This window comes from Ahaetulla prasina, chromosome 1 (genome assembly GCF_028640845.1).
Source record: "Ahaetulla prasina isolate Xishuangbanna chromosome 1, ASM2864084v1, whole genome shotgun sequence".
Taxonomy (NCBI): Eukaryota; Metazoa; Chordata; class Lepidosauria; order Squamata; family Colubridae; genus Ahaetulla; species Ahaetulla prasina.
In genome coordinates this window covers 247728050-247796761 of record NC_080539.1, presented here as the reverse complement: position 1 = coordinate 247796761, position 68712 = coordinate 247728050, and the positions used below count along the sequence as shown (strand labels likewise).

The 68712-nt window shown below is 40.0% G+C and overlaps 2 protein-coding genes across 2 annotated transcripts; one reads left to right on the top strand and one right to left on the bottom strand.

Annotated features, from left to right (window-relative positions):
* Positions 1 to 8409: 8409 nt before the first annotated feature.
* TSN (translin) lies at positions 8410 to 18103 on the top strand. The gene is made up of 6 exons (XM_058195434.1): positions 8410 to 8930; positions 11592 to 11685; positions 12494 to 12590; positions 15822 to 15937; positions 16050 to 16129; positions 16606 to 18103. The coding sequence occupies exons 1-6, from the start codon at positions 8865 to 8867 to the stop codon at positions 16840 to 16842; spliced, it is 690 nt and encodes a 229-aa protein (XP_058051417.1). The 5' UTR covers positions 8410 to 8864; the 3' UTR covers positions 16843 to 18103.
* Positions 18104 to 28071: 9968 nt separating this feature from the next.
* LOC131204126 (uncharacterized) lies at positions 28072 to 54078 on the bottom strand. Its single transcript, XM_058195058.1, has 8 exons — positions 54056 to 54078; positions 49897 to 50665; positions 48932 to 49812; positions 40865 to 40961; positions 39965 to 40169; positions 37421 to 38049; positions 31210 to 31355; positions 28072 to 28867 (listed from the first exon to the last, which is right to left on the bottom strand). The coding sequence occupies exons 1-8, from the start codon at positions 54076 to 54078 to the stop codon at positions 28072 to 28074; spliced, it is 3546 nt and encodes a 1181-aa protein (XP_058051041.1).
* Between the last annotated feature and the right edge of the window lie 14634 nt (positions 54079 to 68712).

Here is a 68712-nt window from a genome sequence, read left to right as displayed (position 1 = left end):
CGAGACCGCCTTCTACCACCGATAGCCTCCCAACGACCTGTGCGCTCCCACAGGGTGGGCCTTCTCAGGGCGCCGTCGACCAAACAATGTCGGTTGGCGGCCCCCAGGGGGAGAGCCTTCTCTGTGGTGGCACCGGCCCTTTGGAATGAGCTGCCTCTGGGGTTGCGCCAACTCCCCGACCTCCGGACCTTCAAATGTGAACTTAAGACTTTATTATTTCATCGTGCGGGACTGGCCTAAGCATAATTTTAAATTGCAATTTTAAATGGGTTTTATGTCGGTCTATGACCATTTTAGTTTGATTCGGCCTATTAAATATTTGTTTTTAATTCTGTTTTAAACTTGCTGTTTGTATTTTGTGTTTTTAAATATGGCTGTAAACCGCCCTGAGTCCTTCAGGAGAAGGGTGGTATAGAAATTAAATTATAAATAAATTATAAAAATAAATCATGATACCTTTTTATTATGGCAGTTTCTAGTTGCCAAGTGCAAGCAACTAATTACTGCATTAAGCAGCACGGAGTGGATTTCAGTTTACATTAATGACTAGGACTGGATCCTACAACAGATAGCAGTTGTATGACTATAATTCATTTCAAATACCAAGACTTGGGAGTTCTTCCTTTTTTTCAAATTCTTGAAGTGGAAATTGAGGGGCTTATAACCTTCAAGGATTAAATAACTACAGCTTTTTTTCACTCAGCTGGACACATATTGTGCTTAAAACAATAACAGGACCACAGAAAAGTTTTCTTTTTTCCTCTCAGCTAGGATTTTTAGGTTACTGATGAGATAATGTTCCTGTGTCTTCAACTGCTTTGGAGAAATATTTAGGAAAGCTGTTTTTTACGCTGCCATGTAAGAAGATGCATAGTTTTCCCTTCTGCACTTACAGTAGTGGAGCTGTATAGTTTTATCTTCTCCAAAAATTAAAAGATGATATAGCTTCGTTTGTAGTGTCCTTAGTGTATAACTTGTTCCAAATACAACATTTGGACACAGTTTGGTCCAAGTACACTTTTTCAAGGACTTCATTTCATCCTGAGTTTTTATTACTGGTATAATACAGGTAGTCCTCGACTTACAACCATTTGTTTAAGTGACTGTTCAAAGAAATGTCATTGACAAAAGTGACTTATGACTATTTTTCTCATGACCGTCTCATGACCACCCCATAGTCACATGATCATAATTTGGACTCTTGGCAGTCGACTCATATTTATGATGGTTGCAGTGTCTGGGATCGTGTGATTACTTTTTGCAACTTTTTGACAAGCAAAGTCAATGGAGAAGCCAGAATCACTTAACAACTATGTTACTAATTTAACAACTGTGGTGATTCACTTAACAATGATGGCAAGAAAGGTCATAATATGGGGCAGAACTGTATTGTGGTTGAAAGTCAAGGGCTACTTTTAATATGGCTGAAAAATATAACCAGTGTGAATTATGAGATGTGGCAAAATATATAGATATAATTAATCTGTGTCTTTGAAGATTTTTGTAGCTCAGACACCCACATAATTTATTTGCTTACGTTTAAGTAACCCCTTTCCTTCTATGATCTGTCAAGATTGCTGGAATTTTGCATCTCGCTCATACCTACATATCATTATTACAGTCATTTCACTAGAATCCAACAGTAGATGAAACAAAGTAAAACAATTTGTGACTAAGTCACTGATATGATCAAAGTTGTCTGCTTTCCCAGACAGGGGAACAGAACTTCCATTGTTCAGAGAAACGGAATCAAACTGGCCTGATAATAACAACTGTGCATAAAACAAATCAGAATTGCCTGAATATTTTGTCAAATAGAGAATAATAATATTCTTGCCTCATAAAAATACAGTCAGGCATGAATTCCCATCTAGCTCACTGGCTTCTTGTTCAAGTTCCATCTTTTTCAGTAGACTTCTCAATATTGTCTCAGAACTGCATCCCATCCCCCACATTCAGGACCCAACTACCTATATCAAAAGGCAAAAAGTCTTATTGACTATTCATACAAAACAAGTCACAATTGGCTTAGCTTGTTGGATGAACATAACCCTTCTGTTTTTTATACTTACGTTTCAGTGCAGTGTTTTCCAATCTTAGCCATTTTAAAATGGTGTGGTTGAGTTATCCTAAGAGTTGAAATCCACACATCTTAAAATGGCTAAGGTTGGAAAACACTAGTTTATTGGATTGCATAAATGTAGAATCTAGACAAGTACAGTTCATTCAACAATGTGATTAACAACAATGAACCCAGCTATTATCTCCTGTCAGCAGCTAACTAGATTTAAAAACTCTCCCCGGCTTCAGGCAAGTCTTTAAATAGTAAGTAGAAGCTATTTTACAACTCCGTGTATTTATGGGAGGGGAGGAATGGATGGGAAGGTAAGGAATAATGCTTCTCTCACCAATCTGATTCTTCCCTCAAAAAAAAAAAGCCATCTTCTTGTTGCATCAGAAATAGCTTCAAGCAATTCCTTTACAAATTATTCTGAAGTTCTGCAAATGAATAGGAATGTGATGAGAGTGTGGCTGAATTTACACTTTATTATCAGTTTTGGGTATTTAACCATAATTAACTAAATAAGACATAATTGAGAAGGTTCATAAACCATGCTAAAGTCAAGACCAAGCACTCTACTTAGAGCATGACATAACTTATGAACCCGTTGCCTTGGGAAGCTCTTTATAGTGATTTTCCTGCTTATTTGGGATGTATCTGTCATATTTATTTATTTATTTATTTATTTATTTATTTATTTATTATTTACATTTCTATACCGCCCTTCTCCGAAGAGTCAGGGCGGTTTACAGCCAAGTTAAAAAGACATATACATATACATATACATATATATGGTGTTCTGTGTCCTTCAACGTGCTTACTTAACTGAACCCTTCCACCCAAAGAGATTTTCCATCACTGTTTTTCAAAAATGTCCACTTTTAATAGTTTGAAAGTCCCTTATTATATCATACCTAGGATTACCCAGGCTTGTTCGGTTTTTACCTAATTGAATTGGTGAAATTATAGCCCTACATTGCTATGCCAAGAAAATATTACATATGGGGTGTCTGCCTATAAGGTATTCTTACAAGTTCATAATATGCTAGTAAAGTTGGAAGATCCAAACGGTAATAATAATGGGGGGGAGCCATTATCTACTCAATTTCTGTGTGCCATATACTGTATCTGTTAAGAACACCAAAGTCTTCATAAGATTAGTGACCTTGCTTTAAATATATTTCTTCATTTTCTCCCAGTCTTAACAACTGTGCTACTTATGCCTATTCTAAAAATGCTTTTTTGAGGGGAAAGAAGTAATTCCTATGAAGTCTTACGAATGTATTTTTTGCCAGTTAGGACTTTGTACATCTTTTAGGTCACTGAGCAGAATCATCAACATGCACTCTCCCTGTCAGAAACAGAAGAACAAATAATGACACTACATCCCATCCATTTTCTATGGAAACTACAGTATGTTTGGTTAAGTATCAGGTGTCTGGCTTTTTACTCATGCGCTTAGCCAACAAGATCTATGTATTTATAAACTCGGCAGCACTAAAGACTAAAACAAAAAAAAACAATTTCTTTCCAAGCCTTGAAGTTTATTTCAAAATCTGGCTTGAGCAATGATAATATATTAATTATTGTTGGTTTTACAATGGACAGAAGAATGCAGTTCTTCCAGACAAATATGTGCCCAGTAAGATTAATATTCTACATTAGATAAACACAATGAAGAGTGATTAAGCAAAGAAGCAAGAAAACCAAAGTCAATGCTTAAGCAATCCGGTTCTGTATCAGAATCTTGGCACTGTGAAAAAAAGAGATGACTTGAGAATAGATCAGGGCTTGGGAGCCTGTGTGGCCCTTATTTTTATTTATTTATACAATGTAAAACAGTTGTATAGTCACCTATTTTAAAACCAATTCTGGGCCATTTATAACTAATAAAACAATACATACAATCATAAAACAATTCACCCTCCTAAAAAGTAGAAAAATCTGGAACCACAACACTCTTTTCTTTTGGAAACCCACATGCTCATTTCACTTCACCCTGTGTTCATCCTATCTCAGTGCTTGGGGGAAGAATATTCTCCAGTAGGATAAAAAAATTAGGGCCTGAAAAGACACACTTCCAAGAATACCCCAGATGCCACTGTTTAAGAGAAGGGACCTGGAGCGTGCATATAGCTGAATTGCAAGTATCAGTATCTTTATTTGCTTGGCTATTGAAAATGGAGTTTAGTGGTACTGTATCTGGAAGGCCACCTTAAATTACTGTCCTGATGAAAGGGGAATACTCAAATTAGCAGTTTTCTGTAAGATTAAATGCCTTCTCTGTTGTTGCTTCTGTTCAGTGGACAAGTATTGCCCCAATAATCAGCTTGTTGGACTTTTGCAGGGCTTTGAAAACTTGGATGTTCCACAGGGATCTGGGCCAGGAGGTTAAGTAAGCCTTGCTGTCAAGTTGCATTGACAGCAATTGAAGGACAAGTGTTTTTTGATCCCAGGCACGTTATTGTTTTTACATATTGTTTTTATGAATTTTATTGAATTATTTTATCTATGTATGCTGCCCAAAGTCACCTTTATGAGATGTGTGGCTATTCAAAGGCTGGATTTAGAAATGATGTTTTAGAGCTGACAGGCTCCATTCACACCCAAAGGGATGTAGAGGGAGTAGAGAAAGAACAGGTAGGTGATGAATAATTTTCTCCATTTTTCCCTTTAGCCCCTTAGAATACCACCCCAGAGGCACAACACTCTGAAACAGCATGATAGACGAAAGTCTCTGGTTTGCAAAGGGAAAGAGCAATAGACAGAAAACGTATTTACTTTCTTTCTTCTCCAGCAAGCGTCTTGTTCAACTTTAGATTAAGCCATTATCAGAAGCGTGGCAAAATCCCATAGGGTTCATTGTTCATCATTAACTGTTTTCATAAAGGACCACTGGTATTCCTACTCTTAAAATCTACACTGCAATTATAAACTACATTTCACATCATAGAATGTGTTGTTATACTGAAAAAAGGCAAAGATTTTGATGGTAAAGATTGCTTGTGCAAAATGTGCTGCAAATGAAAAACAAATCTATACTGGTATAAAATAAATGAAATATTGGTGGAAAATGAAGTCTTAGTTAAGCAAATGAAATTTGCTGCCCCCTGGTGTATCATCATGTTAAAGAATGGGAACTAGTTTTCCCTCCTAAAGATCTGCACTTTGTTTAGATTAGTACATTTTATAACTGTACATAGAAAAAATATTTGACATACAGGCCACTGAATTTTATTAAAAGCTAATCAGAGAATATATAGACACAAACACATACACACACAAACTGGCTCTCAGACTAATTTATATTTGCACCTTCAGTTTTTTCTTCACATCAGTTATATATCCCCTAAACATATACCTTTTACTCATACTTTCTCAGGCATATCGATGTGATTGCTTTTAAAAGGGGCTTTAACAGGAGTCCTGCAGATGGTAAAAAATACTGAAAATTTTCCCATAGTACAAATCTACAGATCACTGTATTTCTCATGTCTGATTATGCAAATATATTTGGCATTCTGTGTTTGTGAGATGAAATAAAATCTGATAAGTACAGTGTAGCAGCTCTAAATCAGATAAAAAGATTAGGTAAACATTGCCCCATCTAAGCTAAAATGCTGTTAATGATCACAACAGACATCAAAACAAAATAGGATGTCACATGCAAGCGAATCTAATAATTTACAGATAACGCTAAAACATTTACACAGATTCCCTAATGCTACTCATTACAAAACTGTAATAGTGTGGGTGGCTTTAAGGATGCATTGTCATCACGGTTGGTTGTGAAGTAAGAACTCCTAAATGTTCAACTGGATGGGTGGGATGAATTTTCCTGTTGGCCACGTAAACTGGGAAGTCTGAACTGTGCCCCGTATCAAAAGATAGGGATATTTACCATTAAAAGACTCCTAAAAATAAACAATAATGAATTGCCAAATGGGATAATGTGGGCAAATCATGATGCAATTGTCAATGATTAAGAGAAATCTGGAGTCATGCTTGATAAAAATGACTATCATTAAAAAAAAGACAGTGAAAGTAAAACTGCCCATGTTCACTTATATAAATCTGTGGTGTGAGAACATTTGGAACATTATCTATTTCTAATCTCCACACTTCAGAATTATTGTGGAGCTGGAAAAGAATAAGCAAAGAAAAACTCCCATATGAGAAAAACTTATAGCTAGAAAAAAGGCAGGTAAGAAGGGATGCAATAGAGATATGTCATGCTTTAACTGCATACAATAATAATGTTATTAACATTTTCATAATATGAGGGAGGGTTTTAAAATTAAACAAACTCAAAAAGCTGGGAAGCAGTTCTGATTTCCAACATATCTTTTAATAGAAAAAGAACAATGTCATTAATATTTATTCAAGGTATAAAATTAAGAGGAACTCCATCATTTTCCTCAGTGACGAAAACTATGGTAAAATCCATCCTGGATTTATAGCTAGACTCTATTATGAAATAAGGCTATTATATAAGTCCATTTTTTAGTATTGTGTAAAGTCCACCAAATTCTAAGTGTCAACAGGATGTTGAAATCTGAATATCTACATTTCTCAAAAAGCAATGAAAGGCAATTCAGTGCTTTCTAGACATTTGGAGAGTCTTTTACACCTTTGATCTTGGATCAACCTAAATAAACCAAATCTGCAGCATAATATTTGTAATATAAATTTATAGTTTATTAAACCTAATACTCTGAAAATTAGATTATTTGTTTTGCAGACTATTTTTTAAATTTTTGTGTTTTATCTTAGGTGTTTATTTTAGGCTATCTTGTTTATTCATTTACATTACATTGCCATATCACAATTTTAATATCAAAAGTATGTACAATTTTACACTTGGATCATAGTATTAATTTTGTAATTTTGTATTAGTAGTGCCTATAATTGTTATAAAGCTCTTATTCTTTATCTTGAAATCTTAGTCCTGTAATGGAATTTTATATATGAGCAAAAGCAAAGATTGATAATGGTAGCTTTGAACTTCAACTCTAATCAGATCTAGCCGAAAGTCAATAGATTATGGAAATTGCGAAACAAACTCTCAAAGATTAAAGTCTATTTTCTTTCCAACCTTTATTCATTCTTAATCTTCACCAAGAATCAGAACTCGGGTAAAAGACTCTCCTTAGTGACTAATTTTTAATGGATAATGTTACTAAAACTGACTCAAGACCCCCTTAAGTCTCAGCTGTGTTACAAAGTACAGGTAGTCCTTGACTTACAACAATTCATTTAGTGACTGTTCAGTTACAACAGCACTGAAAAAGTGATTTATGACCATTTTTCAGTTATGACCAGTGCAACATCCCCATGGTCATATGATCAAAATTTGGATGCTTGGCAACTGACTCATATTTATGGTAGTTGCAGTGTCACGTGATCATCTTTTGTAAACTTCTGCCAAGCAAAGTCAATGGGGAAGCCAAATTCACTTAACAACCATGTTACTAATTTAACTACAGTGATTCACTTAACAATGGTGGCAAGAAAAATGGAGCAAAACTCACTTAACTGAGACTTAGTTTCAACTTAGCAACAGAAATTTTGAGCTCAATTGTGGTCGTAAGTCGAGGATGCACAGCTTGTTCCAAAACAGGGAGAGGAAAGCACAGAACCTGGGAATAATACCGTAAAACTTCCTCATCTGGAGGTTCACCCAAGGCGAGTGCAAAGTTCAATGGCAGATGATGGGCTTCCCGGTAGTTCTACCACCATTCCCCTTTCAATAACTATAACTGAAGCTGGGGGGGGGGGGGAAACTGGACGATCGCGAGACGGCAGCTAAGGCAATCTGCAGTGGATTTTTTTGCTAATCCGACATGGTGACCCAGCTCACCACTCCGGCTGCAACGGACTGGAGGGAGCAGGACTTGAAACCCACCGTATCATCCGCCCAGGGGTGACACTCAATTTTTTTACTACAGGTTCAGTGGGCGTGGCTTGGTAGGCGTGGCAGCGGAAGGATATTGCAAAATCTCCATTCCCACCCCACTCTGGGGCCAGCCAGAGGTGGTATTTTCCGGTTCTCCAAAGCACTCAAACTTTCCGCTACCGGTTCTCCAGAACCTGTTGGATTTCACCCCGCTTTTGCGCATTTCTCACAAATGACGCGCTCAGCTCAAGGCGACCTCGAAACCAGACGCTCAGTCTGCCTGTTGAGGAAGCCTCTGGGTAGCCCGGCGTTCGTTTCCATGCCAACCACGCGTGGGAGCGTCTCAGACTTCTTCTCCCCCCCACCCACCCCACCCAGTACAGGAGAGCAAATCGCGCCGAAACCGAGAAAGGTCCCCCGCTGGGTCGAGCGCACAGGAAATCACGCCCCAAAGCTCGATGAGAGCCTTTCTCAGCCATATTCATTTTCCGGGCTTGCCGCTGGGGGAGTGGGGGGTCTTTTCTCTCTGGTTGGAGCCAAGAACTAAGGAGTGGAAGCGAGCGACAATGTTCAGGCTGGGGTTTTCCTTTCTCGGAGGGGGTGTCTTGCGCGTTGCCCGTTCAGCGGGGAAGATTTCTGCCTAGGAGAGGAGGACGGCAGCAAAGCAACCGATCAGTGAGAAAAGCTGGCCAGCCCTTTAGGGTTCACGGCAGCAGCAGCAGCAACAAACAACCTACTTCTTCATGCCGCGGCCTCTTTTAAGGAGGCAGCCAGGCGGACAGGCTCACGCGACGGCGGCCAAGAAGGACCCTTTTCTGCGCTGAACGTGACAGAGAGCGCGTGGCCAGCCCGTCGGTTTTGCGCACGGTCCCAGGAGGCGCGAATCTTTGTCCCGGTGCTCGAGCCATGTCCGTCAGCGAGATGTTTATCGCCTTGCAGGGGGTGCTCACCGCCGACCAGGATATCCGCGAGGTAAGAGCAGGGGGGACGGGCCCTGAGGCGCCCCCTCCCCGGCACCGGGACTGTTAACTCCCAGGATTCCCGGCCGTGGCTGGGAATTTTGGGGATTGTAGTTCTTACCCGTCCTGAGAGGGGGCGGGTGTAAGATGGGTAATGAGTAACACTGGTTGAAAGGAAAAAGGGAAAAGCTTTTGTTGCCCTTCCTGCACACGCATACGCAACTACCAACCCCATACCTATATGGGTTTGCATGAATTAGCTCCCTAGTGAATAATCATGGTCGAAACCAGTATTTTCCTAAACTGTGGTCCGAGGGCCTTAGTGCATCTCGGGAATCTATAAAACCAAAACGATTTGCCAGATATTGAAGTTAATTCGCAAAAATTTAAAATAATTTCATTCTGAAGCAAAGCCAAAAAAAATTACGATTTTTCATGAAAATATTTATGTTAACTAGGTTTAATATTGTTCTTTTTTTACATGACGCAACAAACAAAATATTCTGCAAATGCATCCATTTTAATTTTTAGTATAATAAATATAGGATCCTCCATAATTTTTAGAAGTCAGAAGGGGTCCTGAGAGCAAAAAAACAGTTACACTGTTAAACACTGGTCTAAAATATAGCTGTATTTATATTACAGCCTTAACTTATGACCATAATGTACATTACATTACCTTGACTTACAACCATAATTGAGCCCAGTTGTAAGTTGTGGTGATTGTGCATTGAGGCGTCATGTGACAAGGCCTGCTTTTATGACATTTTTGCAGCAATCCTTAAGTGAATCTATTTCCCAAATGGGCTTTTTTTTTTTGCCAGAAACCAGCAAAAAAAAAATCAGTCACATGACCTCAGGATACTGCAAACGGCCATAAAGGTGAGCTGGTTGCCAAGCATCCAAAATACAATCACATGACCTGGAAAAGTACAGTTGTCATAACTTCAAAAATGGATTATAAGTAGCTCTGGGGAGGTCCCTTGTAACTTTGAAGGGTCTTTGTTACCTGTCATGAATCAAAAACTACTTGTTAAAGGAAGGGAAAAACAGAGGAGAAGCAGATGATTTAATTATGTATTGATGAAGAGGAAAATTTGATGTATTCTGCACCTGTCATTCAGCATAACTGTTAACAATAAGGGTCTTGTTTGCCTTGGGTTGCCTTCTCATTTTAGGAGGTTTTTTTTTTCAAAGAAAATGATGTAACTGATATAATTCATCTTCAGGTCAATCTACTTGCAAATTTTAATCATTTGCAGATAATGAATTATAAATGTTTCTGATCCCTTTTCAGGGCTCCCAGTTTCATTAGCTCAAATCATTCTAGTATTTACGGCTTTGCTTTTTCCTGTCAGCTCCATATTATAATATTTGTATTTGTAATATAATACAAATGCTGTTAAGAGATTCCAATTACTCTAGCTTGCGGTTAAACAGGAAATCGCACCTAATATGTTGAAGCTAATCTGCACAGAACAACATTTGACTCAAGTAACTGCAGCCCCATTATTTCTATGATAATATATGTTATACCCACGTGGATTTTTTAAGTGGTCTTATATCACAAGTGAATGTACCACATTTCTATACTCCAGTAGTATTCAATAGGCAAAATTTTATAAAAAGAAGCAAGGAAGTTAAAACACAGTTTGAAGACTTTTTCCCACAGACTTTTTCATAAAATGTGTTTTCTCTAGGTTAAAAAAAAATCACAAAGCCCATGAATCCCCAATCTTATGTTTTCTGGCAGACAATGTACATCTTAAACTTAGCAAATAGCAAAAATAAAGAACCCCAACAATGAAGATAGAAAGTAGTGTTGGTTGATATAACAGATACAAAGTCAAATAGGTTATATCATATTACAGGTAGTCCTCACTTACTGCTTCATTTAGCAACTTTTTAAAGTTACATCTGTAAAAACAGTTTTGCGACTAATCCACACATTTATGACTGTCACAGCATCCTGCAGTCACATAATTGCCATTCAGGCATTTTGCAACCAGTATGCATTTAGGACCATCACAGTGTCACATGATTGTTATTTGTGTTATGTCCCAAGTAGCTTGTAACAAGCAGAGTTAAATAGAGAAGACAGAAGTAAAATTGTAAGCCACAGTAACGTGATATTTTGCGTAACAACCAAATGGGAAATGGGTTATAATCCCATTGCAGTCATGTAATTTTCTGCTTAGTGGTTTGCAACACTTAGGATGGAGTTGCTGGTCACTAAGCAAGGACTACCTGTAGTGTATTGAAGGGAATTGGATCCTCAAAATGTATTAGGCCTTTAAAATATGTAAAACGTTTTTTCCTGTTCGAATAAGAAAATCAGATCATTTCAAAATAGATTTTCAAGGCACACAGAATTGCGTGGGGGGAGACTTAGTTGTCTAAATTCCCATATGGATATGCAGATGGATACTTCAGTTTTCTGTCAGCTGAAGTCTTTTACAACATTATATGTATAAGCCAAAATGTTATTTATGTATGTACTCATCTGGAAATCCCAAATCCAAGAGTTTGTGTTGTATCTTCAAAGTGATTGGATTGGTCATGGTAAACCAGGTTAGGCCATAACAGTAGAAAAAAAGACAAAATCACATTAGTCTTGTTTGAAAATGTTTTTGTTTTTAACAATCATGCTCAGAGAATTTTTTATCAAATACAGGAGATTAGGAGAGTTGTTCAAACTCTGGAGCAAACTGCTCGGGAAATTTTGACTGTGCTTCAAGGAGTCCACCAAGGTTCTGGATTTCAAGACAGTAAGTCCAGCTTTGTTTGTTGTATTCAATATATCACACTGTTCAGAAGGAATGGAAAATGTATTGATCCTACAAAAGCAGTTGCTACCAGGTAAGGTGGAAAATATATTTTTTTACTCAAAATTATCAGAAATATGAGGACCTATCGAAAGTAATCCAGCTTCAGTATTTAGCCAGTCAATAATTACCTTTTTTTTAGCAGAGAGTTGAATACTTGATACATCATTTGAATGGCGTGGTAGCAAAATGTTTCTTAAACCTTGAAAATTTAGGACAAGTAGGCTAACGTAGACCAATGAAGGCTATATTTGGTTCCCAATACCCTCTTGTAGCATCCTGAATTGTGCCGCTGAATTTCAGTGGCCAGTTCCTGAGAAACAAAAGTATGATTTTTCCTGATAGTTTTTGGCAGAAAATCTTTTCAAGGTGTGTAAAACTTCATTTAGAATGAATATACCAATTTGCATACATCTTAAAAGCTCCTTCCTCAGAAATCCTGCTCAGCCACATTAGTGTGTCAGCATCTGCCTGCTATGGTCCATAGCCACTAAAAAGAGACAGAAAGAGAGAAAAAAATAGGCTGTCTGTTGCAGAAGGTTTATTTTCCCAGCTTAAGACATAGAAGGGCCAGATCAAAATTCGTCATCACATATTTGTTTCATTCATTTGAGAATGGCTAAAATTTTAATCTGGACCAATTTCTTTTAATTCTGAATTTGTTTTGTTTTTTTCATAGCTCATAGGTTTATGCTTGAAGTAATACAATTGCAATACCTTTTTTTAACTTGCTATTTTCTTTTAATTTCAGTACCAAAGAAATGTCAGAAGGCTCGAGAACACTTTAATACTGTTAAAATACATCTGGCTTCTCTGAAAACAAAGTTTCCTGCAGATCAATATTACAGGTTAATGAATTCCTCCCTTTCCTTCCCTCAGTACACATTTGAAACAGAATAGATTTCAAAAGGGGGAAAAAATTGATTTGGTAAAAGATAGAATTATAGTTAGAGGGAATTATTCTAAGCAATTATTTGCTGTATTAATTCTTAATAATAATAATAATAATTATTATTATTATTATTATTATTATTATTATTATTATTATTATTATTATTATTATTATTATTATTATTATTATTATTATTATTATTATTATTATTATTTGTATACCGCCCTTCTCCCGAAGGACTCAGGGCGGTTCACAGCCAAGTAAAATCGACAATAAATAGATACAATACAATAAAAGCAATGATAAAAAACTTATTAAATTTGGCCCATAATTAAAATAAAACCATAAAACCCCAATTAAAATACAAATAATAAAATTTATGCCAGTCCAGCACGGAAGAATAGATACGTCTTCAGCTCGTGGCGAAAGGTCCAGAGATCAGGCAGTTGACGAAGTCCTGGGGGAAGTTCGTTCCAGAGGGAAGGAGCCTCCACAGAGAAGGCCCTCCCCCTGGGGGCCGCCAGCCAACATTGTTTGGCAGACAGCACCCTGAGGAGACCCTCTCTGTGGGAGCGTACGGGTCGGTGGGAGGCAAATGGTGGCAGAAGGCGATCCCGTAAATACCCCGGTCCTAAGCCATGGAGCGCTTTAAAGGTGGTAACCAGCACCTTGAAGTGCACCCGGAAGACCACAGGCAGCCAGTGCAGCCTGCGCAGGATAGGTGTTATATGGAAGCCACGAGTGGCTCCCTCTATCACCCGCGCAGCTGCATTCTGGACCAACTGAAGCCTCCAGGTACTCTTCAAGGGGAGCCCCATGTAGAGAGCATTGCAGTAGTCCAGGCGAGAAGTGACGAGAGCATGAGTGACCGTGCATAGAGCATCCCGGTCCAGGAAGGGGCGCAACTGGCGAACCAGGTAAAAAGCTCTCCTGGCGACGGTCGTCAAGTGATCTTCGAAAGACAATCGCCCGTCCAGGAGAACGCCCAAGTTGCGCACCCTTTCCATCGGGGCCAATGACTCGCCCCCAACGGGCAGCCGCAGCTGCAGCTGACTGTACCGGGGTGCCGGCATCCACAGCCACTCCGTCTTGGAGGGATTAAGCTTGAGCCTGTTCCTCCCCATCCAGACCCGTACGGTTTCTAGACACCGGGACAGTACTTCGACAGCTTCGTTGGGGTGGCCTGAGTGGAAAAGTACAGCTGCGTGTCATCAGCGTACAGTTGGTACCTCACCCCAAAACCACTGATGATCTCACCCAGCGGCTTCATATAGATGTTGAACAGGAGAGGCGAGAGAATCGACCCCTGCGGCACCCCACACATGAGGCGCCTCGGGGTCAATCTCTGCCCCCCTGCCAACACCGTCTGCGTCCGGTCAGAGAGATAGGAGGAGAACCACCAATAGACGGTGCCTCCCACTCCCAAACTCCCCAGCCGGTGCAGCAGGATACCATGGTCGATGGTATCGAAAGCCACTGAGAGATCTAATAGGACCAGGGCAGAGGAACAACTCCTGTCCCTGGCCCTCCAGAGATCATCAACCAACGCGACCAAAGCCGTCTCCGTACTGTAGCCGGGTCGAAAGCCGGACTGGAATGGGTCTAGATAGACAGTTTCATCCAGGTACTGGGGTAATTGACGTGCCACCGCACTCTCTACAACCTTCACCGTAAAGCGAAGGTTGGAGACTGGACGATAATGTCCTAAAACAGCTGGGTCCAGGGAAGGCTTCTTGAGGAGGGGTCTCACCACCGCCTCTTTCAAGGCAGCAGGAAAGACTCCCTCCCGCAAAGAAGCATTTGTAATCCCCCAGAGCCAGCCTCGTGTCACCTCCTGCGTGGCCAGCACCAACCAGGAGGGGCATGGGTCCAGTAAACATGTGGCATTCAACCTCCCCAGCAACCTGTCCATGTCCTCGGGAGTCACAGGGTCAAAACTATCCCAAACAGTCTCAACAAGACGAATCTCGAACCTCTCGCCTGGATCTATCCAATTTTGATCCAATCCATCCCGAAGCTGAACGATTTTATCGTATATATAACCGTTAAACTCCTCGGCACGCCCTTGTAATGGGTCCTTCCGCCCCTCCTGTTGAAGGAGGGAGCGGGTCACCCGAAACAGGGCGGCCAGGCAGTTATCTGCCGACGCAATGAGGGAGAAAACGTAAGAACGTTTCGCATCCCTCAATGCCACTAGGTAGGTCCTACTATAGGACCTAACTAGTGTCCGGTCACCTTCCGAACGGCTGGATCTCCAAACACACTCTAGGCGTCTTCTCCGGCGTTTCATCTCCCTCAGCTCCTCGGAAAACCAAGGAGCTGGTTGAGAGTTACGCCGGGTCAGAGGCCGCAAAGGCACGACACGGTCCAAAGCTCCAGCCGCAGCCCGTTCCCAGGCAGCGATTAGCTCTTCGGCCGAATCGTGGGCCAGATCCTCAGGGAACGGCCCAAGCTCCGTCAGGAACCTATCAGGGTCCATCAGGCGCCTGGGACGGAACCAACGCATCGGTTCTGTCTCCCTGCGGTGTTGAGTAGCGGTCCGAAAGTCCAGGCGAAGGAGGGAATGATCCGACCATGACAAAGGTTCAATAACTAATTCTCCTAGTCCAGAGACAAAAATCAGGTCCAGTGTGCCTCCCCCAATGTGAATTGGGCCGTTAACTAATTGGGTCAGGTCCATGGCTGTCATGGAAGCCATGAACTCCCGAGCTGTCGTCGATGTCACGCCGGTCGATGGTAAGTTGAAATCCCCCATGACAATAAGTCTAGGGGTATCAACCACCATCCCAGCTAACACCTCTAACAGCTCGGGCAGGGCTGTTGTCACGCAGCAAGGAGCCAGGTACGTGATCAACAAGCCCATCTGCTTCCTACGGCCCCACTTCACAAAGAGTGTGTTGTATGTTAAATAATAAATGACTTGTGCAAGAAAAATTATTTGAGAAATTGTTGGAGGAGGGTGTTATAGATTAACAAGAATAATTTGGTATTCTCAAGCTAATCACTATTATACAGTTTAACTTCTTACATCATAATATATATTGATCTTCAACAGAGAGCAAGATGCACATATATTTCCCTATTGATGTTTGCTTATATAACGATTGAAATGTTGTAAGCATTACCCTGGTATCATTAAAAATGCACATTAAATGCCTACATTTCAATCAGGTGTTTTTCCATACAGATTTCATGAACACTGGAGATTTGTGCTCCAACGACTGGTGTTCTTAGCAGCATTTGTCGTCTATCTGGAAACAGAAACCTTGGTAACACGGGAAGCTGTTACTGAAATTCTTGGAAGTAAGTTAATAAGAAGACTTGGAGGAAGGTTTGACATGGCATTAGGAATCTCATGTTTGTTAATTGCCAAAATAGTTTGCCTAATTATTTTTGAATGTATATTCCTTTTCAGTTGAAGCTGATAGAGAAAAAGGCTTTCATCTGGACATTGAGGATTATCTTTCTGGAGTATTGACTCTTGCAAGTGAGCTGGTATGTAGAATATTGTACAGCTATATTGTTCATCTAATTGAATAGAAGGAAATAGCAAGTTAATGCATGGAAACAGTTCGGTTTCCTCTTTCTCGTTGGATGAGGCAATCTCAAATGTTGGCTAAAAAATTCTGGGAAGTGTAAAATCTCTTATTTGGAGGGCAGCAAGTGAAGATGGTACATTTAAATGGCATTATTTATTTCCTTGTTGGCTGAGTGATTAAAGTTTGTTGTTAGCCTTTCCTATTGTCTGATGGGCAAGATTTTAATTAGTAAAGTTTTTAGATAAAAGGCTTTTGAGATTGGGGATTCATCTAAGGGTACATCTCCCAACCTAGGTACTTTCAAAACATCTGGATTTCAAGTTCATGCTTTCTGAAAGTAATCAGGTTGTATTTGTATCCTATTAACATACAGGTATTATAATGGAACTCCAGTGAGGCATAACAGGCTTCATTCTGTGTTTTATTTAATAGTCTAGGTTAGCCGTGAACAGTGTGACATCTGGGGACTATTCTCGGCCGCTTCGCATCTCTGTTTTCATCAATGAGTTGGATTCAGGATTCCGCCTGCTCAATTTGAAAAATGATTCCCTGAGGAAACGCTATGATGGCCTCAAGTATGATGTCAAGAAAATAGAAGAGGTGGTTTACGACTTGTCAATCAGGGGACTCAGCAAAACAGCAATCGGAGGTGCTGGTGAGGAGAAATAGAAAAGGCCTCACTGAACTGCATTCAAGATTACCTCAGTAATGTGGCCAATGAAAGAGAAGCTTTAACTGAGCTCTCTAGCAGTAATGTAGAAGAACCACATGCTGCAAACTATGTTTTTCCCCTTCTGAACACTTAGTATATTTCTGACTTGAAAACCTTCTAAACTGTTCTGTAAATCCCCCATCTAGTGGTCTGTGTTTGCAATATTACACTATTTGTGAATTATGACCTTTATTGTCTAATAGTCCTGCAGTCTCAAACATGGTAATCAATTGCTACTGTATCTTATTATCAGGCTGAGCTGATTCTTTCTGGACCTCTCCATAATTCATATTTAGTACAATGAGTGCTCATTTTAAAAGGAGCACTTGATTTCAACATGTGTAAATATGTTTATCATTAGAATGAAATCAGAATACTTCATTTTCTATTCTTGTTAGATTGTGAGATTTCAGATGTAATGTAATCGGTTCCATAAGAAAAAATGTTAGGAATATATTTCTAAATGATCATTATATAGTACAAAGAGTCTGTATTCTGAAGTAAGCCGATTCTTAAACAATGGAAAGAACTGTGAACCATTCCTAATACATTTATATGCATATTCTTAGTCTATATCCAGTGTTTTTTTTTAAATTGAGAACATGAAAATGTGTTTGTGGTTTAGTGAAGGGCAAAGGGGGATATCCAGTTAAGTTGCTTGGAATCTGTACTTGAGTCAGATAGTGATCCATTCAATTTAAAATAAGGTTGTAAGTCGATCTTTAGTAAACAGGATAGAGAAAAATGTCAGCTAAATCCTAATTATGCTTACCTGAATGCTGGTTGTTTTCATTCAACTCATTTCCAGCAAACATACACAAGATCACGGCCTTAGAATAGTAAGATGCAGATGTTAAGCAAACTGACTATATGGACACTTATTCTGTTTCCTCTCCTATGTTAATATTTGATTGTCATCTTCACTGTTATTCAGGCATAAACTACATGTTATTTCTGAAATGTATAACAACATGTTTCTGTTTGTTCATTTTGCATATACAGTGTTTTGTCTCATTCTTTTTCCATTGTTTGTGTTTTTTGAGAAAGATTATCTCCCAAAGAATAAAAAACATGTACTTTATGATAATTCATATAAGCATCCTTGTTTATAAAGTTTTTCCTTGTTCTGGTTGCTGTTTTTGAAATGTTCAATGGGAAGCAAATACTTCCTTTGTTAAAGTTGTTAAATAAAAATAAAAAGACATTTTTTAAACATGGCATGTGCTTGTAAATTTGTAATTTACACTTTATCCAAGATAAAGTCAATGGTTTGATAATTTGTTTAATTAGAATGGAATTAGGAATTTGCTAAGAATCCTAAATTTGGGATTCTGTGTGTCATTAATCACCCCTTTAGTTAGGTTAATAAAATTTGCTAAAAAAGGTGCTCCTTGACTTTTACTATCTAATACAGTTCTCCCCAACTATAGCCAATTAGACTAGCAAGACAGCTGCCAAATAATAGATGAGAGCTAGCTCAGTCTAAGGGGATATCAATGCACAATGTGATACACAATGTTAACATATCTCTCAGAACATGAGATGTCTGTCCAGTGATTAATTTAGTGATTTATTTAAAAGAAATCTTCCTATCTTTCCCAGCCCTTTCTACAGATTGGCTAAAAATACCATGAAAAATTGACTATTTTTAAAAATTAATATTTGTTAATTTTTTCTGGATTTGATAGGTAAACTAATTGGATCTATTCATATAGGAATCACTAGAATGTTAAATTCCATGATCAGAATCACAAACTCAAGTATCAGGCACTAAAACAAGGGTGTCAAACTCGTGTCATCATGACGCTGTCACCTGATGTATCGTGACTTTTTTCCCCTTCACTAAACCGGGCTTGGGTGTGGCCAACACATGACACATCCGGGCCATGAGTTTGGCAGCCCTGAACTAAAAAGAATACCTCAAATTTATATAATGTTGGACAAAAGGGTAACAACATACATCATAGAAGGGCTGTATTAATCTATGGCAGCTGAAGTTTGGTAGCACCTTTTCCAACTAACAAGTTTTATTAAACTATAAAACTTTAACACATTGCAATTACTATTTGATGTATTTGCAATCTGACTCCTATGTAATAGTACGAACACCCTCTTTTAAAATTCTATATCAATTTATCACTCCATGCATCTGATGAGGTGTGCCTTAGCTCATCCATGTATATGGCTTTCAATAGAATTTGTTAGTCAGAAAAGACACTATCAAACTCCCAAATTTATTTTGAAAAATTGAAAACATGGTTTGTTCTCTCACTAGGATCCATTTAAGAGCTTTGAATAAAAAAAATATGTGGTTAGTGTCATAAAGTGTCAAACATGATTATTTATTTATATGCAGAGAAATAGCTGAGACGGAGACAGAGAGATTAATTCACATGCCACATTAAACTGCAGTGTGTATGATATGGGCTTAATACTTTGTGTTCAAGAAGCCACTTGATCATGTGAAAATCCAATGCAAATAAATTTCTTCTTGAACTTCTGTAATCCTTCCAATGCTTATGCACTCCAGTTCTTTTTCTTCAAGAAGAACTTGTTACTAAAGACAAAACCTATAAACGTTATCTGTATGTTGCTTACAAAACTGAACTGCAGACTTGTTTTAATTCTGTAGTTTTAGCCTAGCGCCAACAGAACATTGTCTGAAAAGTAATTGAAAGAACGAGAAAAATAAGTTTGAGACATTGTGACAATGACTAAACAGATTTGTTTGATACATCTGAGTCCCTCGAATCCCTTAGAATATGTTCTTACCCTAAGCATAGTTGAGGTTTATGAAGACTACTATTACTAATAACAGTGCAATGGGTTTCCAGATAGATTAGAAAGATGTGAAAGAAATCTGAAAGGATTATTGCCATAAAATGACTTAACACAATGTATCAATCACCTTACGATATGGAACTACAGAATTTGAGAATCTGGTTTAAATAAAAACGATGTATAAATAGCCCTCATATAGCAACAATTTGCATTTACAACATTGAGAAAAAGATAACTGCAAGCAATCATATTTGTGACTTTTTCAGGTCTGAAAAGCAAAAGAAAGCTAAAATAAGATCGTAAGCACAGTCGTGTTTTCAGTTAGCCATCACTTTGCTTAACAACCAAGTTGCCAGGCCTAACTGTGATTAAAAAATGGGGAGTTTTTTTTTTTTTTCTTATTCAATCGGCCCAATTCTTGGAGACTGCCTGGACTAGTCCCTACCGTTTTCTTGGCAAGGTTCTTCAAAAGTGATTTGCCATTGCTTCCTTCCTAGGGCTGAAACAAAGTGACTGGCCCAAGGTCACCAAACTGGTTTTGTGCCTAAGCCTGGACTACAATTCAAGGTCTCCGGGGTTTTAGCCTGATGTCTTAACCACTATTTATTTAGTGTATGGCATATCATATATGGATTAGCAATATATATATTAACATTTCATCTGGATTAGTAAAACACAGTACAATATAAATGTTAAAAAGATATGTGTTCAAATACTAATGTCTAGGCCCGTGATGGCGAACCTATGGCACCATATTGGTGGGCACGTGAGCGTTGTCCTAACTTAGCTCCGATGCACATGCGCATGCCGGCCAGCTGATTTTTGGGCCTTCTGGGCCCACCAGAAGTCTGGAAACAGGCCATTTCCAGCCTCCAGAGGGCATCCGGGTGGGTGGGGAAGGCCATTTTCACCCTCCCCAGGCTCCAAGAAAGCTTCTAGCACCTGGGGAGAGCGAAAAACTGGCCTACTGGGCCCACTGTGCCATCATGTGCCAAAAGTGAAAGGAGCATTGGGGGGGGCTACGCGTGCAGCACAGGGGGTGGGGCACATTGAATTATGGGTGTGAGCATGCGCGTGTGCGCCCCCCCCGCGCTCCCCCCACTTTTGGCATGCAACAGCAAAAAGGTGTTAGCCATCACTGGTCTAGGCCATTTAATTACTAGAACACAGCATCATTTATATTTTTAAAAAATCAGATCCTTGACCAGTATCTGCCCTCAGTGTACAGCAGTCACAGTGTGATCTACAGCAGTCCCACTGAGGAGAGGATACTATTTATAGTGTCCTGGGAGACGGCATGTGAGGTGTGAATCCTGTTCAGGATTGTCCATGGCTGATGTGGTCGTTCAAAGCCTGGCACCTTTTTTGTGGGATTGTTTATATGTCATCCTATGACTGGGTGTTCAGCCACCCAGTTGGCTTTCCATTGGGAAGCGTTAAAGTTGTTAGGCAGTTGTTGTGCCAGTGCCGGGGGGGGGGGGCTTCCTGGATTTGAGTCTTCCTGCTGATAAATGAGGAAGATCACTATACCAAACTGGTTCTCAAATGAAGTTTATTGGTACCATGTTTCCCCGAAAATAAGACTGTTTCATATTTTTTTGAACCCCAAAATAAGTTCTTGGCCTTATTTTTGGGAATGTCTTATTATTTTGGGGCACATGGAACAAGACGGGGCTTCTCTTGCCATCTTACCTGATTTCCAGCTCTGTCTTCCTAACCCTAACCAGAGGAAATGGCGGGGACCGGCTGCGCATGCATTTAAATATTTTCAGGGAGGGCTTATTATGGGTGGGGCTTATGCGCTTAAAAGCCCAATTGGGCTTATTATCAGGGGATGTCTTATTTTAGGAGAAACGGGGTAGTTAAATGAAACTTTTGTAATCAGCCCTTGATATGTTATGCCTCCAATTAAAACAAGTTTATGCATTCCAGACTTAAGAGGATATATGAATTCTGCTATTATGGCTCATCACTACATTGATGAGTGAGGTGCAATGAATCTCTCAACAATCCATACTTACTAATAAAAGAGAATATATGAAGCTCAGGGTTGAACTGTGGAGCCTTTGGTTGCTTGCAAGGCACCAAGCTCAGAGAGCACCAAGGATTTCACAATCCACAATTAAAATTCCTATCTTAGCATTATGTGTTACCTCAACCATTAGTTTCATTTGGAATATTTTACTATATATAACCTTACTCTAAAATTTTAGCTGGTTTTAAGGAACTCCAAACAATCTAAAAATCCAAAATAAAACTTACATAATTTAGGATCTAGTTGTAGAGGAAAAGGTTGGATTGATATATATATATAACAGAGACTTGGATGAATGAACTGAAAGAGTTGGCCTCTCCCAGTTGTGCCCACTTGAGTACCCTGTTCATCACCAGCACACATGAAGTTGGAGAAGGTGCGTTGCTGTGGTCCATTGGGATTCCATTTTCTTCTCCAGGTTCCCTGTCCACTCGAGTATCAAGATTGAATTTGCAGGAGTACTAAGGACAGATTGGGGAATCTGTTGGTGTACTGCCTGCCATGTTGTCCATTAGTCTCCCTGCTGAACTGACAAGAGCGTAATGGTATGTAGGGATGATCTTGGGGGACAGGGCAAAAAGACTTAGGCAAGGGAATGGTCAGATAAAAGGCAGTTTCAAGCCTGAATCTGATTGGGGTATGAGATTGTTTGTATCCTTGGGTATTCTGACATGAATTCAGTTTGACAGAGTTTGGAGCTGAAGGGGAGGGGGAGAGCTGAGGAGGATAGAGTCTTCAGCAGAATCAACATAGTTAGCCCATGAGTCACGTACATTCCAATGGTTGGCTGACCGGAGGAGGAGGAGGAAGAGGAGAGAAGTCACCAAGCAACCAGCTCCCATCTTGGTTGGACAATGTGACAGTTTGTTTTGGAAAATTAAGAAACTATACTTATATTGGGGTGGAAAGTGCAGGAACCTTCAGTACTGGCTTTCCACCAGTAGTGCCAAGATGATAAATTAGTTCTTTGAGGAAATGAAATGTGTTGGAGTTTAATTTGTAATGGGTGCATTACTTAGAACCTGACAGGTAGCTGAGCTCAAAGCAGGAAGGGAGGGGGCAAAAAGAGTTCCTCCCTAGTTTGGGCGCTGTAAGGGGGATGGGGAGGAAGGAGAGAGAAGTACTTTCAGACTTGCAAGGTTCTTTAATGTAGCTTTACAATAAAGTAGAATTAGCTCATTTGGTTGGGTTTCCTCTCTGGTGCACCTCATAAGGCTGGCGATCTTGCAAGTCTCCTTTTCCCAAAGAGAGGAATTTTAGGAATGGTCTTTGATCCCCAGGGAGCTCTGCAATCTGCCAAGCATCCAGCAGCAGCGTTGTTGCAATAGCAGCAGCAGATAGAGGCACAGATGATCAACTTGCAGAATGGCACGACACAATTAATACAACAGCTGGGGCAGAATTAGCCTCAATTGCGCCAGTACAATTTGTGGCTCCCCCAATGTTCCTGCATTCCTATGGGAGCTTTCTAAGAAATTCAGAGGGAACCAGGAATAATTCTGGACATTGAGTGTCGATGTATTATGCTTATGGGAGGCAAGCAAGTGGAGTTTTCTACTCAATGTACCAAAGTGACTTCTGCTAAGTTTGCTGAAGGAAGCAGCAGCTAAGTGGGCCATACTGTTCAAACTGTACTTTAATTTTACCAAATATCATCATGTTGCTGCCTAGTTTATTTTTTATTTTTATTTTTTTATTTTATTTGCATTTATATCCCGCCCTTCTCCAAAGACTCAGGGCGGCTTACACTATGTCAGGCAATAGTCTTCATCCATTTTGTATACTATATACAAAGTCAACTTATTGCCCCCCAACAATCTGGGTCCTCATTTTTACCTACCTTATAAAGGATGGAAGGCTGAGTCAACCTTGGGCCTGGTGGGACTACATTGTTTACACATTGTTTTTATTTTATATCTTATAGCAATAGCACTTAGACTTATATACTGCTTCATAGTGCTTTTACAGTCCTCTCTAAGTGGTTTACAGAGTCAGCATATTGCCCCCAACAATCTGGGTCCTCATTTTACCGGCCTCGGGAGGATGGAAGGCTGAGTCAACAATCTTGAACCTGGTGAGATTTGAACTGCCAAACTGCTGGCAATTGGCAGTCAGCAGAAATAGCCTGCAGTACTGCATTCTAAAATCCAAATATTATTGGATTTTATTTATATATTTTTATTCAAATTTTATTTTCAGTGGGCTTTATTGTAAAGCGCCTAGAGAATTTCAACTACCGGACAGTTTATAAAATAGAAACAAATAAATGGGGCCTGTCTCTTCTTTCCTGGTGACCATTCTTGAAATAGCTGGGAAGAAAGAGATGTACCACTAGGAAGTGTAGAATGACAGATATTCAACAGCAAGCATTTTAAATCCTGATGCAGAGCATATGGAAACTGTGGAAAATAATTACAATAATTAAGAAAAAGAGATTATTAAAATGTTATTATTATTAATCTGGAATATATTGCCATGATGGTGAACCTATGGCACGTGTGCCTGTTCTGTCTCCGTCCTCACTCTGGAGTAATGAGCTGGCCTTCAGCCAGTGGGTTCACGTCTCCTATCAGTCCTGGCCGAGAAGACGCAACTGCCTGCCAAAAAGTTCAAACAGATTAAGACTTCAGCTCACTTCGACACGGTTCAGCTAATTTGCTTCCCGTGGAACTGAGAGCAGTCCCAAAGCTCCTTATATCCTGTGGGGTGGGGCTCCTGCCCCACCCTTCCCTTTGATGACGCCGTCTCTCTAATCTTCTGAAGCGCGGGTTGATCCAGGCTTGATTAGTATGATTATCAGCTGTGTCTGAAGGCGTAGCCTGAGGAAGGGAGGAATCAGGGGATGTCAGCCTCATTACGTCCTCCGACCGGCCTGGTTCTGGCTCCTGGAGCCGGGCCAAAGGAATCAGTGCTTCTGAGGTAAGCATTAACGGCCCTACCTCCTTACTCTCGGAGTCACTTTCGGGCATGGTTCAGGGACTGGGTCTGGGTACTTACGGGACCGCCTGCTGTTACCTCATGCCTCCCACCGTCCCGTACGCTCTCACAGAGAGGGACTTCTCAGGGTGCCGTCCGCCAAACAATGTCAGCTGGCGGCCCCCAGGGGAAGTTCCTTCTCTGTGGGGGCTCCTACTCTTTGGAATGAACTTCCCCCTGGTTTACGCCAAATACCTGACCTTCGGACCTTTCGCAGCGAATTGAAAACACATTTGTTTATTCGCACGGGGCTAGCTTAAGCTTTTTAAACTGTTTCGTTTTTAAATTTTAAATTCTATTTATGTTTTAAATTGGGGTTTTTAGATTTTAAATATTTTAATTTCTAGGCCAATTGTGTAATAAGTTTCTTAATTTAGTTTTTTTTAATTGTATATTGTGTATGTTTTTTAGCCTGGCTGTACACCACCCTGAGTCCTTCGGGAGAAGGGCGGTCTAGAAATTCAATAAATAAATAAATAAATAAAAAATAAAATAAAATAAAACAGTGCCACAGCTGGCTCGCAGAGTCCTCTCTGCAGGCATGAGAGACATCGCCCAGCTCAGCTCCACAGCCCATGCATACCTGCCGCCAGCCAGCTGATTTTCGAGATGGGCAAGGTGCATGTGGGAGACACACATGCATGCATGGAGCGGGGGTCACACGCATCCACAGGGGTCATGCGAGCATGCGCAGAGGGCAAGTTTTTGGTCCCAGGAAGCTGCAGGTGTTTCAAGTAGTTTTAATCAAAATGCAGTTAAAACGCTATACAAGCCATTGAGAATATAAATACATATATACAACAGGAAGTGCCTCACAGGAGCAAATAGAGGTAAATCCTAGAGAGGCAGGAAATGCATCACAAAACAATGGAGATGAATGCTAAAGAGGAATAAAGCTGAATACAAGGCTGACATAACACTTGTAGCAGCAGAGAGGCCTACTAGGTCCAAAACGGGGTGTGGAGGGGTTGCACGTGCATGCGCAGTGGGGGCATGGGGAGCATGGGGGGGTTCATGTGTGCGTATGCACACGATGCAGGTGGGGTGCATTGCATTATGGGTGCCGGCACACAACGAGAAAAATGTTAGCCATCACTGATGTATTGTGACAGATTCCTTATGTGATGAAAATTGGGAATACATATTTTTATGTAGCTAAGTCACCAACTAGGAGAGGTGACTGAACCTTATTAGCAGAAGACAGTTCGGAACGAATTGATATATACAGAACTGGATTTCTGCAGTCGTTCTTTAATTCATTTACAAATAAGTCCACTAGTGCTTAAAGAGAGGCTATTGCTTATCCGCAGGATTCTATAGATATTCAGGAATAGTTGTGGCTGAATGTCAAATATGTATTTGGCTTCCCTTCCATCTTATATATTACATGCATTCTGTGCGATGTAAAATTCAATAAACTGGCACCTACATGGTCTCGAGAGCAAAAGACGACAAAACTCATAAATTTTCTTCATAAAATAAAACGCTCCCAGAAGCAAAAACAACTCCTAAATGTAGTATTTCCTGGGACAGCAAGCTAAAATGTGAAAACAATGACACTGTCTAAACATTCTCTCTTATTGGATTAATACTGCTCTAAAGTTGACCTGCATGTTACCTAACGCTATTATACATACAATGAAATCTCTATCACATGGTCCCAGGATGCCTTTCCGTGGCACAGTCATGCAGGGTCACGTAGCAAACATTCTTCATCTTATCTGCACAATATTAACAATATTAGTTCAATATTTCTTAGAGACCTGCTCCTTAGATCTGATGCCAATGGTATCCATTTACCGTATGAGAAGATGATTATCCCCAATAGGTCACAAACCTGAAAGGCCTTCCCTCTTCCACTCCGCCCCCATCGCCTCAGTCAGGCAACACTGATTTTGTTGTCACTGCTGTTGAACCTATTTATTACAAGAAGTGCAAAAAACATTCCTACCGGATACAGAATCTGGATCTTGATATTCTATCACATGAAAACCTCCAGTTGTTACTTCTCAGTCTGGTGGCCAAGAGCAAAATGCTGCCCTCTTATTATTCCTTTTATACAGACACAATCCCCAACAGCACATATTTGTTTAGTGCTTACAGGTAGTCCTCTGCTTATGACTGCAATGGGGACCGGAATGTTGGTCCTAAGACATCATGGTTTTAGTCCCATGTGACCGGACCCAATTGTATAGACATTTTTATGAGAGTCATTAAGTGAATCATGCGGTTGTGAGTTTGGACCCATTCTCCCAAATGGGAGAGGTTTTTTTGCCGAACACTAGCAAAAACCATTGCAAATTGTGGCCATGGGTTTGCAAGACACTGCAACCAGTTGTAAAGGTGAGCCGGCTTCCAAGCAGCTAAAATGTGGTCATGTAACCACAGGGGAGCAACATTTTACAATGGCTGGAATTGTTTTACGGGCCCTAAAGCCCCCTTTCCAAGTCTATTGTAACTCCAAAAGATCATTAAACAATCGGTCGTAAATCGAGGACTACCTGTAGTAGGAAATTCTTAAGCAAGTCGTTTGTTCTTTCTTGATACCAGCTCTGTAAATGATAGGTTGGTTTTCAATATAACAATAGGTACAGCAGTTTTACTTCCACAGAGCCTTTATGTTCTTATTCCTGTGGTGTTTTTTATAAAGGGAATGCAGGCCCCAGGAAAAGGAGGCTAGAATTCTTACATTGAGTTGATGGCAGACCTAAAGAGAGAGTCAAGGTTTCCCAAAAGTGTGCTTCTATGTGAACAGTACTACTCAAGCTGAAAAAGAGGATTAGATCGGCGAAATCCCTAACTGTTCTGTGTTATCTAATCTCAGAAGTTCCTGGGCAAGGATTCTGTATTAGCTGTGAACTAAGAATGCTGTAAGAGGACACTCTGCCTACGTGTGTATCCAAGGTTAAGCTTCCACACTGAGGTTTCTAGGTTAGGGTCTAGCTGATGAGAAGATTTAACAAGTTTAAATATGGACTCATTTTTTTCCTAGAATTTAAAAACACTGGTGGTAGTTCACACCGCAAGCTTAACCTGGTACTTACTAAATTATTCCACTTCCTGGGATCACAAAACACATGGAACCATAAATTGGCCAATGGTCTGGGTTGCAGGTTTTTGCTAAGCCTGACCAAAGTTAAGACCCATCAGGCTCACCATGTTACGTGAACATGTGCACTGTGCCTTTACCTGACTTAGTTAAGCCTGCGGTGTGAAAACAGCACTACAAAGCACTTGTTAGAAAGTCCTTCCTAGTAGATAGTGGTCATAGGTAGCACCAATGCTATTTGGATAGCTGAAGTTCATCCTTTGTGCAATTGTGTTGACAAGAGATGTTCAAGCAGGCCTAGTGGAGGTTCAGAGCTCAGCCAAGTCATTTCTTGAGCAGCCCCTCTCATGACCTATTGTGAGATGCACTTATCATGATATTGGGCAAAGCGTTACGCCGCTTCTTCCAGGAGCCCAGCTCCCGAGAGTACCTCCTGATCTGCCTAAACCAGTGATGAGTCCGTGCCTTGTCCCCATCTCGAAATATGAAGGATTCCCGTCTTATCTCAAGCAGTTCAAATGTGTCGTCGCAGTCGGGATCCACAGAGACCACACAGTTGCTGAGTCTCAAGGGTTCCCTGAGCAAACTGAACTTCCCATTGTTCTTATCCCGAATAAGGACCAATACTGCATCTTTCACAGAGCCTGGCTCCCCCGGTTCAAAACTGGACTCAGATGCACGCCTGATGTTGACCATCAGGAGAACTTGCATCTTCTGGAACTTTAATGTCTTGCTGCCCTTTTTCACCCATTGTCCATCTGGTGGTTGGGCCAGCTGTAAGGGGCCTTCCATCACAAACCGTGTTTCTTCCCGCAGCCAGCCCATTGTTTTGAGAGCAGTTTCCCTCATTTCAATGTTGATCACCTCTCGATTCTTCTTGCTGTCCTGGCGGAAGGAGCGCAGAGTCCACGAATTCCCTTCCTGCTTGGTTTTCATATTGATGTGTTCCAGGTGGGACTCGATGCGGCTTTTGGCCTCCAGCAGACTACTGTAATCCGGGTGGTACTCCATAGTGGCTTTGATGATACGGCTCAGAAGAAGGGGATACTTGGTGACTCTCTGTAATGGAGCTATGAGGAAGGACCTCAGATTCATGCGACGAAGGGCAGTGTTGTCATTCTGAGAAACATTGAGGAATATCCTGCAGACAATGGAAATGATTAAATCGTAATTTTTTCATGCACACAAAACTGTAACAAAACCAGCAGGTGGAGTTAAAAGAGGAATCAGTCTAGAATTCCTATGTAGTCACAAGTGGACTAAGTCCAACCCCTTGAATTTCATTGATCCTTATCTAACTCCTAGCAGGTGGTAACTGTTGTTTGAGAAGATTCCAGTGTATAGGCTTTTTGTGCTGAACAAAAATGTATTTATTTTTGCTTAGTGGAACTGAATTATTTTTCCACTCATCCTTCTGGATAATCACTCAGCCTATTTCGGAGTTTAATTCATTATATTAATTATGCATCATGGAATAAAAAATAGGAGTTCTACTCAAAAACCGAATCTTATCATGAGTCATCTTTTAGATGGAGCAAGGATCGAAATATCAACCCTACTGATTCACTCCTACCAGAGATACAAAGAAGATCTACTGAAGCAAAGTTCTTCATTTCTGCATAATGGCAGCATAGCAGACTGGCCCAATTATTACACAGACTTAGGCAGATGTTTTGGACAAGACAGCTCTATACAGCATAGATTATGCTGCGTCCCCAGAATTAACCATTCATTCATAGGTACTGTGGCACTTACCAATGATAAAGATTTACTTAATCACAATTTGAATTGCCTTTGTACATGACAGAGGGCACCCCGTGGCTTTACTAGCTTAGTAAATTACTACATCCAGCCTTCCATCAGGGACTTTGGCAACCTGCCAGTTTGCACATTAGTTCCCTATTTCCATTTTTCTAAAATAGCTCACATATAGACATGAAAATGGAGAAATGTGTAAAGGCCAAGAGCATCTATTTCTTTTCATGTCTAGCGAATGGAGAAGAGATAGCCCATGTTTTCTGTCAAAAGGAAAGAAGCTAAAATGCACTAGTTGGGTAGAGTCCTCAATATTTAGAATCAAGTTATAGATAAGGTTTGCTGGTGCCAATTGAACCTGTGCCAGTGGCCCAACCCTAAGGTCTGCTTCTAAAGATCCAGCAGAGTAACAATACTGAAAATTGCAGGGGATTAAATATTGAAACAGTCATTACAAGTTAATTTCCAGAATTTGATAAACATACTGTATTCCACTCTCTTTCAAATATATATTTTTGCTTCTTGTTCCATCTGAAAATAATTATAACTATTAAATATAACTCTTCAAAAAATTAGCATTTTGAATGTCCTAAATTTGACTTATCCATTTGGTAGCCAAGGACTATTTTTCTAACACTTACCATTTTGTACCTGCTAAATAATACCAAGGGTATGCAAATGTAGATTTTATTATCAAGTCACACCGTGGACAAGAATTTGTATTTCTAGAGAACATACTGAATTCCTAATCATAGTTTTTAATCACCTTTCTTCCTATCAATTACTTTTTCTTTTTGTCTTCACAGAAGATAGGAGCTTTATTCAAGAATTGACTTTGCTGCACTTACAAATTTCTACCTCAGGAGTAATGAAGAATGAAGAACCCTTCTAGTTTAGCAAAGTAATAGAATCTGTCTTAGTGAATTTCATTGTACCTCTGAGTCAGTGTTGACTCAAAGTGTTGACTAGTCCCTGCCTTTTGCTTAGCATGATTTTCTGAATTGGTTTGCTACTGCCGTCTTCATGGGCTGAGAGAGAGGGACTGGTTCAAGATCACCCAACTGGCTTAGCTCGAACTTATGGCTTCCCAGTTTCTAACCTAACCATTACAGGTAATCCTCGACTTATAACCATTTGTTTAGTGACCTTTCAAAGTTACAACAGCACTGAAACAAGTAACTTATGACTATTTTTCACACTGCAGCCTCTCCATGGTCATGTGATCAAAATTCAAACACTTGGCAACTGGCATGTATTTATGTTGGTTGCAGTATCCCAGGGTCATGTGATCACATTTTGTGATCTTCTGACGAGCAAAGTCAATGGGGAAGCCAGATTCACTTAACAACCTCATTACTAACTTAACTACTGAAGTAATTCACTTAACAACTGTGGAAAAAGGGTCATAAAATGAAATAAAACTCAGTTAACGACTGTCTTGCTTAGCAAAAATTTTGGGCTCACTTGTGGTCATAGATTGAAGACTACCTGTTCGCAAATCTGGCTCTCTGAAGTGACTCAGGCAGACCAATAGGTGAGTAAAGCTATTTCATTATTCCAGTTGCCAACAAGTCTCTGTTAATACAAGCTCAGAAACATCTGTTCCTCAGCTCTAGTGTACAAGAGTTTCTCTGAAAAACCTCATCAGTTATCCATCCTCAGAGCACAATTGCTTCCAAGCCTGTTTCGTGAACCTCCTGCCTGGTTAAAATTTGGAACCATTCTCACCTGAGTAACTCTTTTTCCTTTTCCAACGCATTGAGCATGTTCACAGAGGATGGCTGCTGGAGACAATATGTCTGGAATGCAGGCAGCATATTCACAAACTCCAGGAATATTTCACCAATGCACACAGTCATGAGGTCATCATCACCCTGTCAACATACAAGATGAAGAAGAGAAGCAGAAATACAGAAGGATAAACAATCAATGGGGCGAAGACGGCATGTTGAGTTGATTATTCTCCTCCCAATTTGCTTTTCTGATCATTTTCGCTTTCTATTAATTTACAATATTAGTTAGAAAAAGATGCTTAAGGAAGGTGACTCCCCAAAAGGCAGAGAAACTAAGGCGTACATGGATGAACTGAAAGCAGATGAACCAGCATGCCACACTAGTAATAAAAACAAAATGGAAGTACCTCTGGATACTCCTGATACAGCACTAAAAACCCAGCACTGTTCAGAATGTTCTGAAGCTAACAAAATAGGAAATCTGAATACTAAATCTAAATCTTTAGAAAATCTAAAGTAACTCAAGCAGGAACTAAAAGCGGAATAGGGATAAGTCAGCTAAGAAGATCTGACTTGGTTTAAACAACTAACAACTAAATGAAAGTCTTCTCAAATTGCAGAGGTTGCCTAGAGTGCTAGCAAAGCTTATTATGTTACTATGAAAAATAAACTTGATATTCATTACTGGAAAAAGATATTACAGACATTAGACTTGATTTGGTTGATATATACGATCGCAACAGGAGAAATGTTTGAGGATTGAAGGAAGTAGAGACATTTTAGAAAGGAGCAGTTCTGTTGGATATCTCAAAATTTAATGACCACCTGTTGGATTTAAAGACTTCAGATAAAAACAAAATTTCAGCTGTTGTAATGGAGAGGGACTGGAATAATTCTGATATTTAGTATACTGTGTTCAGGATTTAATTTTCAGCTCTTTGATTGTCCTTGATTTCCCCGTTTGAACTTCCAGCATCATTGGAGTACATAAATCAACATATATTGTAACATTGGCTCAACTCACATACTCCTATCTTGACTTATAAAGGAGAAATTCTGGTCAAGACACTTATCGGCATGATGTTTCCATTTCAAATTTCAGCAAGTGTTCATACATTTTGGCAATTACATGTTCATCATTTGTACATATAATTCAACTGTTAATCTCAATCTTTCCTCGTTTTTAGCAGTTTTCAATAATAAGATCTGAATGCGGTTTACAATGCTGGCTTGTTTTAAAGCAGGCAACCATACAGTTCTTTTGTATAGATATGAAATTGAAAACTTCTAATCATGGACTAGAAAATGGGAATTCATGAAGGCAGATGGGCTCATTCGTAAGTTTCAACTTCTTAGACATTCAAAAACATTCATCGCCTTACCATTCACCAGCTGAAACAAATGTGCATCTTTTTCTACATTGGGATTCTCCTTTTATTGTGATAAAGGTTACGATCCAATGGGTAGAGATCCTATCACTAAAATATAAGAATTCACAGGCACCAAAAGTAAACATCTGTAATTACATTTTTTTCCTGCAAAAATTGAGGATACTTACTGATTTCTGGATAGGTTCACTAAGAAGCAGTTAACTACTCATTAAATATATTGGGGTTTATTTACCCCAATGCACCAGCTGCCATCCAAATCATGCAAAAGTCAATTTAAATAAACCACCTTTGATCTACGGTGACCTATGACCACTTAGTCTATTCAAATAAGTGGACATTAGGATTGTGCAAAACATTCACAAGGACACCTTGTAAAATGCAGAAGCATGGATGGATCACCCCTCCTTGAAGTATTAAAGCAGTCACATCTTCTAGAAGGGTTGCCATAGCTATTTCAAGTGTTTTCTCCAGTTTCTGCATATGTGGACACATGGACAATACTTCTACGGGAGGATCAAAGCAAAGCAAATGACGGTAACTGCATAGGCATGCAGATACACAGGAGGGAACCTTTGAAGCAGTCAAGCTTTCTGAAGGATGTATCTGCTGTAACCCTTTGAAGATATGTGCTGCATTCATACTTTTCATTGGACTGTCATAGCCCTAATGAAAGTTTCCTCCTCATCTTCCTCCTCCTCCTCCTTCCCCCCTTTTCCTTTTCTTCTTCCTCCTCCAAAGCTGTTTAGTGGGAGTATGATCGATTGTAGGACAACCCTTTTTTCATTACTAAAAATACATACAACTTCCTAATATATCACCAGACCTTTGGGCCATCTCATTCAGGGCTGCCCAGTTATAAGAAATTTCTCAGGATCTTTTTCCAGCTTTACCTGGAGTTGGCAGGAATCAAACAAGTATAAAATTTGGCTGTAGCCTGAACTATGGCCTCTCTCTCTGTCTCTCTCTCTGACCATCTGTCTATCTGGATCAGTACTATTTATTCCAGAAGACAAAAGAACCTGTGGTCCTTCAGCTACTGATGAGCTACAGCTCCCATGATCCCTCACGATTAGCCATGTTAATTATTTGGCTGAGGCTTATAGTTTAACAGTGTTTGAAGGCTTGCAAGTTCCTTGCCCTACCCAATTCCATTTGGTCAGCAATCTCAATTTTGTAGAGAGGTCATCTGTTGCTTAAAAATTAAAGCAGAGCTTTGTATGTCTGGGACCCAGGCTAGCACTATCTGTATGAGAAGAAAAAAATGCAACAACTGTGTACTAGTATTAAATAAAAACTCTTCCCCAAAGTGCTTGCCAGTCTTAAAATAACAATCTCTGTCTCAACTGACTTTTGAGGTTAACCAATAAGGCTTACAGATTGACATAATTAATGTTTTTTAAAAATGCCTTTCCAATCCATTATAAATAACCTTGAATGCCTTCAGGAAAGACATATGATCTGCAGTGCAGTTTGAATAATACTTAAGAAATCAACCACTCTAATGTTCATTCATTCATTAACTGTTGGCAAAGGTAAGGTTCTTTTAATTACTCACTCAGAGGCAAAACTAACCCATTTGGATGGTGCTGAGAAAATGAATTTCTGTAGGAAATTACAGGAAGTCCTCAATTTATGACTATGGTGGGGACCAGAATTTCTGTTGTTAAGAATGTTGAGAATGTTATCTGGGCAGAGTTCGATCCTGTGACTCCTGAGGACATGGACAGGTTGCTGGGCAGGTTGAACTCCACCACATGTTTATTGGACCCGTGTCCCTCCTGGATGGTGCTGGCCACCCGGGAGGTTACACGAGGCTGGCTCCAGGAAGTTACCAACGCTTCTTTGTTGGAGGGTGTCTTCCCCGCTGCTTTGAAAGAGGCGGTGGTGAGGCCCCTCCTTAAGAAGCCCTCCCTGGACCCGGCTGTTTTAGCTAACTATCGTCCAGTCTCCAACCTTCGCTTTTTAGCGAAGGTTGTTGAGAGTGTGGTGGCGAATCAGCTTCCTCAACACCTGGAGGAAACTGTCTATCTGGACCCGTTCCAGTCCGGCTTCAGACCCAGTTACAGCACCGAGACGGCTTTGGTCGCGTTGGTGGATGACCTCTGGAGAGCCCGGGACAGGGGTTGTTCCTCTGTCCTGGTTCTATTAGATCTCTCGGTGGCTTTTGATACCATCGACCATGGTATCCTGCTGCGACGGTTGGGGGGATTGGGAGTGGGAGGCACCGTGTATCGGTGGTTCTCCTCCTATCTCTCTGACCGTTCGCAGACGGTGTTGGCAGGGGGGCAGAGGTCGACCCCAAGGCGCCTCACTTGTGGGGTGCCTCAGGGGTCTGTCCTCTCGCCTCTCCTGTTCAACATCTATATGAAGCCGCTGGGTGAGGTTATCCGTGGTTTCGGGGTGGATTACCACCTGTACGCTGATGACACCCAGCTGCACATTTCCACCCGAACCACCCCAATGAAGCCGTTGAGGTGATGGGCGGTGTCTTGAGGCCGCACGGGTCTGGATGGGGAGGAACAGGCTTGACTCAACCCATCCAAGACAGAGTGGCTGTGGGTGCGGCTTCCCGGTACAGTCAGCTTACACCATCGCTGACTGTGGGGAGGAAGTACTGACCCCAGGAGGAGTGCGCAACTTAGGCGTTCTCCTGGACGACCGGCTGTCCTTAGAGGATCATTTGACAGCCGTCACCAGGGAGCTTTTATCAGGTCCATCTGATTCGCCAGTTGCGCCTTTCCTTGACCGGGGCGCCTTACGCACGGTCACTCACGCCTCGTCACTTCCGCCTGGACTATTGCAATGCTCTCTACATGGGGCTCCTTGAAGAGCACCGGAGGCTCAGTTAGTCCAGAACGCGGCCGCGGGTGATAGAGGAGCACCGCATTGCTCCCATATAACACCTATCCTGCGCGCCTGCACTGGCTACCGTAGTCTTCCGGTGCAATTCAAGGTTTTGGTTACCATCTTTAAAGCGCTCCATGGCTTAGGACCGGGATACCTTCGAGACCGCCTTCTGCCACCGATTGCCTCCCAACGACCTGTGCGCTCCCACAGAGTGGCCCTCCTCAGGGTGCCGTCGACCAAACAATGCAGGTTGGCGACCCCCAGGGGGAGGGCCTTCTCTGTGGCGGCACCAGCCCTGTGGAATGAGTTTCCTCCTGGATTACGACAACTCCCTGACCTCCGGACCTTCAGACGTGAACTGAAGACTCTATTATTTCAGCGCGCGGGACTAGCCTAAGAACAAAAATGTTTTAAACAAATTTTAATGGGGGTTTTATTGGTTCTTATTGTTTTAGTGATCAGGCCTTGATAATATTTAGTTTTAATCTGGGTTTTAAAAGTCTATTTATTATATTGTTTTATATTGTTTTAATATGCCCGTGAACCGCCCTGAGTCCTATGGGAGATGGTGCGGTATATAAGTTTAATAATAAAAAAAATAAAAAATAAAAAGGTGTTTGTTAAGTGAGTCAGGTCCAATTTTATGACCTTTTTTTGCTGCAATTATTAGCTAAATGACAGCAATTGCTAAGGGAATCATGCAGTTATTAGCTGAATCTGGCGTCACCCATTGACGCCAGATTGTCAGAATCTGGCTGGGAAGGTCACAAAGGGTGATTACATGACTTTGGGGGGCTGCAACTATCATAAATCTCATAAATAAATAACTAAATAAATACATACATACCAGGAGTGAAATGCTACCTGTTTGGACCGGGCAGCAGGAAGTACAGGTGGGTGATTCAGAGAACTGGTAGTGGTGGCAGCACGAGGCTCCGCCCACCTACCCAGATGTCATTACTTCCTGGTTTTAACCAGGAAGTAACCTGTTTTTGACCCTCTGTGCATGTGCAGAAGGCTTTGCACATACGCAGAGGATCTAAAATCACATGTGACTCGTGCGCACACGCACTTCTGAACCGGTAGGGAAGGTAAGTAGCTTTCACCCCGATACATACATACATACACACATACATACATACATACATACATACATACATACATGCCATTTGCCAAGAACCCAAATTTTGATCAGTTGACTATGGGGATGCTGCTTCTAAGAAGTGAGGGACAGTTGTGAATGAACTTTTTTTAAGGGTTGTTTTTAGTTTTGTATTGTTGTTTTCTTTCTGTATTTTATTCTTGGCTGTACACCGCCCTGAGTCCTTCGGGAGAAGGGCGGTCTATAAATAAAAATATTCTATTCTATTCTATTCTTTATCAGTGCTGATAATTGGTCACTAAACAAATGGTTGTAAGCTGAGAACTACCTGCATATGGTTTTCATTCCTTTCAGAGGCAATAATGAACTACAAAATAAACTATAAATAGGCAGTGGCCTTTACATTACATTAGCTTTTTTTTTAGAGGCTATCACAGCTTGTTAACATCGTTTTCCTTCAGCCAAAAGAAATATGCTCATATTGGTAACCGACGGCAGATGTCACAGTGCAACAGGTTTCCTGAAGTTTGGGAAATGAAGGTGGACTTTATAGGGAAGAACAAATGCTCAGTTAACTAAATCGAGAGCTGATGAAGCATATTTCATGTGCCTCTTCTAGGGATTCAAGGTAGATGAGCAGAAAGGATTCTGGGATAGATCTGATGCAGTTAAACATCTGGAGGGCACCTTCCCTTCTGAATTCTGAAGTTCTCAACACATTGGATGTCAGCAAGATGACAAAGAAGCAGCTTTGGACACAGCAATTCTTAAACGAGTGTCACAAAGTAATGTGCTTCAGAAACAAATAAGAAATAATTTAACTGTCGCCAATGGGAAGGGAATTGCGATTTGAAGTCACACGCTACCTGCTCAATAGCCTGCTCAATCTCTTCTTGAAGATACTCCAGGAAGTTTTCGTTGAGGTCAATTAGCTCCTGGATATTGCTAAAAACCACCAACAGCTGTTCTTGTGTTAGGAGGCCAGCTGCTTGCATGGGGAGATAGAATTCCTCCTTGATGATGCGTAGGTCTTCCCCATAGCTAGCTTCAGTGTTGACAAATTCCAACACCGATTCCTTCCGTTCTGTCCTGCACTTCAGACACTTCTCACAGAGAATGGCCTGTTTCCTGTTTTGATTCTGGACATCCGTTTCCAATGGAAAATCTCTGCCACCACAGTCAGTGCAAGGTTGATGGGCTTCCCATGCCTGTAGAGATGTTAATGTTTCTGATGCCCGGTTCCTCCACTTCCTACTCAACACCTGGCTGATACCGCTATCAGCTCGCTCCATCTTGGATGACCTAATTCTTGGCACTCCTCCAATGGTGGTGTCAGCATTGTCCCTCTCCTCATTCCCGCCTGCAATTCCACTATCTGCACTGAGACTGCTAACGTTGCTCCAGCGGTGTTTGGAACGAGAGGAGCTGCTCAGGGCATGGTGATTCTCATCAACATTGTTTCCATAGTTGACAGTAGCTTTAGTCAGGGATGGACCTGAGCAGAGAAACAAAAAGAACGGGCATCACTGTCTAGCAATAAAAAGATCCTCCTGTAATGGTACAGCGTTATTTTCACTGGAATCTTGTAAATCACCTGACCAATTCTGCTCAGAAACTAAGCAAAATTGGACCAGCTTATTATTTTGGTGGGAACATCACCAAGAAATTTCAAGCCTGTAAAATAAATTAGGAAGGTGGGAAACAATTCTCAAAATAAGGAAATGATATGTGGCTACCAAGAGAATTGCAAAGATCTGTCCATGTATTCACCAGGAGTCGAGTTCAACCTGAGAGTATCTCTACGGTTATTATTAAGTAGAAGAAAAATATTTTTGTCACATTTTCTATAGCTAATGTAAGCCACTCTCTAAACCAGCAGGCCCCAACCTTTTGGGTACCAGGGATTGGTTCCGTGGAGAGAGATTTTTCTGCAGACTGGAGGGGGTGTGATTTCATGTACTGCCTGCATCCTGTTGATTGGTCTTCCCTTGTTTGCACGGCCTAGTTTCTACTATGCCACAAACTGGTGCTGGTCAATGGACTGCGGGTTGGGGACTCCTGTTGCTAATCGACATCATTTCTTTAGAAAATTAAATGAACTATGAAAGTTGGGCAAGAGAATCAGCCATTATTAAACTGAATGCACTCCAGTACTTATCTGACTTGCTAAATGATTATCAATATTTGCAATTAAGAAACTTAGCACAACATAAACCTTCATGAAATTCCTAGAAGATAAGCATCCATGGTTGGACAGTCATACAATGCTTGATGAATAACAAATTATTCAAGTCTATTACTTTTGCATTCAAAAAGTAGATTCCGATTCTAAACAACACCTCTGTTCTTAATTTGACCACTAAGAAAGAAAGCTCTCATTTGCTGCATGACTCAGCTATGTTTGAAAGAATTTTCCTCTTCCTTATCCTAGTACGTAGATACCTCATTTGCTCTAGATGCTCCTGTAGGATCAGTTATTTCAGGTTTGTCTCTTGTTCTATATAAGATCAAATGCTAGACACTGTGATGACATTATCTAGGAACAACTTCAGAACATGCCTAGTCGAAATGTGCAAGATTTCTGCTTGAGCTAGAGCAGAGGTCTCCAAACTTGGTAACCTTAAGATTGGCTGGCTGGGGAATTCTGGGAGTTGAAGACCACAAGTCTTAAAAGTTGCCAAGTTTGGAGACCCCTGATCTAGAAGTTTGTTACAAAGGGCAGGAAGTAGTATCAAATCAATTGCATCTATGTTCTTTTTCCTCTTGTAGACCTCTACAGCAAAGGTCATTAATGCAACATTTAAATTGTATGTGTGAAGCCATGAAATTAAATCTAAAACCATTTCAATCATTTAATGGTAAAACATTTCATGAGATCATGAAACTTCCGAGTTCTTGCCCATGACCTCATGACAGATGAGCTCAGCAACTGGCGACAGATGGATAACAGTGCAGAAATGATTTGACATTGCCTTTTTCAGATGGTTTCTTCAATTCTCAAGTTAGGTTAAAACTCTGGGTTCCAATGGTTTCCAGCCCAAATATTAATCAAGTGCTGATGAATAGTTCTTTATCTTTGAAAACTGTTATAGTACTAGCACTAGCACTTAGACTTATATACAGCTTCATAGTGCTATAGAGGCCTCTCTAAGCGGTTTACAGAGTCAGCCTATTGCCCCCAACAGTCTGGGTCCTCATTTTACTCACCTCAGAAGGATGGAAGGCTGAGTCAACCATCAGCCAGTCAGGATCGAACTCCTGGAGTGAGCAGTGAATTAGCCTGCAGTACTGCATTCTAACCACTGCGCCACCCGGCTCTTGTTATGATTTCAAGATCAACCAAAGTCAACTACAAGCTGCCATTTAGGCGCAACAACCATTATAAAAAAGGAGAAAAAGATGGGATTTACTGGATTCTCTCTCTTGCCGGCGCTTCTGGGCATGGTGTCGGGCTGCTGCAGCTATCTTTAACTCCAGTTGTTTCCTCTTTACAGCATCGGTTGGCATTGGATCACTGAAATGAGGCCGTAGTCGACACTCCCGCTGAACTTTGGTGCAGACCGGGGTTTCATAGGAGATATCAGAACTTGATCTGCGGCAATTTGAGCTGGCGCTCTGGAAGATAAAGAAGTGGATTCAGAAGAAAGCTTGACACAGGATAGCCAATTACACTTCAGCAGGGATGCTCACAGCAAGTTAATACTTGTCAAATTCACCAAACACGGGTCTGCCCCTTATATGCATGATTTCAATGTTGTAATGTGGTCACAAAAGGAAAAGAGTATGCATCACAATATTGCAATGCATATTTCTTCATTTGCTCCTCAATGCCCTGGTAGCAGCAATGTCCATAAGAAGCCATGATCACATCAAAGTGATGACATCTGTATCAAAATGCTCAAAAGACATCAGTTAGTACTCAGTTAGTACTTAGAACACAGAATATAGAATAATAGAATTGGAAGAGACCTCAGAGGTCTTCAAGTCCAACCCTTTGCTCAAGCAGACCCTATACCCTTTCAGACCCTATATCTAGTCTCTCTTTGAAAGCCTCCAGTGATGGAGCACCCACAACTTCTGAAGTCAAGTTGTTCCATTGGTTGACTGTTCTTACGGTTAGGAAATTTCTCCTTAGTTCTAGGTTGCTTCTCTCCTTGGTTAGTTTCCAACCATTGTTTCTTGTCTTGCCTTTTGGTGCTTTGGAAAATAGTTTGCATCACAGAGTCTAATACAAGTGTCTAAATTACATCATTCAAATCATGATGCATCCATTATCATTTGTGACCCATTGCCCACGCCAAGTAACTCACTGTGGATTGATGACAATCTTTCACAAAAGTGTGATTCGCTTTCTGAATTTCACAGGATTTGGGGGAAGGGAGATCAAGGGTAGTTTCAGCAGTGCAGCTGTGAGAAAAGGGACAGAATCTAATTAATACCATTCACAAAGCAGAGAATAAAATACTCAGTTGGAAAGATATAGCCGATTTACATTTAACTAATTAACTGCGCCGGGAACAAATAGTTGTATTCAAAATGTAAATTTATTTGTACTGACTGAGGAAACAGCGAATGCTTTATATCTCTCTCCTGTGCAGGTTATTTAAACAAGGTACCTCTGGTGATATTACTAATTGAAATTATGGTAATTTGAAAAAGGTAAGCTCCTTAAGACAGAACGGTAACAAACCAGCTCATATTCTCTTCCTTTGTTAGTCTTGGATATTTCATTTATCCTGAGAAAGGAGAAAATCTTCCATTCCGTCATCACAAAGTGCCCCCTAAATCATGGAGATGTCACGTATAATTTCTCATCCATAAATTATGAGTAAATAGTGTACCAAGACCCAAGGCATGGAAGACTGAAAGGAACCACTAAGATTAGGACCACAGAAATAATATGAATGCTTAATAAATATTCAGTTTTTTCATTAGAGTTAGATTTTTAAAAATCTTTATTATTATTTTTGTAAATAACTCAAGGCAGCAAGCTTACCTAATATTTGTCCCTCCACCTACTTCCCCACAACAATCACCCTGTGAGGTGAGTTGGGCTGAGAGAGAGTGACAAGGACCAAGGCCACCCAGCTGGCTTTCATGCCTAAGGTAGGACTAGAATTCACATTTCCCTAGTTTCTAGCCTGGGGCCTTAACTTCTGCACCGAACTGGCTCAATTCATATTCATATTTATTACTTCAATAAATACTGAAGAGTCTTTCCAGATATTAGAAGTGTATCCTTTACTGCAGGGGTCTCCAACCTTGGCAACTTTAAGCCGGGAGGACTTCAACTTCCAGAACTCCCCAGCCAGCTTTGCTGGGAGTTGAAGTCCTCCAGGGTTAAAGTTGCCAAGGTTGGAGACCTCTGCTTTACTGATTTATTAACAGGATTCAGTGATATTCTTTTTGCAAACATATTTGAAATAAGAGAGAAAAAATTAAAATATATATTTTTTTAATTCCATGTCAAATAGCTACATGTAGAGCGATGCCCTCTATTTATTTCTATAGAATATTTTAATAATTTTCATGCAGATCTTCTCACACTGAGCATTTGGTGTAGCCTAAAATATTGCCAACACTAAATGATATATATGTAGTCCTTGACTTACGATCACAATGGAGTCCAAAAAATTTCTGTTCCTAAGCAAGGCAGCTAAGTGATTTTGTAACCCTTTTTTTGCCACAGCTGTTAAGTGAATCCTGAAGCCATTACGTAAATCTGGCTTCCCCCATTGACTTTGCTTGTCAGAAACTAGCTGAGAAGGTGACAAATGGTGATCACATGACCCCGGGACAGTGCAACTGCCATAAATAACATGCCAAGCACATGAATTTTGATCATGTGACCACGGGGATGCTGCAACGGTTGTGTTGTGACTCCAGCCTGGCCCCATGCCCGAAAGTGACTCCGAGAGTGAGGGGGAAGGGCCAGTAAGGCTTTCCTTGGGAACACCGATTCGTCTGGCCCGGCTCCAGGAGCCAGAACCAGAACAGTCGGAGGACGTAATGAGGCCGTCATCCCCTGATTCCTCCCTTCCCCAGGCTACGCCTTCAGACCCAGCTGATAATAATAATAATCAAGCTTAGATTGACTCGCGTTTCAGTAGATTAGAGAGGCGGCGTCATCAAAGGAAAGGGTGGGGCAGGAGCCCCACCCCACAGGATATATAAGGAGCTTTGGGACTGCTCTCACCCCACGGGAAGCAAAAGCTAGCTGAACCGTTTCAAAAAGAGCTGAAAGTCTTGCTCCGTGAGTCACTTGTTTGAACTTTGGCATGCAGCTGTGATTTCTCTGCCAGGACTGATAAGAGCCGTGAATCCACTGGCTGAAGGCCAGCTCGTTGATCCGAAGTGGGGAAGGAGACAGAACAGGTTGTAAGTTTTAAAACTGATCACACATCACTCTTTTCAATTCGGTTGTAACTTTGGATGGTCACTAAATGAATGATTGTAAGTCAAGGACTATCTGTAGGTTTAAAAAAAAGGTTTAATGGAAGTCAAGAATCCACTGCAAAAAATGCTTATTTTATTTAGAGAAGATCCATAAAAGCCGTAGATACTATCATTGTACTAGAATTGCACAAAATAAAGCAATGTTAAAGCAATCTACACAAAGTAGTAAAAACACCATATTCTTTCTAATTATATAATTTAGTATATAAAATATTTTAAAATCCTTATACAGGTCTGGAAGGGTCCTAGGAGGTCTTCTAGTCCAACCCTCTGTACAAAGTAAGAGTCCTTATATCATCCTACACAAATGGATGTCCAATCTTTTCTTGAAAACCTTCACTGATACAACCTTCAGTGTACAACAACTTATTTGTTCCCTATGATTATCATTAAGTGTTGTACCATATGATTCGTGATGAATGTATCTTTTCTTTTATGTACACTGAGAGCGCATGCACCAAGACAAATTCCTTGTGTGTCCCATCACACTTGGCCAATAAAGAATTCTATTCTATTCTATTCTATTCTATTCTATTCTATTCTATTCTATTCTATTCTATTCTATTCTATTCTTTCTATTCTATTCTATTCTATTCTATTCTATTCTATTCTATTCTATTCTATTCTATTCTATTCTCTGGAGAATAGAATCTGAAGGCAAGCTATTCCACTGATTAATTAAAATTAATATAAGCATAGATATATCTGTAACTCATTTGGGGACTGCTGGGAGCAGATTTAAGTATATTTAAAACTACCTAAATCGTTAATTGTGACTCAGATCTTTTTTCACTTCAAAGGATCAACTATAGATTTGAGTCCACATCATTACTATTTTTGAAAGCATTTTGCATAAAACTTATAATATCAGGGTATTACCTCCAACATGCATGCAGAAGAGTAGAGTCAAAAGATACATCAGTCTTGAAAGATAAAGATCTTCACAAAGCAAGGAAGGCAAAACATGTGGCATATAAAAAGGAAAAGTTTCCCCTCGCACATATGTGCTAGTCGTTCCTGACTCTAGGGGGCAGTGCTCATCTCTGTTTCAAAGCCAAAGAGCCAACACTGTCCAAAGACATCTCCATGGTCATTTGGCCAGCATGATTAAACGCCGAAGGTGCATGGAACGCTGTTACCTTCCCACCAAAGGTGGTCCCTATTTGTCTACTTGCATTTTTACGTGCTTTTGATCTGCCAGGTTGGCAGAAGCTGGGACAAGTAATAGGAGCTCAACCCGTTATTCGGCACTAGGGATTCGAACCACTGAACTGCTGACCTTTCGATCGACAAGCTTAGCATCTTAGCCACTGAGCCACCACCAATTAGCTGAATCGGGCACATGAAATGCTGTGTCGCTCATGGAAACTTGCTTAGCCTTTCAATAAATTGGATTTGAAAGAAAAAACTCTTTTATACATCTTAATTGTTGAGAAAGCACACATATGAGGGAGTGTTTCTTGATATAATAAAAGCATCTGTCCTTTCAAATTGCAAACATAATCTCCAGTTGTGTCTAGAAATAAGCTGGCTGCCAATGAAGTCATCTAACATAGTCCAATGTTCTAGTATAGAAGCAGGCAACACTTTTCCACTAAAGCTCCAAAACTTTGTATTACTGGAGCTGATGATTCTTGAAGTCCAAAGCATCTATGAGGCATCTGGTAGACTACCATAGCATGTGCAAACAAATAAAGAATGCCCAAGAGAGGAAATGCTTTTAAATGATGGCCCATTTGGTCAACTAATGAATGATATAGGAAGCTTTTCTCCATTTGAATAAATTTATTCTCTCTCTCTCTCTCTCTCTCTCTCTCTCTCTCTCTCCCTCCCTCCCTCCCTCCCTCCCTCCCTCCTTCTGGCCAATTGTTTTTTTATCTATTCTCTCATCTTCTATTAGATCACCAAATGTTGTAACTGAACAAAAAAAAAAGGGGGGGGGGGAAGGCAGAAAAATCAAATAGAACCAACAATGTTTAAAGAAGTGACTCCCAATCTCGCAAAACATGCTGGCAAATTTAATATTCCCCCCCTAAGATTACATACGTAATTCTCTTCTTCCCATACTTCCCCCACTCACCATTCTTTTCCAAGTCTTGCCTGCAGAATTTACATTGGTTAGCTTAGCCTTCCCCAATTGGCTATGCTCCAGATCTGATGGCTATAACTCCCTCTAAGTATTTGTACAACTCAGCACACTTTCATCCAGTATGCAAAAGAAGATGAACAGCAACTGATTCAAAAACTATTGAGAATGATTGAGCATATACAGTAGGTATAATTCAATTTTAAAATACAAACAAATGATCCCATCAATCATGCTCTTTACTATTTATTAATAGTAAATAGTAAATCATGCTCTTTGCTATTCAACATTTCATGAGAGAGTCTATCAATTGAATTCTTTGAGAAATCTTCTGTGATGATAAATGTGATGCGTGATTCAGAACAAATACATTAAGTATTTACCATTGAAAAAGATTATTGAGAACCCCATTAAAATATTTCTTTTCAAAGAGATAAGAATATTTTAGCAGTGATTTGCTCTCCAAGCTTGTTTCAATTTAGTTTCTGAACATTTCGTTACCACATTAGGTAACATCAGCAGCAGGGTCTTCTTATGAGTTATTCTTCTTAGCTTATAAATGTCTTGTGTGCCAGTGTGGTCAGCCATGTGATTGGTTGTTCATTTGGAGCTATATTTAAATTCTGAGCAGCTGATATAATACCAATTGCAATTTTGAATTTTAAGATACTTAAAAATGCCAAAATAAGTCCATGATTGTTTTCATACAATCACTAAACCAAAATACAATTTGTTTTATTTTGGGAAAGTACAATATATGAATTCAGCCACTTTGGCTTATATACCATGAAGATGGTTTAGGATTTTATATGGAATTGACCATAATGGCTTGTTTAGCAAACCATAGTTTAAAATGCAATGTGAGCAAAGTAACCAGTAAGACACTGCACACAAGTTACCTGGTATTGCTGGCACATTTCACACAATTTCTCTGCCTCGTGTTACTAAAGTAAGCCCTAGACTTCCTCCTTTTTAAAAATATTAATCTTATTGAAAATTTTAAAAATGAGTGTAAAATTTAGTACAAACTAAAATAAAGTAAGGAATGAAGAGGGGGAAAGGAAAGCTGCCCAGGGTCACTTTGGACAGTGAGATGGGCAACATATAGAATGAATGAATGAGAAATAAAAGAAAAAATGAAAATGCATAAAAGAAAAATATATGGAAGCACAAAGATGGAAAGATATGGCTATATTTACAACAGAGGAATGGTTGGTGAAGATGATAGAACTCGCTGAGATGGCCATATTGACCTATTTGATTAAAGAAAATAGTTTATTGATGACTGGAAAGCCTTTATGCACCTTTTGCATAAAACAAGATATTATGATCTATGGTTTTAAGGATTAGATAGTAAAGAAGAGAGTCACAATGCCTTTAGAGAAAGGCAAACCTACAATCATATTTATGGTTACTATAAAGAAGACAGAAGCTACATCTTTGAATCTTTTTTCTTTCTTTTCTATTTTTCTAAGATTTCCAATTTTCCAATTGTTTCTTCCTTATCAAAAGACCAAGAGTGAAGCCTAAGAACGTTTTAACTCCCAAATCCAGCAACAATCTAGCTGCTTAAGTATTACCTTCTCCAGTTCTACAGCCTTGAGTTGTGAGTTGCTGGAATAGCCACAGATAAATTCTGAAAAATCCTGACTCAGAAAACTTTTCTTTCAACAGAAAAACTGCATTTTGCTTTACGCACTATTTTGTCCCAAATATGCACACTTTCTAATTCAGTACTAATGTCCATGCACCATCTATTATTGAATCACTGCCCCAAATTTTCTAAAGGGAGCCTCTAAGAATATTTTATATGGCTGACAGTAATCTAGATGTCACTCTGAATGCCCCATGTTTAAGACAGAAATTGATCTCGCTTAGTGTAACCTTACCCAATGCATATTCAAGTAGAATAAGCAAGAGATCAGACTGAGCAAGGAACACCGTCCGGTTTTCAGAATAAGACTGGCCTTTCTCTAGGGCTCCCTGGGGACCCCCAGCATCTCTTCCTCCAATCAATTTGGGAGGTTTCAGGAAATTTTTAAAACTTTGCCTTGCCATGTTATCCAGACCCACAAAAATGCAGTTAATTGTAAAAACTGGTTAAGGCGGTAATAAACCCATATTTATAAAGTGACTTATTTTTGCCAGCCATAGCTAGGATTGACTACATTCCAGGGTTTAAACGGCAAGTGATATGTTAACTGTCATGTTGACGGACAGGGAGAGGACAGGGAGCAGCTAGGCTGTTTCCAGTGTTCAATATTAGTGTGGCATCACATCAGCAGTCTCTGCAGGGGGGATAAAAAAGACAGAATGAAGTCCATCCCCGTTGCTATGTGCACTCATACAGTACACATACAAATAGCAGGGCTCTGACTGCAGAGTCGTGTGTTGTGTCTTGTCCGATCTCACCACAGCCGGGGCCTTCTTATCTGCTTCCGAACACGGAGGAATGTCCTAGTATGCCTCCCGGCCCCAGCCCTGGCTCCATGCCCAGACAGGCTGAAGAGGAGGAAGTATCTCCAGCCCCCAGCTCTGGCTCTATGCCCAGGCAAACGGAGCAACTAGACCCCTCCCCCTCCTCCACAGCATGTGAGCCTGAGAGAGGTCAATTGCCAACAACTTCAGACTGGAGTGACCCTCGCGTCAGAAGACTTGATAGACGGAGGCAACAGAAGGAAGGGAGGGGCAGGCCTGGATAAGTGCTGAGTCATGGAGCCACACCCCATGGCCTATATAAAGGACTGGCTTTCTGGCATTCTCTGAGTCAGGCAAAGTCTAAACATATCTTGCTGAAGTCACTTTCTGGTCTCCTGCCTGCCCTGAGGACTTTGCTAGGACTTTGGCAGGGCTGCAGAGACGCCTGATTCGGATTTCCCTGACCCGGCCGTCAGCGGAGGAGTGGGACACGGCATCATGTTCCCCTTGGCATTTTTATCCCTCCACCCCTACTCCAAGGAGACCCCTGCATTATGGGCAACATAGGCAATGAGCATTAATAGGACAGAGTCATGTAATAAATTCCAGTTACTTCAACGTAAGTAAACAAACAAACAAGCCACTTAGAGGAAAAGTTCTAATCCCACCTTTACTCTTTCCCCTCAATTCCCCTGAGGGAAATCCTTCCTGCATCAAATAAAGATTGAGGTTCACAAACTCTATCTATTGTGCTAACCTGTCATGTATATTAATCAAGAATGCTAAGCCAAAAGCCGAGGTTTACACATCACACCAAACTAAAGCCAAGCCTCTTTGTGGTTGAACTAAATGTGCAACCACAAAGTATGAACTAAGCTGTAGTAATACGGTATAAAATTCTCATCGAAGCACAACTTGAAGCTGTTTCTTTGAAACAAAGACATTGCTTGTTCTATAGCAATGATGGCTAACCTTTTCTGGACCGAGTGCCCAAAGTCCACGTGTGTGCTCCCAAATGCGCACACCCGCACCCAAGCTCCCAAATGCAAAGCACGCAGACCAGCTGGCTGGCGGGAGGCGCACGCGCATGCGCAGCAGAGCTGAACTGGGGCGACGGCTCGTGTGCCCACAGAGAGGGCGCTGCGTGCCATCTCTGGCACACATGCCATAGGTTCACCATCATGGTTCTATAGCATAAATTCATATGACACCAACCCTTCTTCTTGGGTTGAAGTTATATGATTATCTGAGAAGAAACTTTCCAAAAGCCTAGAAGGATATTATCCAGGACATCAATTTTCACACTAGTCGAAACCTATCTACTTCACCTCAACAGCATACAAATATAAAAAGTATTAGAAATTACTAAATTCCCTCGGAATTAACATTCCTCAGGATCTCTAACAACAATGATTACCTCTTTTTAATGAGGTCCAGAGCGGTACCTATAAATTCATCCTTCATTTTCTGAAGCTTAGCTCCGTAACTGGAAATATCGGTTGCTTCTAACAGCAGCGGGCAGCAAGATGATGGAGTTTCAGGCACCAGAGATTGTCCAGCACAATGGAGGGTTTCCCTGACATTTCTTGCATCCAATCCTTGCTTCTCTTCTTCCGCAAAATCTTTCTTGCCTTCCTTCCTAAATGCCGCAGCAGGTTGCAGAGGTGATCGTGGAACTGGGCTAGAACAGATGGGAACTGGCACAGTTTCTGGTGCCGGGATTTCAGAAATCTTATCCCTGGCCATTGGGGTATTTATTAGGCAGAAACTTCTGTCCCATGTGGATGAATTTTCTTCACAGCCAATAAACCTGGAAGCATTCTGGCTGTTTTCATGAAACACCTCATCGTCGTCATCTATGGCTGAAACCACTCCTTTAACATGATCCTGGTTTTGACTTCTTTTTTCCTCCAACTTTTGGGTTCCTTCTGTTTTATCCTTCACAATTTCACTATTGCCATTGAGAAAAGGGGCTTCCTTGCTTCTCATCCTCTTGAACTCTTCAAAAGTTGGAATGTAGAGCCTCTCTTTGCAGTCAGCTTTTTTGCTCTCTCCTGGAGTCCTTTTGCAGTCTCCTCTCTCTCCCTCTCCATTTAATGATCCCATAGTTTGGGATTTGATCACTTTCTGACTATCAGAGGCACAATGAAGGGTCAAGTTGGGGGAACTCTTCTGCCTCCTGATCTGCAACCTTCTCTGGGCTTCTTGCTTGATGTCTTCTGGGCTGGTTAGCCTGCTATAGAAGTAAGGCCGTTGCCTCTCCAACGCCATCCATGGGGCATGAGCAAGAGTGGCATGCTGCACAAATATGGTGCAACAGTTAGAGGAGCAACCGTTCTTATATTGCTGGCAGGCCTGGCATTGAGAACATTCCCTTGCAACCGAATCATTCAAAGGAGGCTGAGCTCTGAGGGGCTTGCAAATCTCAGGAGCTTTACTACTGTGAATTCTAAGTTTTTCTTTCAGGATTTTTTTGGCATCCCCACTTATGGAGGAAAGAAACCATGGAGGCACTTTGGCACAAGAGGAAATGGCTATATCTTGTGTTGAAGGGATCCCTTGTTCTGACGGAAGGGAGAAGTGTCGGTACCGTTCAGGTGAACTGGGAGTTAGGGAATCTTCCATGGAAAACCCGGAAGAGTGAGCTGCGCTTTTGCAATGAAAGACAAGTTTATTGTCTACATTTCCGCAGTGAGGATGGCAGTGTGGATCAGCTACTGTGGTCCAGTGTAGATTCTCCATGCTCTGATACAGATGTGTTCCTGCATTGTTGCCTCCTTTATTTACGGGATTAAAGTCTCCAGTGAAAATACGAGTGTCCATGTTCTTTAAGGGATGTGTGCTGCTAATTGAGAATTCCTTGAAGCCATGTTGCACATACAGCTGATTATTCTGGCAGCTCAAAATTACCCGAGAGTGTTCCTGCCTCTCATCAACGCTGATGTATGTCATAGCAAATTGACATGGGTGACTGGACCTATGGATGATTTTAGAAGGGAGAGGGCAAAAGGATGAATGGGCTGTCAGATCTTTCAGTTGGCGTTCAGAGGTCCTGGCCACAGACAGCAGAAGGCTGCTATCTGGGTACTCACGTTGAAGAGCAGGTATTTGTCCAGAGCCATGGTTGCAAGTCTTCAAGCAGAAGAGAAACCTGATCAAACAAAGGAGAGAAAAAAAGGAAGTTACATGAAAAGGTTGATATTCAGGGACAAACCATGCAGTCATTAAGTATGCAACCAATTATCACAGTGTCGGACATAATCCAAAAGTCAAAGAATGGAACCAAGTGAGCTAGCTCACAAGAATTCAAAAATTCCTGATATATCATTCTTTACCAGAACCATTAGAAACAGGGGTAAAATGCTCCCGGATTGGACCGGATTGCGCGATCCGGTAGTGATCATGACTGGTAGTTCGGCGATCCGGTAACGATGGTGGAGCAAAGCTCCGCCCACCTACCTTGGTGGGTGGAGCTTTGTGTTTTTTTTACCTTCTGCGCATGTGGAGAAGGTCTGTGCATGCATGTGATGCGCGCGTGCACTTCCGAGCCGGTAAGGAAGGTAAGTAGATTTTATCCCGATCAGAAACCCTAACAAAAGAATTCCAGAGAATTATGGATATATTATCCGGATAGTGGTAAAAATACTTAAAGGTGAAGATAATCATTGGAGAGACTTAGAGTTAAGGGATATAGAGAAATTTGGATCAAGGTGGTTTTTAGATAAAGCAAACTCAAAATGTGTAATTAGAAGTTATTGGTTAAAGGGATTAAGTAAAATGTGGAATAAATTTGTTAAAATTTTAATTCCGGATATAATCTTTTTGGGGAAGACAATTGGAAATTGGCCAATTAAAAATAATATAAGACGTAATGAAGTGATTAAAGATGAAAATATAGAAACTATTAGAGATTGGTTAAAAGTTTTAGAAAATGAAAGGAGGAATAAAGAAATTATTGAAAAATTAGCGTTAAGCTGGTTGAAAAAATACAGATAGAAAAATGGACAAAAAAATTAAGGGAAAACTATTCGATAAATAGATGTGAAACTGAATTTGAATATTTAGTATCTCGGATTATGAAAGATGAAATTGGGCTAAAGGGACTCGTTAGCAGAGTTTATAAGATTATAAACTCTGATGAAAAATTACAAAGAGTGATGAGGACAAATTGGGAAAAAGATCTTAATATTGAAATACCAGAGTCAGATTGGAATGTGAATTGGAATAGTAGAATTATGGGAACTTTATCTATAAGGATTAAAGAGCATAATTATAAAGTTATTTGGAAATGGTATTTGACTCCAGTAAGATTGTCACAAATGGATAAAAAAATTAGTAAAAAATGTTGGAGATGTGAAATGGAATTGGGGACTTATGAACATATGTGGTATAAATGTGATAAGGTTAAAAAGTTTTGGCAACAATTGGAGAAAATGATATTTGAAATGATGGGGAAAGTAATAACATTGAGAGTGGAAACTATATTATTGTTGGTAATTAAGGAAATAGAATTAACAAAATATGAAAAAGAATTGATTAGAATTATGATTATAATAGGTAGAATTATAATAGCTAGATATTGGAAACTAGATGTGATTTTTAGAATAGAAGAGTGGAATTCTGAAATGTGGAAATTAGCTTTAAATGATAAAATGACATGTGATATTAAAATTAGAAGTGGTGTGTATAAAGAAGATATTTTCTGGAAGACTTGGAAACCATTTGTGGACTATGCGCTTGGAACATTGGACGCTTCGGTACCTGTACCTTGAGAACGTGGATTTTGGCAATCATGAGGATATATCTGAAGACCCAAATCTTCCTCTTTTTTTTTTTATGTATAGCACAAGGGTGGAAAATGTATTTTCTTTTTTTGTTTGTAACGTTAAAAATTTATAAAAATAAATAAATAAATTAAAAAAAAAGAATTCCAGAGAATTCTAGGGACAGTTGAGCTGTAATAACAAGAACCCTTTTTGCAAAACCAATATTCAAATTCTTTTGCACTATTCTTCTTGCTTGCTCTTTATAATGGAAATATTTAGTCTGCCTTTTATTGGAAACTGAGTCCAGTTGCCACACGTCTCTTATTTTGAAAATGATCAGGTTTGCTATCATGTTGCTTTTCAATGATTGTTCAAGAATTCTCATACAAAGAACATTCTCAACTTATGCTTTGCAATTGTACTTTTAATACTAATCTAAAGTCTTATCAGAGAATGGAACAAATGATCACAGAAACATCAGGGCAGTTTAAGAGAAAAGCACTTTATATTGGCAGCTATACAAATTGTCATCTCTTCTAGTACAATATATTCCTTGTAGGTACAAAATAGTGCAAGTATGATGGTTACTGATAATTATATTCTTTATTACTTTGAGTATTGTTCATCACCAAATGATCAAATTATTTAACATTAAAGCAACTAAGAATAATGCACAAATGGAATATTAAAACAACATGACTGAACTATCTAGAGTAGTCCTCAACTTCCAGCCACACGAGCAAATGTACTGGGAAACCCATGTTTCATACATGTTCAAAAGAAGGGAGGTTTTCCAGTGAAGGTAACACTATTAGAAGCTCCTTCTTTTGGGAATGTTTGCCTTGGTATCATTTCTTTTCATTTCCCTCATATAAGGGAATGATTGCTATTTATTCCTATAATAAAAAAAATCAAGCCACTAGTCCTTGAAACAGTATGCCTGTTTGAATCAAATTTGCCTTCTCATCACCATTAATGGATAGCATAACCATAACAGAAGATTCTGATAAGAGAGCAATGATCTTTTGAAAGGAAATCTGGAATGGCAAGGGAAGAAAATAGTAGACTTCTAAGGCTTCCCTTCTATGCAAAGCTAGAAAATGCTACCGAAGGGAGATAGTAGGAAAAATCAGAAGGCAGGGAAGTACATCCATTTCTTCTGGCCTCCTCTCTTGAGAGAAATCAAATTTGGAAAGACAGGCCTGTCAGTGCTCCTTCCTCAATAATGGAGGAAAAGTTATAGAGGGGGGCGATGGCTACAGGTGAGGAATAGAATGAAACTGACCCTCAAAGCCACTTCTTTCCAACCCATTTGATAAGCTGCAGCTCAATGGGGCACTATCTTCATGCCCAGAGTTACTCCATGGTGACTGCTAACACACATTAAAAAAAGAGACTATTCTATTTTCTGGCACTTATAGCAATACTTTAATATGTAATATCAGTGATATTAATCCATAGATCAGTAGTAATGAACCTGTAGCATTTCAGCGAGGTCAACTGGCTAAGTGTGTATTTTTGTGTGTGTATGTATAACATTTTTATTAAGAATTTTGATTATAATGGTAAAATCTAATGCAAGGTAAACTTAAAGAAACTCCAGAAGAACAGAAAGTAAAAGCAGCAATAAAAAAAGAAAGTGAGAAGAAACAAAAAAGGAAGAATATAATAAAATACATAAATGACTTCCAACTTTCATCACAACTATAAACAAATTTAGTGACTCTTCATTCCCTCTAAGATTGCAAACATTCATCCCATATCCCATCACTTACCTATCAACAAATCCATAAAACATAGCATGGCCAACTGTAGTTCAAGAACATCTTAAGAGACTAAAGTTCCCTACTACTACCTTAGACTATGGTGCAAAAACCTTGGCACATTTAAGTGTCCTATTGTACAATACAATAAAAAATACATAGATCCCAAACCTTTAATGCAGTGGTAGTCAACCTGGTCCCTACCGCCAACTAATGGGCGTTCCAGCTTTCATGGTGGGCGGTAGGGGTTTTGTCCAATACTGAAGCACTTTCCTTTTTTTAAATTTTAATTGACTTTTTTAAAAAAAATCATAGCATTATTTAAAAACATTTTCATTAGGTTTTCATAAAATTTCCTGTGACAATTTAAATTTCTGAAAATATACTATCTGTATCGCCCGTGCATAAGTTTAGTTCACGTTACCTAAGTGCAACCACAAACAAAAGAGCCTTGTCCCAGAATAGCTCACGCATCTCCCCCCACACCACCCAGCTGTAACGGACAAGCAGAGCTGGTAGCCGTTGTCCCCCCCACAAACTCAATCCACAATGCGCGAGAGGCATGCGCAGACAACGATACCCAGCGCATTACTGTGGAACTGGTGGGTGGTTAGAAAATTTTACTACTAACAGAGATACAAAAGTGGGCGGTAGGTATAAAAGGTTGACTACCCCTGCTTTAATGTAAACTTATTACATTCAAGCACAATGTTATAACTAGCAGAATCACCTACATTACACTAGGTTTGATTAATGTGTACATACTGGTATTATGTACAAGAGTATCTATTTCTCTGCATAAAAGCATTCTTGGGTAAACTAAGAATCATTGCCACTTGAGATTGACTGGAGTCACTCTTCAGAGTAACCAGAAAAGCACTGCTGACCATATCTAATGTGTGTAAATAATGCGCTCATGCTTTTTCAAGACGTTTCTGTAATCAGTCTATCACCTCGTCTAATCATCCAATCTGGAACGACTTGTTTTTCCAACACTTGGTTTTATTCATACTTCAATTATTTCTCTTGTTCTATTTGGGAAGATAACAGGTAGTGGCAAAGAAGGATTTCTTGTGTGATCAAAGGTTACAACATGTTCTGCCGTGAAGGAGTGAATAAAGAACAGCGTGAGAGCAGATTTAGCAAGGAATTGTGATGATTCAGCTCAGAACAGCAACATCCCAGAAATGATGCAAAAGGAAGGAAAAGCAAAAGCAAGTGTTCTCGGAAAACATTTTTGGCGTAATTTTAGGTAGGTTCACATGGAAGATCATGTTCAACCAAGTTTAGTCTTAAAAAAACATCTGCTGGATTATAGCCAACAGAACAACTCCATGGATTCTTGTCCAACAATCTGAACTGTCGTTTTCCACTCCCTAAGTACAATTTTAAGGACATGCATTTGCACTCACTTATATTCTAGGTTCATATCAGGTTAATAATAATAAATAAAACATGGTTTTGAGACAAAGGAGTAGTAGAACTAGCATTGTCACATGTATTTGACAGTAGATACTGTCCACAGTTACATTCAACACTAAAAGAAAAGAATTGACTTTTCTAAAATCAACATAACATCATCTAGACACTCTGTATATTCCTCTTACCCCGACAGCATACGTCAGCACCCCCAGAATGTATACATTTTAAGAGCAGTGATATTGTTCTCCGTGGCTAATTTTCAAATAATAATTGAGTTCATGTGGAACAATAAACCTGGAATCCTGGAATAATCAACAGTAATTATATGAATGATCGAAGAGTGAATGATAGGTAATCCTTCTTTAGTGACCACCTCAGACAACAATCATTCACGGTTACCACAGTGATGCTGAAAAATCAAATTTGCAATCAGTACTCATATTTATTACCTTTACAGGTCTTAAAGAAAATTTAAGTAGAATCATAAGCACAGTCGGGATTTCACTTAGTGACCACTTTGTTTAATGACTGAGTTACTGGTACCAATTGTAGTCACTAAATAAGGACAATATGAAATGTAGCCTATCCATCCATCCATCCATCCATCCATCCATCCATCCATCTTTATATCCCAAATTTATTATTGTTTACAAATACTTCAATGTGGTGAATATACATGTATTCAACACACCTTCCTCCTCCTATTTTCTCCTCAACGACAACCTGTGAGGTGTCTTAGGCTGAGAAAGAGTGACTGGCCCAAGGTCACCCAATTTGGAAAGGCTGCTGATTGCTTGCTATTACTGTGAAAGTCTTTTCTATCTAAATGTTGGTAACTTGCAGGCCAAATTATGCTTTCTAGTTTGTTAAGACTGACCTTTCCAACACAATGGACCACAATGATTCACATCCAAGAATGAAGCTAGATACTATTGTTATCTGTACATCTTATCTGGCAATGCTATTTGAAGATACTAAATCAAGCAGGTTCTTCAGTTCAGTACAAGCCATGACCTGTCAACAATCCCTCACATACCTCGTATAATTTAAAATGTTGGCAAATCTCTATGCGGCAGGACAAATGGACACAAATCTGGCACCAGCAAGTACCCTGTTCAAACTCCCCTGGACATCTGCCCTGGGAGAAGGAATTACAAAGAGTGATTACATTCCTAAACAGCTAAGCTCAAATTCATTAGACAAGAGGGCACCATTTCCAATGGATTAAACATAGAGCAAGACTTATCAAATGCCACGTGTTCACTCTATTCAGGGCTGGAATGTCTGTGTTACACCTAACTGCTACCTACTCCCTCCTCTTTTCCTTTACCATTTCTGCCTCCCACAACAATATAAATTATCCCTTTCCCAGAATACTAAACTAGAAACTAAACTATTGTTCTTTTATTGTTGTTTGAAGATGACACTGAACTCTGGGCTGTTTCTGCTGGGATAATCTGACATAGATATTGTCTTGGAAGCAAACAATTTTTGGTATTGCATATATTTGTTGTCAATAGGTTTTGACATGTATTTGTTATTACTAAGTCTTTGTGTCTCTGAAAATCTTTGTCATTTTATTTTCCACCCCACAACTTTGCCTATTCAAAATAGTTCTCTCTCAAAATTGCATTCCATTGATCCAATTAAATCAACCAGAGGTCACAAATGCTTCTGGGATAATAAAGTCTTCAGGTGAACTAACGGAAAATTTGTTGCATTTCTTTGTACTCAAATCCAGATGTAGCCAATTTTCATTGACAAAAAAACCAAGTACTGTACCTCTTTGTTTGAACATGCATTTTCTGCTACTGATAAAGCTATTGCATGATCAAAGAGAACCTCACACTGCTGTTCACTGGAATCAATTCATACATTTAGCTGTTATCCATCAAGTGCTGAAGACTCACATAGGGAGCAATATCAATAGCACTTAGACTTATATACCACTTCACAGTTCTTTACAGCCCTCTCTAAGTGGTTTACAGAGTCAGCATATTGCCCCCAACAATCTAGGCCCTCATTTTACCCACCTCGGAAGGCTGAATCAACCTTTAGCCTGGTGAGATTCGAACTGCTGGCAGCAGTCAGTGGAAGTACTGCATTCTAACCACTACTCTACCACAGCTCATAAATGTACCCTCAGTAGGCTACATTTTATTTATTTGTTTTTATTTATCAAATTTAAAACCTGCTCACCTCCCTCATAGAGGGCCTCTGGGTGGGATATAAATACAATATTAAAAACATAAAAATGCATATAAAAAATTAAAATGGAGGCAAGGATAATTAAAATCCAATATTAAAAGCTAACTGCAGGTAGTCGTTGACTTACAACCACTATTGAGCCCAAAATTTATGTTGCTAAGTGAGAAATTTGTTAAGTGAGTTTTGCCCCCTTTTCTTGCCACATCTGTTAAATGAATCACTGCACTGGTTAAACTAACAAGACAGTTGTTAAGTGAATCTGGCTTGCCCACTGACTTTGCTCGTCAGAAGGTTGCAAAAGGGGATCACGTGACTTTGGGGCACTGCAACTGTCATCCGTATTTTGATTGCATGACCATGTGGATGCTGCAACGGTCATAAGTGTGAAAAATGGTCATAAGTCACTTTTTTCAGTGCCATTGTTAATTTTGAACGGTCACTAAGTGAACTTTAAAGCGTCTTTAAAGCGCTCCATGGCATAGGGCCGGGTTACCTACGGGACCGGGTTACTTACGGGACCGCCTGCTGCTACCAAATACCTCTCACCGACCCGTGCGCTCTCACAGAGAGGGACTCCTCAGGGTGCCGTCGGCGCGACAATGTCGTCTGGCGACACCCAGGGGACGGGCCTTCTCTGTGGGGGCCCCCGCCCTCTGGAACGAGCTCCCCCCAGGACTTCGTCAACTTCCGGACCTCCGAACCTTTCGCCGCGAGCTCAAAACTTACTTATTTATCTGCGCTGGACTGGGTTAGTTTTTTAAGTTATGGGTTTTTAAATGGGTTTTACTTCCAAATTTTAATTATGGCCAATTTAAATAAGTTTTTTATTAGTATTTTAATTGTATGTATTGTGCATTTTACTTGGCTGTGAACCGCCCTGAGTCCTTCGGGAGAAGGGCGGTATACAAATTTAAATAATAATAATAATAATAAATAATAATAACTGTTGTAAGTCGAGGACTACCTGTACAAAGTGGGAGGGAAGGCCTTCAGGGCTGCTTGTTCCTCTTGAGCCTCAAACCAGATGGTAGAGCCAGGTCTTTGGATATTTTTCAAAGGGCCAGGAGAGTGGAGGCCCACCTCACCTCTGGTGGGGAAACTATTCCACAGGGCAGAGGCAATGGCAGGAAAGGCGCTCTTCCTGGACTCTGCCAGTCAGAATTCTTAAACTGATGGAGTCCACAAATAGGCCTCCCCTGCGTAAGTGAGTGGGGAGGGCTGATATAACGGGGCAAAGACAATTTCTATAGGTAACGTGTCCCCACGCCATGTAGGGTTTTACAGGTAAATAATCTTGAATTGAACCTAGAAGAAAACTGGCAGCCAATGCATCTCGTGCAGCAGAGCATTAAACAAAAAATATATATTGTTGTATTTTATACCATTGAAAAAACTGTTGAAAACTGTTTTTCAGGGCAAGTGATATAAGAAACATTTAAAATTAAACTGTCCGAAAGAATTGATTAATGGAACAAGAAGGCTTTTTCCGAACCCTTAATTTTAGCCCACACAACTTTATTTACTGAGAGGTCTGTTTCAAGGGATTATCAACTGCCCAACAAAAAAAAAATAGAACCATCAGTGATGGTTTGATGAAATCAAAAAGAAAGTTCTGGATATTTCAGCACACCTCGGGAAGGATCATGCCAAGCAAGGGAGCAGCCAGTTTTAATTCAGATCTCATCTGTCACGGACTTAAGCAAGAGAGGCATCGCAAAAGACTAGTTGCTGCTTTTTAAAAGCAAGATAAGCTGTTCATTCTAACTTTGCAGGGCAGGTAGAAATTAGCGGATGTGATATTTGATCCCGGATAAATGTAATTCATAAGACTCTTGGAGGAAAAGCAGTCCATCAAGCTTTTCAGAAAACTGTCAGGAGTGCCTAGCTAGTTTTTTCCCATTTCATTTCACACCTTGGCCTGGTCGTTCCCTTCCCCCCCCCCAACCACCTTCTGCTAGTTTTCACGGAGCCTTTGCTAAAGTGGTGGAGACCCAAGGGAGTCGTGGGGGAAAGGCTGTATACTACAGCACATTGCCTCCTTCCCCATCTACTTCCTGGAATAATAGTTCCCAATTAGCGGAGAACAAAGCACCTTGTGACTTATGACATAATGCCAATTACAACTCTAGGGAGAAGAATCTATGAAGCAGAGGCCACGGGGAATGGGTTTGCTTCAGCACAGAATGAGAGTAGACAGATAAATTGAGCATGGTTTCCCATCTCCCTAATACCCACAATTGAGGCTCTTCAAATCTCAGCAGTAAATTGGCAGTGGGTTGGCATCACTTTAGAACAACCAGCAGGGAGTCCCAGTTTTTTTATTCTCTCCCTAGAAACGTATCCAGCACATTTTAATATAGCTGAGAGAGAGAGACTTACATGGTATAAGGAATAAACTGTATCTCTACACATATAATAGCAGTTCAATTTTTACTATAATACGGTAGAATACACACAGAACTGGATAATACCAATCATTCAGCAGTATTTGCAGATTCCTGTTCTATAACTTATTACAAAGTACTGGTGATCCAATCTAGACAGTTTGTACCATAAACTGATTTCGTTGATGAGCTAACACAGTTATAAATGCACTTAAGGGTTCAGTTATAAATGGAATGTTGAAACGTTTACAATACGATTTGAAGTAAACCTAAAGTAGAAATAGGTTAACATGGGAAATAGAACTCTTCATTTACAATGTAACACAGGTAAATAATTTTATGATTTCTGGATGCAAGAAGTAGAGGAAAGTGTTATGTGTAATGTGTAAGCCTGTAAGATGGTGCATAATATTATAAAAGAAGCTTTTGACGTATAGACTCAGAAACAAGTATCCACAATATCAACAATGCCAGTAATGATGTCTGCTTCTATGGATAGGAAACATCCAAAATATATCATTGAAGAAATGTCAGATGTAGAACAAAGTTTGACTAACAAAACAGAGAAAGTATTGAAAGTAGATTTACAACTGACAGACCAAGATAATGCTTTACAAAAAGATGTTTCACTGAATCCACAAAAGAAATTGGCTGAGGTTTTAAAATTTAAAATGATAAACCAAGAGGGTGACCTGAATATTTTTTTCCTACTGGATTTACAAAAGACTCTGTTAAAGTCTTGAAGAAGTGTATGTGATGGGGAAAAGAAGAAGTGAAGAAAAAGCAAATCCTACAAACATTTCATTAAAGATTAAGATTGTTAAAAGTAAAAGGAAGGAATATAAAATTGGTTTATTTGATCAAGATTAAAACTACTTCTGAAAATATGATGTTTTATGAATTATTTATAGGTAAGAAAAGGGATATGGGATAAAAAGATAAATGTTTATGGCAACTGTAGGGTGAAGAGGTTATTAAATTTATTTATATTGTGATGAAATTGGAAGTCACTTCTTTATATATTTTTCTTTATTATATTTTTACTTTTCTATTTCTTCTCTTTTTCTTTTCTTTTTCTTTGCACTTTTAACGTTTTTCTATTCTTTCTTTAACTTTAGTTTGCAACAGACGTTACTATTATAATAAAAATTCTTAGTAAAAATTATATGTACAGTTTTTCTGTATAGAAATGTGCATATACAGGGTATAGGGTATTAACAACAGCCACTGCATATCATAAAACATCAACAAAAATTATTGACTTGAAAATAATAGTAAATAGTAATATAACCATCACTGTAGTTTGTGAAGAAGAGTATGTGCTTATCTGAAAAGTTCCTCTTGCCCTTCCCATCCTCTGACATCTCTTTACATATTTTAACTTAAAATGGTTAAATCTTAGCCGAGACACACCATTAGCATAGCCTCATGATAAGATTATAGCAGGGAAGTGACTGAAAGAACACAGGGCAGAAGGTGTTCAGGATTTCAAATGGGAAGAGGGACATAGTTAATGTACCATGCAGTCTTTCCTTGTTGCTGTGCCAGGACTGACAGTGTCAAGACAGTAGGGAGTTAAAAGGAAGCTATCATAAAAATCAGGACACAAAAGCAAAATTTGTCCACATCTGGGCTGAAAGCTGACAAGTGAGGTCTTTTATGACTTTCATAACTTTTCACTCACTATTGTCATTTTTAAGACAGACCTACAGTCAATAGTCAGACATTTATTTAATAGGTGAACTTATAGCAGCCATAAATAATAGCTGTGTAATAGCATATAGTACTCCATTGCGCTAGGCATACATACATAGTTTAGCACTTTGTCATTACCAAAGATTCAGGCCATAACAGCAAACTAACTTATGACAAATTATTAAAGTTTATCCATGCAGTTTTGATGTTGATATTGTTCTTATTGTGCCATTTTAGGATTTCCTTTTGCTAAGATAACATTACAGAATTCATAAGCGGTCATATATAAAGACACAATTATTTGAAATTTAGTTCTATGAAATTCCATTCAGTTGACCAAAACCATGAAAAGAAAGCAACCAATTCTGGCAATTGCACTGGCCCTGCAGGTTACTCAATAAGAATGTTTCTTTCTGGAAATCTGAATCACTGGTCTTGAAGCGGTGAAATAATTACACCCATTTCACTTGAAATATGCCAGTATCTGGGGTGGAAATTGACAAATGAGGTTTAAAAACACGGATCACCCAAGATGGTTCCTCTACACCACAAATATAAAACTTGCTGCGTCATGTTGCCATCACATGACTTTTGTGACTTTTTCCCGTTCGCAGAGATGGGGTGGGCATGGCCTGTGCATGACATATCCGGCTCGCATGTTGCCAGTTTGACACCCCTGCTCTACACTGGAGCACTGAGATTCTAGATGAGAGATACTGATGTTTAACTGTTTAAACATGGCCTTCTTCCCAGTATGCAATATCATCATATGCTATGGGAAAAACTCAAGCCCTTGGTTCATGCTCCCTCATTCAACCATAATTACAAAAACATATTGCTCAACCATGCAATCCCATGCAATGAACTGGATCATACATGCTTGTCCATCATTAACTGTACTGGATTACCAAACATTTAGTCAATTAGAGCAATGGCTATTGGATGTGTGAGCCAACATCAGTGAAAAGCAAGCATTTGAAGCAGTGAAAAAAATGGGCTTGTGGCGTTCATTTATGGTCCTCAGATGGACCATTCGCAGACAGAGGTGAATGCCCAACAAGTTCATCAGGTCAAAAGGAGGTTGGACTCCTGGCCAAAGGGAGCAAGCCTCCTTTTAGTGGACTGTCAGGCTGGCCTAGATGGGGCTAGAATTATGGCTGCAATATGCTGCACAATTAATAGGAGAACTGTTGAATTTGTGAACATTTGGCATTGTGGTTGCAGAAGGCTCCTCTTAAAAATCCAAACTGAGATTTCATGGCTACGACATCCTCAGAGAAGCAGGGAAATAAGAACTTTTTTTTAAAAAAAATCTTATAAAATGAGCTAGCGTGGAAATTAATAAAAAGAGGAGGAACAGAAATGAAGGCCATTTATATTGGAGATATCTTTCATGCTGCTGTCATGCTGCACTCGTTGCAGGAGAACTCTCTCTGAATGCAAAATCAGGAAGAGTTGGGGGGGTTTTTTGGTGGTTGTTTTTTTTTGGAGATGGAGAAATTCTGCATTTAATAAGACATGGGAAGAAAACTCAGTTCTGTGCTGTGAAAGACCAGCCAATATTAACTACTTGTGTGTGTTTTTTTCAGCTGGTTTGGCTTTCTGTTTGGCTCCCTAACCCAAAATAGCCTTTTCAAAATACGTAATGCAGAGCCTGGTTATTTCTACAAGAAATACAAGAGCCAGAGGTGTAGAATCCTCCTCTTTTCAGACCCAGCAGGAGAGTGGAAAAGAACAGATGGGAACCAACTGGAAGCTGGCATTAATACAGGAGAAAGAAATAACTACGGAGTGAAGACAGAAAGAGGGCAATATTTCTCCACTAATAAATTGCCTTTATTTTCCCCAATTTGAAGACATCTCTTCAGAGAGTCTCACCAGAAGAATCACACTTTATTATTGTTGTGACACATGACACACTTAGGGTGCTTTTTCAGGTTTTTCCTATTACACACCTCTTATAGCCTTCACACTCTGTCATTAATTGGTGAAGAATAATTTCCCAATCACAAGGGTAAGGAAGAACCTCCTCATCAGAGACTGCAATCTCTTAGGGGATAACTTTCTTCAGTTATACATTATAATACCCAATTATAGAATGATAAGGTGCTGCATTTAAGCAACAAGCCTCCAGGTTTTGAAGTTCCTGGAGTTCAAAGAGACCTTGTTAGCAGCTGACTATTTTGGGGACAACTACGTCATTTAATTACCAAAAATAAGTGAACTTATAGTACCAATTTGTACAGATTCAACAATACACTCATTTCTGAAAATACATATTCTCACCGTAATGAGCATCATTTATACCAAGTACTGTAGTATGTTACTTTAAAATCAATCTATAACTGAACCCATAGCAATTTGGGATATGAATAGGAAACAATGCCCTGAGAGAGGCAATATTGTAATGTTATATGAATAAAATAAAACAAATCGAAAACAAAATAGAAAAAGGCATGGAAAGACTGGGTATTATCTCCAACATTCCTAGCTGCCACGGTTAATAGCTAAGGATTCTGAAAACAGAAATCTTATTGCAGATATTCCATGCCACTGCTTCTCTCAACAACCCCAATCCCAGCACTCCCAGTTGTGATTATTAAGCAATCTAATGCTTGTTAAGCAGATGGAGAAAAAGAACTACCTATCTTCCCCTTATAATATCCAATTATAGAATGATAAGGTGCTGCATTTAAGCAACAAGCCTCCAGGTTTTGAAGTTCCTGGAGTTCAAAGAGACCTTGTTAGCAGCTGACTATTTTGGGGACAACTACATAGTTTAATTACCAAAAATAAGTGATCTTATAGTACCAATTTGTACAGATTCAACAATACACTCATTTCTGAAAATACATATTCTCCCGGTAATGAGCATCATTTATACCAAGTACTGTAGTATGTTACTTTAAAATCAATCTATAACTGAACCCATAGCAATTTGGGATCAGTTCAGTTCCCCTCTATGCAGAGAAGAGAATTGCTCCAGGGGGCTGTAGGAATGGAGCTTAGACCTTTGAAGGAGTTAAGGACCTCTTGGTGGGCAGCCCACATAAATGAGAGGCAATTTTCTCAGCAGGCGGCAGCAACTTGCAATCTTTCCTGTTGGCTTCCCCATTGACTTGCTGGGGAAGCCAGCAGAGAAGATTGCAAATGGCAAACATATGTTCGTGAGGTGCTGGCAACTGACAATAAGTGGAAACAAATAGTCAAGCACCCAAATTGTGATCATATGATCATGGTGGGGCATTTTATGATAGCTGGAAGTGTGGGACATAAAGGACCATTTCCAAAGTCATTGTAACTTCAAACAGTCGTTAAACGCCCTGTCGTAAGTCAAGGGCTACCTATAGCTTGTGGCAATTATTCTTGCTATCATATAGCTGGCTATACTCTCAATTAAAGTTAACTCAAGATTTTAAACCGCTTCTATTAAATTAGTTATATTGCTTTTGTCATCCATAATGCCATAATGTACGAGTTTGCGCCAAAACCAAGTCACATTATGAAGTAACATTCTTTGTCGGATGCTAAGCAACAGAGTTAATTTCTTTTCAGATCAATAATAAAAACTGATTTAAGATTTAGGGAACAATTATAGGAAGATTCCATAATCATTTCTAGTATAAGTGCTACACTGTTTTATAAATATAGGTTGCAAATACCCGAGGGACTACGGTTGTAACTTTGAACAGTCACTAAGCAACCAGTCGTAAGTTAAGAACCATCTGTATTCTTCTTTGCTTAGAGCACAACAACTCATCTCCATAATTTTGGCTCATAGACACCTCATAATAGTTCTAGAGCAGGGGTGTCAAACTTAAGGCCCGGGGGCCAGATCTGGCCTATGGGATGCTTAGATCTAGCCCACAGGACTATCCTGGAAACAGTGAAGGATCAGTCCACGGTGTCTCTGTCACCGTGTGCAGCCCTCCTGGGCTCCTTTTTCACTGGCAGAGGGTTGCAGGAGGCCATCACAGCCAGAAACAAAGCTCGGGAGCCTGTTTTTGCTGGCAGAGCGCTTGGGCCACGTGTCCCTGACATGAGTGATGTCGAGCTGGCCATGCCCATCCTGTCCATGTCCACCCAGCCCCCCAAAGTCAAACACAACCCTGATGTGGCCCTCAATGAAATTGAGTTTGACCCCCCTGTTCTTAGAAGGATACATCCCCATGACACAGACTCTCTGTCACTCCTAACTCATAACTAAGGCCAATTCATTCCAAGTTATTCTGATCAAGTGTGAAAAGAATGTTTTCCATCTCTGCAAGTCCACTTCTTTCTCTCTGGTTGCTGCTGACTTCCCTGTAGCCCATTTTGGCTTGAACTGCTGGAATGACATGACACCAGATCGCTAGAGACAGCTGTAGTCCAGGAGCTCAATAAAGCATACTGCTTGTCAGATATATGTAGAAACAAATCCCAGACGCCCAAGTCACTTTACGGACCATTGAAATGCCTCACAGAGCAATCTTTTGTTCCAATGTTTGCTGAGCAACCAAAGATGGGTTGCTATACAGAAGTCCTGGTCCACCTTTTTTGGGATAAATACAGTCAGCCAAGACCTCTGTGAAGTGACCTGCAGAACAACCTGTGTATCAGGCATTTGCTTCCACCCAAGCCTGACAAGCAGGTTGTATCCAGATGATGCTGGACACCAGCTATGTAGACAGAGTAAATTATGCCTGCTTGCTTTTGCACCCATCACAGTTTGGAGGAAAGCACGTTGAAGTGACTGTCTAGATACGCCATTAAGGGCAGAATCCTCATAACTCAGCAACTCGAGGATGGGACTTTGGTAGCATTCACAGATACTTGCAGCTTCTTATGACCCATGAGCACCTTTGAAGAGGGTGGTTAACCTGTATAATTAGCCAGAATACTTCTTTTAAAACAGAGACTGTGGGCAAAGTCCCCCCAGCAAAAGCAACTATGTGAATCAAGGTGTGTATGTCTGTGCACATGTGTGCATACAGAAGAACTTCTGAACATCAGGAAAAAGCTTTTCTTCCATTTAAAATAGCTGCCTTATAGAGTTGTAGAGTTATAATATCTCAAACATCTCAGAGAATGTAATGATCGCTTATAGAAATGCAAGAGGAAAATACGTTGTGTGACCTTTGTCATCCCATACCTTGTAGGTCAGCATCATTTACAACAACTGGGACAGTCCGTAACTGAACATTAGGCCTGCCAGTTGAACAGATGGATGGGGGGAAAGCCAGCGCCATACATCTTCCTGCTTTTCTCTCCACAGTGCTCTCTGACATTCAAACTCATCTATTTCCTCACTGAGGCAAAAATAGCATGTGATTTTCAGCAGCTCTTCCATTGATGTGGAACCGCAAGTTGCTTCATTATATCATCTTAATGTTACAAGGAAACATGTAAATGACGAACAGCCCCATGCAAAGGGTAAACAGCCAATTTCCTAACAGATTTGTGTTGTAGCAGATTGAGATCCAATACAGAACCCATTTCTTTTCATCTTCCAAATGTTTCAAGGAAGTTAACCTTTTGAGCAGGATGTGACGGCCAAAGGTGCACATTGTGTCCCACATGTATGGGGGCTAATTTTCTTTTTTTCTTAAAGTAGAAAAAAAAATCCAGTCTCAAGAGATGGTCAGGCTCCAAAAGCCAAGGAAGACACACGGTAGTTCGCTTGATCAGATTTCTTTATAGACAGAATCTTGCCAAACAGAAGCAGACTATGATGATCTACATGAAACATATACCGTATTTTTCGGAGTATAAGACGCACCTTAGTTTTTGGGGAGGAAAATAAGAAAAAAGCTGATTGGCAGGTAGGTTGCCCCTCCCAATCAGCTGTTCTCAGAAGTGAATTTTAGCAACAGGTTTCTTGGTTGTGCTCTGTGCCTTGCTTTTTTTTGCTTTTTTTTCTGCTTCTGAAACTTTGTTTTTCTGCCTCTGAAAGCCTCCAAAACAGAACTTCAGAAAAAAAGCCTCTGAAGCTCTGTTTGGGAGTGTCTTTTCTGAAGCTCTATTTGGGGGCTTCTTTTGTGAAGCTCTGTTTGAGAGCTTCTTTTCTGAAGTTTCTTTCAGCCTCTGAAACCTCTGTTTGAGAAGCTGGGTGGGGCTACATTCGGAGTATAAGATGCACCCAGATTTTCACCCTATTTTTTGGGGGGGAAAAGTACGTCTTATATTCCAAAAAATATGGTACTTTCTCTTTTTCTCTCACACATAATATCTGAACTGAGTTGTCTCCTTCCTCGGAATCCAGACTATATCCACCACAACCACAGGAATGGCAAGAATATTTTTCCTAACATTTTCTCCAATTTTTTTCCTGCAAGCGTGAGCCAAAATGTTTTACCTATTCCTCCACAGAGTAACAGAAAAATAGCAGGAAGGGGAAAAAGGCCTATTCCCTTCTTTTGTTACCCATACTTTATTGGGGTTAATAGTGACAACTATTCTAATAAGAAAAGAAAAAGATCAAAAACTTGATACATATGACTGCAAGTAAGGTATACTTTAGATTTTAGAAGAGAAGGATGGAATTGCCGTAAAATAGTTTTGCTTCATACTTCAACTATGGTACTTGGGTTTTTTAAAACTGCGTAGCAAGTTTTCTAATGACACCATACAACAATACAGCTATGGGGAAACCTGTGGCATCTCATTATGACATGAGGATCAATTTACTTTTGTAATAATTTTTTAAAAAGCTAGGCAAATGTTGGAGCTCTCTCGGAGGATGTGGTTTTTTTTCTTTCAGCAGAGATTATTCTTTGACCAGGTATTTGGGATGGGCTTGTATTTGAGCTAGAAGCTGAAACTGGCGAGTTACAAATTGATTTCCTATTTTAGTGTCTGCCTTCTCCCTGTAGGATTTTCTTGTAATCTTGAGTGTTAATATCATTTTAAAATATCTGAAGTATGAGGAAAATATAAGAATGATTCAAAACTGATAATGACTATCTCTTGTGGTCCTCAGAA

Coding starts and splice junctions, on each gene's coding strand:
- TSN (XM_058195434.1), top strand. CDS start 8,865: ATGTCCGTCAGCGAGATGTTTATCGCCTTGCAGGGGGTGCTCACCGCC. Junction 11,686..12,493: donor AGGTTCTGGATTTCAAGACA/GTAAGTCCAGCT, acceptor TTTTAATTTCAG/TACCAAAGAAATGTCAGAAG. Junction 15,938..16,049: donor TGTTACTGAAATTCTTGGAA/GTAAGTTAATAA, acceptor ATTCCTTTTCAG/TTGAAGCTGATAGAGAAAAA.
- LOC131204126 (XM_058195058.1), bottom strand. CDS start 54,078: ATGTTTTATGGATTTGTTGATAG. Junction 50,666..54,055: donor TTTTATGGATTTGTTGATAG/GTAAGTGATGGG, acceptor TTGTTTGATCAG/GTTTCTCTTCTGCTTGAAGA. Junction 40,170..40,864: donor AAGATTGTCATCAATCCACA/GTGAGTTACTTG, acceptor TTTATCTTCCAG/AGCGCCAGCTCAAATTGCCG.